Source organism: Ictidomys tridecemlineatus, chromosome 8 (assembly GCF_052094955.1).
Source record: "Ictidomys tridecemlineatus isolate mIctTri1 chromosome 8, mIctTri1.hap1, whole genome shotgun sequence".
Taxonomy (NCBI): Eukaryota; Metazoa; Chordata; class Mammalia; order Rodentia; family Sciuridae; genus Ictidomys; species Ictidomys tridecemlineatus.
The window spans coordinates 40,374,464-40,435,181 of record NC_135484.1 but is presented as its reverse complement, the minus strand read 5'-3'; the positions used below and the strand labels follow the sequence as shown (position 1 = coordinate 40,435,181).

The 60,718-nt window shown below is 35.1% G+C and overlaps 2 pseudogenes; both read left to right on the top strand.

Moving 5' to 3' along the window:
• The first annotated feature begins 25,777 nt into the window (after nt 1-25,777).
• On the top strand, nt 25,778-26,864 carry LOC144366060 (ubiquitin-conjugating enzyme E2 R1 pseudogene; annotated as a pseudogene).
• Nucleotides 26,865-29,107: 2,243 nt separating this feature from the next.
• LOC144366058 (cilium assembly protein DZIP1 pseudogene) lies at nt 29,108-31,956 on the top strand (annotated as a pseudogene).
• The last annotated feature ends 28,762 nt before the right edge of the window (nt 31,957-60,718 follow it).

Sequence of the window (60,718 nt, the reverse complement as noted above, 5' to 3'; positions counted from 1 at the left end):
AACAGAGAGAAGAATATATGAACTATGATCCTGATGAGGAGGGAAGTAAGAAGAAGCCATACGTGTAGTAAGATATAACAAAGGCGCTTACCATGCACCAGGAAGTATTCTTCAGAGTTTTTCATGTTTTAATTAGTGCAATTTTTTTAGAACTTTATGAGTCTGCATTACACCTACTTCAGAGATAAAGAAACTGAATACAGAGAGGTTGGTCAACTGGACTAAATGGTAGAGGAAAGATTAGGATGAAGGATTTAGTGGCTAGTGTTCTAACCACTATACTGTAACTATTCTGGGGTCTTCAGAAATAATGTGAAAAAGGTCCTCTAAAATAGGAGAGAAGGGGTAATAGGTAATACCATAGGTATGTCAAGTAGAAGGGAAAGAAGCTGAGGATATGCTCATTTGATAACCTACTTGTATTTTCTCAATAAAGTTGTAGACCATAAAATCTATTAATGATTAAGCATTTGGTGATAGGGTAAAATATTTCAAGTAAATAGTAAACTTTACATACACCAAACCAGGAAGTTTAAGAAAATTGTGACCATTAACTATTGACCTATTTACCAAATAATCTTCTTGACATTATCTGGGTCCTTAGAGAAAACCTTATAAGTTAGAAATTATGATTCCCATTTTACATACTTAGAAACTGGGTAACAACAGTGTTCATAATTTGCTCAAGATCACCTGGATATTAAAGTGTTAAAGTGGGAATTTTAATCAAGGTCTGCTACCAGTCTCAATACTTTTTAATTCTGCCACACCACCTTGAAAAGGAATGGGGAAGGTGATCACTAAGGGCACGGGTAAAAGCCGAAAGTTGAGTAGCCCCATTTTGTATTAAACAACCTTCCACATAAATACAGGCAATTTTTGAACCAAGAATATAAATAGATAGTGACTATTTCTTTTCATTGTGGTAGGGAACTAACCAGTTGGGTGAGGATGTGGAAACACAAGGGGTAGAGGGGAAGAGTAGAGCCAGGAAGGGATGGTTAACTAACAGAAAGGGGATAGGTTGAGGAGGAGGACAAATGGCAGGTTCAGAAGATACGGAGATATGGAAGGGTCACATCCATTGAAAAAAGAGTTACAGCTTTTAATTTTAGGTTTTTGAAGATGAAGGAGTTCAATAAATTTTGACTAGAAACAGAGATTCCCAAACTCTTAAGCGGCTATTTTATGGCTTTCAGACTTTTGAATGTATCCAGAGATACTATTGCTTTGCTTTTTTTTAGTTAATTCTACTGATACTTCAAAGACTTTATAAAGTTATTTCACCTATCATTTGCCAAAAGCTTCACTGAACAAAATTTTGTTCCTCCTTGAATATTGATGTTTCATGTTACTTGAAGTTTTGTTTTATTGTTTTATTAATTCTGTCTTTTTGATGTCTCAGGATTTTATTAACAGTGCTCAGTTCTTCATCTGTTTTTGAAATTCCACTGAATTGTATGCCAATATTTTCATTCCATTCAGTGACTACATAGTCTAAAGTGAAAGAAGTATAACCACCCTGCTTGGCCAAATCAACCATTATTGTGGAACTTGGGAGTGCAAAGCACAAACACTAACTTCCTGCTTCTAGAACTTGGCTTGACACTTCCACCTTCTGGTAAAAACTATCATTAGAAGATCATAAGCCTCACATTACAAGTCATTTTAACTCCACATTCCAGGATATTGCACCCAAACAGCAAGTACTTTGAGATTACCATTCCAGTATTAACCTCAGCTTATCTACAAACTAATACACAAAATTTACTCTCATTAATTGCAAGTGCCAAAAACTTTGACCTCTTGAAGTCTCTAAGGTGATAGATCTTGAAATCACTGCTTGAATGACCATCTTGATTTACTGAGCAACTTGTTTTAGTTTGGCTTAAAATTCTGAGTACTGGGTAATGGTAATTTAATGTGGGCTTTAAACTAGGAACAATCATTGATAGGATCTTCCATAGTAAACCAATAGTCTTAAATGACATATCTAGTCCAGCAGATGTTGTGCTACTTAAGCACACATATCAATGTTGATTATCAGAAATGCACCCACATATAACTAAAATGTGGTTCTGCATACCCCAGCACCACAAAAGAGGCAAATGTTTACAAAAATACTTTAAGAGAAATGTTTCTTCTTTATGTATTTTCCTACAAGCATAATCAATATAACTTGGTGACAGCTGACATAGGCATCTTAGGCTTTTACATTCCATCTCCCCAAATACGCCAGATAGTCTTCTTACACTGGTTTTTATAATGTTCTGCCTTGCCTGGGTTTTAAATATTATAAGGAAATATTTTTCTGCTCCTCTCCTTGGAAGATTAATTTTCCTTCCATGCTTAATGCCATATTCAATCCCTTAGATAACTCTGTGTATTTCTTTTTTCTTTTTTTTCCCCCATACTGTGGATTGAACCTAGTGATCAACACTGCGCCATGTTCCACACCTTTTTTTTTTTTCTATTTTGAGATAAGGTCTCCATAAGTTGCTTAGGGCTAAGTTGCTTAACTCTAAGTTGCTGGGACTGGCTTTGAACTTGCAATTCTCCTGCCTCAGTCTCTTGAGCCACTGGGGATTACAGGCATGTGCCACTATGCTTGGCTTACATATATTCTTTCTCACAGCAAAATTTGTACTTGTACTTCTCCTATAACAATATAATAGAATTTATATCTTGAAATAAAAATATATGCCATCTACAGCAGATATTTTAAATAAGAAATAAAAAGATTTTTAAAAGAAAACTCAGATTTTTTTTTCAATAGCAACTGTTTTTCTGGGTTGTATGACATAGAAGGATGTATGACCTACTTGGAAATATTTTTTTAAAAAAACAGATTTTCAAGATTGTTTAAGCTATCATTATTTCCTGGTACTGTTCGTTTTTATTTTCATTCATTTCCCAATATTTGGCAGCAGATTCAACCAACATACTTTTTCTGTGATCTATAATTTTCTTAGTACATTGTATAACTGCAAATCTTGGCACTGATATATTTTATATTGGGACAAAACCCAGAAATACATAGGGATGTGTGTGTATGTGTGTGTGTGTGTGTGTGTGTGTGTGTGTGTGTACTAGTTACTTTATTTAAGTGTTCAGAAAATTATATTTCCAAGGAATAGTGCTTATAATAAATTATTCAAGGTACTTTATCTTGTAAATTAATTTTTTAGGACTAAATCTGATTTACAGAGGAAAGTATCCATTGGTGAATACACATCAGCACTCTCATACCATAACAACGCCTTTATGCATTAGATAATGGAACTGGAATGAATAGTTTCATAATGTTAATGGAACTATCTTTACTCTGAAGCTATCTGACAATATTAACTGTAGGGAAATATTTTTTCCCCTAAACAGCCATTTGCCATTAAACTAAACAGTGTAACTTCACAAACCAGAAGACTAGGGAAAGGGAAAGTTTTTCAAATGGTATAAATTTGGCTGTGAGATTAAGAGAAGCAAGTCAGGAGTGAAAGGCACAACCCAAGCCACATGAGTAAAAGTGGGACATGGTGTTGATTATTCCTTCATACAAGCATGTGCTTTTCACACACACTACAGTCCAAATAGGTTACATCCAACCAGCCTTCTACTTAAAGGTCTGTGACTGTAGCTTCTCCATCTTGAGTTGTTGTTATCTCTCAGGGTTTGCTCAGCTTCTTCAACTTCTCTCCTAGATATTGTACATTTAGACAGCCAGTTAGTAAAAAGAAAAAGTCAAGAGTATGGAGCAGGATGTTTTATGACTGGCTTAGTAGTACTACATATCACTCCCACCTATACTCATCTGGTCAGAATCAAGCAGATGACGTAACCCACTGCAAAGAGGATTGGTAAGCTTTGCCTTCAGAGTGCCCATGAAGAAGTAATGGGATTGAGAAGTGTTGTAGTTTAAACTGTGTCTCCCTAAAAGAGGTTAAATTTCTAACACCTGATATCTTGGCATATCTTTAAGATCTTTGCAGAAGTAAATCAAGTTAAAATAAAATTTTTCACATAGTTTACTAATCCAGTATTACTGGTGTCCCTAGAGAAAGCGGAAAATTTAGACACAGAGACAGACACAATTTAAAAAAAAAAAAAAACAGAAAAAAAAGTGTACAGAGAATGTCTGACACAACCAGAAGCTAGGAGACAGACCCAGAATAGATTATTCCTAGTGTCTTCAGAGAGAATAGAGCCCTGTTCATCACCTTGATTTAGGTTTCTGGCCTCCAGAATAGCAAGACAACAAATATATTATTCTATACCATCCTGTTTGTGACTCTTTGTTATAACCCCTCTAGCAAACTAATACAGTGAGATGTTGCTGCTTTCAGTCACGCTTCCATTTCTAAATCCCAGGATATCTATTAAAAAAAAGAAATTCTCAAAGAAATCAACTAATTAAAATTCTGAATAAAATATTTATTAATCTTCCTTAAGGGCATCAAAGAACTGACAATGTAAGAATATAGGTCAAAATGTAAAGAAAGTCATTAAACCAGAACATCAGAGCAATAAAGTCGATTTTACTTTGAAGATGGTTGAGATATAAATAAACTTGACCATTTATTTTAGCAGAGCTTCAGGGTGAGAACAGAAGATTATGCCTAAAATCTAAGCAAGTTTGAGAGTCTAAAACAGATACTTGCAACAGAATTAAAATTCAAACAACATATATACATTCAAATGGTCTAATAAACCCATTTGAAAATGTGAAAGTAAAAAAACAATTTTAATAATATGATAAAGTCAATATTTTCAAAATATTTCAATAATCAATTAGTATAAAATTTATAAATTAAGTTTATTACATTTTTTTTGCACTAGAACATCAAGATATGCTCTGTAATTTATACCACATATATCAAGTCTGACCAGCCACATATCAAGTGTTTGAAAGCCACATGTAACCAGTGACGACAGTATTTGATAGCACAGGTATAAATGGTCAAATTAAAAGGCAAAAATTATCAAACTGTATAAAAATGCAAGACCCAATTTTATCCTCTCAACAATAAATAATCTTTTAATAAGTGGACTAAAATCAATTAATGTAAAATGAAAGGACTTTCACTTAGAGAAAAAGGACTAATATCCCCATAGTGATCATAAAAATGAACAAGTAATTCTCAAGACCTTGGATTCAGTCAATGGAGGACAGCCTCCTTGAGATCCATGGCAGCCACAAACATCCAGCTGCCTGCCTGAAGTAGTTCCCAGCAGCTGTACAAGGTGGGGCTCCACTTGTGGCCCAACAGTCTCTCAGTTGAGAAGACAGACCTGAGAGTCAAGATGAGTTTAGACAATTAAAATTCACGGGGCCAATAGTGGAGAGGTCAGGGGTACACTTAAAGAGAATTTACAGAAAGAAACCACCTTGATGAGGGCACATGCAGGGGCTTCTTATAAATGTAATTTAAGGCTTTGAAGGAGAGTAGAGTGAGAGTAGACACCCCCACCCAAACAAAAAAGAAGGAAATAAAGAAAAGAAAAAAATGGAAATTTTTACAAACTTAATAAAAACTATTAACCCACATATGCAAGTAACACAATGAAATTCTAGCACAAGAAACATGTAGAAAACTACACCAACCAAATCAAGTCATCAAATTTCTTTATCAATGATAAAGAGAAAAATTTTAAGCACCCAGAGCAAAAAATAAGCTTAACGTAAGGAGAAATAAAGATAAAAAATTACCACAGAAATGTCATTTCCAGCTATAAGACAATAGAGCAATATCAACGAAGTGCTAAGAGAAAAACAAAAGGAAAGAAAAGAAAAGGAAAAAAGGAAGGAGGGGGCAATCTAGAATTTCTCACCCTGCAAAAGTGAAATTGGAAGAGCATCAACAATGAGAATGTTTTGTACTTTTTTGTGGGTGGATGGGAGGTTCTTTGATACAGAATCCTTACTGATTCTTGAAAAATGGTCCTAAGCAAGGGATGGTTATTTTTTTCTTGAAAATTTACAAATTAGATATTTATTAATTTCTGGAGTAGATAATAAGAATTAATGTTTGTCATTGGAAAAGGAACCATTCATTACAAGGTGTAATGAATATTAATAAAAGTACTAAAGCTGCTTTAATGGGGGTAATAGCATCTCATTGCTTTGTAAATTGGAAGAATTTACTTAATAACTGTCTTGCACGTTCTAAAACAACATCCATTAGAAGAATAAAAGACATACATTCTAACTCACGAAAAAAACTTTAAAAAAATAAGTGAATGATTCAGTTTACTTCAACTATACTCACTTTTAAGTCAATAAACCTTTATTTATTCTTATTCTGCATATTTTAAAGGGATATTATCTATGTGGTCTCCCCTTTTTGATCAGAGGATAATGACTTCAAATATCAGGGCCACCCATTCCGCTGTTTCTTTTTCAGAATAAAGAACTGCTTTTGGCTTGAGACTTTGTACAAATAACAAAAGGATATACTGAATACTGGGCCCATGTTTGAAATGGACAGTTTATTAAAAGTCATTATATGTAGTGTAATAGCCTCAAAAAATATTTGGAAATCTATTTAACAAAAGAGGTAAAAGATCTACAATGAAAACTACAAATCACTAAATTGAAGAAGACCTTAGAAGATACCTCCCATATTCTTGGATAGGCAGAATTAATATTGTCAACTGGACATACTACCAAAAATGCTATATGGATTTAATGAAATTCCCATTAAAATCCCAATGATGTTCTTCATAGAAATAGAAAAAGAAGTCATGAAATTCATTTGGAAAAATAAGAGACCCAGAATAACCAAAGCAATCCTTAGCAAGAAAAGTGAAACAGGAGGCATCATAATACCAGACCTTAAATTATATTACAGAGTTATAGTAACAAAAATGGCATGGTATTGTCACCAAAACAGACATGTAGATCAATGGTATAGAATAGAAGACACAGAAACAAACCCACATAAATTATCTCATACTAGACAAAGATGGAGAAAAGATAGTGTCTTCAACAAATGGTGCTAAGAATACCAGAAACCATATACAGCAAAAGAATATTAAACCCCTGTCATTCACCTTGCACATAACTCAAAGTGGATCAAGGATTTAGGCATTAGAACAAAAACATTATGCTTTATAGAAGGAAAGGTAACGTTGGCTTAGAAACCAACTTCCTTAACAAGACTCCTAAAGCTTAAGAAGTAAAATCAATGGGATGGAATCAAACTAAAAAAGCTTCTTCACAGCAAAAGAAACAATCAAAAGTGTGAAGAAAGAATCAGCAAAGTGGGAGAAAATCTTTCTGCCTGCTCCTCAGGTAAAGCATTGATCTCCAGGATACATAAAGAACTCAAAAAAACTTTACACTAAAAAAAAAAAAAAAAACAAGAAACCCAATTAATAAATGGGCCAAAGAACTGAACAGGCACTTCCCAAAAGAAGAAGTAAGAATGGATAACAGGTATATGAAAAATGTTCACCATCTCTAGCAATTAGAGAAATTCAAATTAAAACTACACTGAAATTTCATCTCACTCCAATCAGAATGGTAATTATCAAAAATACAAGTAACAAAGGCTGGGGATTTAGCTCAGTTTGTAGAGTGCTTGCCTTGCATGCACAAGGCCCTGGGTTCAATCTCCAGCACCACCACCAAAAAAAAAATACAAGTAAAAGAATAAATGTTGGTGAGCATGTAGGGGCAAAGGTACACTCATACATTGCTGGTGGGACTGCAAATTTGTACAACCATTTTGGAAAGCAGAAAATTTGGAATGGAACCACCATTTAACCCAGTTATCCCACTCCTCAATAAATATCCAATGGACATTAAATCAGCATACTACAGGAATGCAGCCACATCAATCTTTAAAGCAGCTCAATTCACAATAGCTAAACTATGGAACAAGCCTATGTGCCTTTCAACTGATAAATGGATATACACAATGGAATACTACTCATCCATAAAGAGAAATGAAATTATGGCATTTACAAGTAAAGAGATAGAACTGGAGATTTATCTTGCTAAGTGAAATTGGCCAACCCCCAAAAAATCAAAGGCTGAATGCTCTCTCTGATATGTGGATGCTAACTCACAATAAGGAGGTGGGGGATAAGGGGTAGGGAAGAATAGAAATACTTCAGATTAGATAAAGGTGAATAAAGGGGAGCAAGGGGAATAGGAATAGGAAAGATAGTAAAATGAATCAGACATTACTTTCCTTTGTACATATATGAATACATGACCAATGTAATTCCATGTCACATACAACCAGAAGAATGAGTATTTATACTCCATATATGTATAACATGTCAAAATACATTTGCTGTCATGTATAACTAATAAGAACAAATAAAAATGGAAAAAGTAATTGTATATGCTATAAAAATAACATGCAAAATTAATGAAAATGTTGTATATTAAATAATATTTCTTCCAAAAACTTTATCCCCAGAAATACTGAGTAAAATGTCTTATCTTTGTCCATATTCCATGCTTCCATTGTTCCAGAACTAAGTGACCTTTCATCCTGGTATATAATTATCTCACTACTTCTTGATAACAAAGTTAATATTCTAAATACAGTCTGTTTTTGAGCATCTCTGTTAAAGATCTCAGATTTAGTGAATAAAATGTACACAAACTCTGTCAAGCATATTTTTATTGCTCTAGTTCTTTTACTAAGTTTTACTCTATAAACATATGAATGTTGAAAATTCATAAAGTAAACTTATTTAAACTAAAAAATTTACTTATTGAAAGTAAAATCATTTCAATGATTTCTACAAAATACTTTCTTTTATTTTAATGGTAAGGGTCTAGTGGATCTCTATAACTTCATATAGTATAGATGGGGTGCTGGGGGATTATATTGCAGATTATTCTCTTGAAGGCAATTTCTTTACTCTGAAGAATTCACTTCTAAGTTTATTTCCAGTTTTCTTCCACTAAAATATTCTTTCTCATCTTATTGGCAATTTCTTTTGAAAGTACAAACACACAGTTACAACAAAATAATGATATTTAATTTTCCTGGCCACTGAGTACCTCTGATAGGTCTTTCAGTGGCAAACTGAAAGTTACTGCTAAGCAAGATGATACCACATTAAAACATGGTCATAAAACCTGAACAATGAAATGAGCTACTAGGGAAGGGTGCAGGTCATGCTTGATGAGAATGGGGATCATGATTTAAGCATGAAGTCAACTTTAGGGAAGAAATCTTGATAGTCTCATTTAAGGTTAGATTCTATCTTCTCTCTGCATCTTTTAAGGTGGGGAGAAGAACTATATCAAATAAGCATGTGAAATATCATAAAATATATTTGTAATGTATTATGTTGTATTATAATGGCAACATCATACAAACATGAAAAAACAAATGTAACCACTTGTAAATTTTTTATCATAGTTTGTAGGTTTAAATTTTGAAATGAGTACTATTGTTCATTACTACTAGCCTTTTCCTGCACTCAATGTTTACTATATTACAAATGAAAAAAACAAACATGTAAGACATACTACAAATGTGTACTTATTAGATATATATAAGACAGTGAAACCCAAATTATAAACAAACTATGTAAAACTTCAAAGATTATGTATTTCTAGTTCTTCCCTATCGCTCAACAACTGAAAGCAAATGTGTGAGACATTTTCAGTAAGTACAGAAAATACAGCATTATTTATTAAAAGTATCCATTGGAGAACATCTTGATAGGAAACATGAATACACTTTTCCGGTGGAAATGTTTGATCTTTTGTGTTAACAGACTGTCTGCATTCGCCAGAGGTGCTCTGTGGCATCAAAGCACAGTTTTTGTTTAACTGCTTGATTGCTTATATATTCATCCAGCTGAAGTCACAGGGTTTCCATCTAAGTTACATGGCATGCACATAGCATCATAGACAAAATTTGCCTTTGGGACAGAAAACTATAGGCAGCCATTCATTATCAAATTATTTGGCTCATTAAATAATTAATTGACTAAATGTTTTTTATCTTGTCCTCTGTGGAATATTTTAGAAAGATCAAGATATATACAAGAAGGTTCCTGCCTTCAGGAAGCAAACCAGTTAAGGAGACAGGATAGGAATAATAAGAGGATAATGCAAAACAACAACACAATAAGTAGTATATTAAGTTTAGTTAATAGGATTCTAGTAGAATTGCTATTTAAGACAAAACCAAAAATCATATCATATTTTTCCATTGATTTAAAAAGGTATGACTTTCTAGACTGGAGGAAATCTAATGTCTTGCTGTCCTTACAAGAAGATGATGCTGTGTCTTAGTGACAAGTTCTCTCTCATTAAGTAGGTTTATCTCCCATAGTGAAAAACTGTCTGACCCTCCAATCTTTATAAACAGGGTGGTCTTTCAATCAATGTTATCATTATAAATCCTGCAGTTAGTATCATAGCTCTTCACCATTGTATAAATTTGTCTTGGTGACTTCTAAGCTATGAATTTTTTATTGTGCTATTCCAGACCAGTTTAAAATGGAAGGATATTCCAACAAATTGTTTATCACATAAAGCTTCTAGTTTAATTTATACTCTGCATATTGCTATCAAAACTGTGTTATCAGGTTTCTTTCAATTCAATTCATGGAGCCTCACGCCATTTTAAGAAGGATGCAGTATTTTAACAAATGTAAATTAAAATAAGTTCATTCCAAATAAAGAATCTATAGAATAGTGATTTTAAATGTTTACTAACAAGTAAGAGAAATAAAATAATAATTTCCCCAGTTGTCAAAGGAACATAAAACCACAGAATAGTATCTGACATCAATAAAACCAAGGCAGATGTTGAAGAACACAATCAAAAACAAAGCCTTGTCTACATGAGGGGTGATTGGGAGAATGTTGTTGTACATACACACACGTGTTCATGCACATGTACACACACACACTATTTTCTCTTAATTATTGAAACTGAATCATCATAAACACCAACAGGTATAATTGATTACTCTAAAAAGAAATCTAAGACCTGTAAAAAAAAAAAAAAAGGAAAGAGAAAATTAGCTCTCTGATTCCAAAAGCATTAGTCTTTAGTTCCCACCATAAGTGACATAATTTAACAGATGTATATGTTTTGTGAGACAAAATGCACTAAGGATTTTGAAAATATGAATCATTAAAGAAAGCCAATTTGTATTCTTTTTAAATTATTTGAGGGTAAACATTCTAGAGATCAAATTTTTCTATCACAAGTGCCTTTATTTAAAAAAAAAAAAAAAGACATAAGCAAGCCATAATGAGGTTTGGGGGAAACCCCAAACTCTTTAAAAATCATTTTGCAACTTCAAATCAAGGTCCAATTAGCTGTCTAGACAGACATCAAGGCACATCTCTAGAACAGCCACTATTGTCAAATTCCTTCAGATGGTTCTTGTAAATGAAGTCAATGCGAGCCAAAATAAAGAAAAATTCTTAAAAAGATGATTAAAATAAAGATCCAGCTCCTAAACTGATCTTTCCCAAATGCAAAAAATCTTTTGAGAAAAAAACTGAATGTGGGCAACATAATCATTAGGATTTAGTTTACCAAAATATCTTCTGCAATAATGTATCAGGAAACTGAGGGTACAATGATTAAAAGATGCCAAGAACTGGTTTAAAAAAAAGAGAGAGAAATAAAGACCTGGTGATTTTATAATAAATTGGTTATGTGAGCCACTGGACATGAATTTGTTGAATGTAAAATGGAAATAGAGCAGAAAGGGATCAGCAAGCAAAGCCAAAACCTACTAAAAAGACATCTGCATTGTCTTTGATTATCTGTTACAAGAAAGAAAAAGAAACCTACTCAGACTTCTTGTGCAATAAAACATAAAAGGTCCATGTGAAATGAGTGAAAAAAGACAGAATCCTGAATAATCCCCACCCAATTATCCTTAAGCATCCTCTGCTATTATAGGAAAAATGAAATAATTAGTGATTAGTCTACATACATAAACACTCAGTTACATCAACCCCCCCACACTGAGTTAACCCCCAATCTAAACACTACTTTCTCATTTTACAGAGAGAAATTCAAAGATTAAGTTTCAATCTCCAATTATCTTAGCAAATTTTCCAAGAAACTAAAACATACTTTCAAAATAAGGTAGGACCTTAGAAACAATGAAGGATTTGCATCATTTCAGTTGCTTATTAAAATATTAAAATATATTTGGGGTTGTTTGGTTATTGTTTGAGGTCACTTTTAATATTTAAATTGTTTTATTACAAAATGTAAGAATAAGGAGTTAATAGTTTAAAACATGATTGGAAAAACTCTGGTACCAGTGATTTTGATAAGTAGAATGTTATATTTTAACTAAGGGAAATATTGGCAATTACACTAAAGGAAATGCTTATTTAGTTCTAGAATAAACCAGCTGTAAAGGCATAACTTTTAACAGTTCAGACCTTAGCATTCCAGTAAGAAAGAGAACTGACAGAAGACCTGAACCAACAGCCTTCCCTGGACCGTCTCTCCTTGCCTGCCAAGGAGTTTTTCTGGTCACCTAATATTAACAACCATGTTTAACTTTCCCTACTGTATTTAAATCTTCAACCCACCACCCCCAAAATACCCCACATCACCCATTTTATTATTGGCAAGTGATATGGTCTACTTAGCAAAGGAACTTCAAGCCATGAGACGTGCACTTCAACTCCCCATAGTCTAGAAGCTCGATTGTATCTGGGCCCCTCTCTTTGCCTCACTTACTGATCAAATAGTGTTTCTCCCATACCTAACTCATCTCCTTTTAGGTACTTCCTGTATTCTTCCCATGTCCCTCTTTTCCATCAATATTATAAACAGTCTCAAAGCTCTTCCACCTTTAAAACCTTCCCTCAATTCCCCTTTAGCTATTGTCCTACTTGCTTGACAGCAAAATTTCCAAGAGTTGTGATTTTGCAGCCTCTTCTCATTTTTAAATTATTTTATCTTTGGTATTTTGTAGTTATACATGACAGTAGAGTATAATATTATTTATTTATATAAATCTGGAGTACAAGCTACTCTAAGATCCCAATCTTGTGGTTGTCCTTGATGTGGAGATTCACTGTGGTGTATTCATACATATGCAATAGAAAAGTTATGTGGGAATCATCCCACTGTCTTTCCATCCTCCTCTCTTTCATACCATTCTGCAGACTGGGTTCTAGGCCCAACTGACTTCATATTAAACTTCCCCTAATGTCATCAGTGTACTCCACATTGAGAAACCCAGTGAGTTTTCAGTTTTCACCATGCTCCAGTTTTCAGCAGTAAAAATCAAAACAGCGCTCCACTCCTTTGTGAAGCATTTTTTCTTTCGCTTTAGTAACTCTTGGTTTTTCATTCGCCTTCCCATACTTTGTATTTTAGAGCCTTCCACTGCCAAATTGTTCTACCCAGGTTTCCAGTATCAGAGGTCCTCAAAGCAAAGTCTAATGCCTCACTCCTTGAGTTCTTAGAAGGCATAGGGTTGATTTCGACAATGATAATTTTCTAGTATTAAAAGGTATGAAGGAATTAATTTTTGACAGATAAAAAAATGACATTTAGAGCAGTACAGTGATTATTTCCAGGCCTTCAGGAAAATCGTGCCTCCCCAAACCTGATGCTTCCTTGTGGGGAGACCTTCATTAGAGTGATATCCTGGCCTCTCCATGTAGCTTTAGGTACTCTGTTTCTTAAAAGGAGAACTCATCTAATTGCTGTAGAAGGAAATGTGCAGCTCAGACCCACCCAATTCTCTTGCCTTCTTTTCAAAGTCTGCCTGTTTGCCAAAATAAAAAATCTGATCTACCTTTCATGCCATACATTTAAAGATACAGGCCCTTATATGGAAAGTTTTTCATTCTTCAGATACCTGTACTATGGGATAGAATTTGAGAAAGTCTCCTGATTTAACAAATTGTCAAGTTTTCCAACAGCTTTGAGTGAGAAAGCTATTGTTTTTTAATGCTCTGATTAGCATTCTGTTTTAATTGATTTAGAATGGATGGGGGAAAAGATTTTCATTTATTAGCCATAAAATGCTTAGGCTAATGCCACACAAATATGATCTCTATGACTGATGAAACAAAAATAAATAAATAGATGCATACAGCTAGTGGGGGGGAAATCTCAATATTTCAAACTCTCAAAATATCAAGGTATTTAACAGGTATTTGAGAGTCAGAATATTGAACAAATTAGAGTGGTAGTCTATTGAATCAATTAAGATTCAATAAATGCATAGACAGATGTGTAAATAAGAGAAGGGAAAACTCTTTCTTAGGTAAAGTGTCAAATATAGAAGGAACAATGGTATTAGAAAGTCATCCATTTCCCACCATTAGAATAAGCCCTTGCTCTGGCAAAAAAAAAAAAAAATATCAATGAAGGCTAAATGCAGAAATGATCAATAAATGGATAGATTTGGTGAGGAATAGCATGTTTACATAGGGTATATCACTGACTCTTAGCCTTGTCACTGTGAATAACAGTCAAGGGTAGAATGTACTTTGATACATTGCCTGGTGTTCTCTATCATTTAACTGTATAGTATTCAATGAAATAAAGGGACTTTTCAGAAACACCTTTACTATGTAAGGAGATAAAATTTTGAGTTTAAAATATAATTCTAAAATAGTCAGTCAATGCAAACACCTCAAGTTTCAAGGACTAACATATGCATAAAGCTAGGTCAACCTTGTGTTTGACAAAGATAAATGAAATGTGATACAGAAAAGTGGCCTCGTCCATTACCATGAAATATTCATGGTTTTGTGAATATACAATCATGTAAATTGGAATTACAAACTTACATTATATCTACATACTTTTAAAATATACTATCTCAATTTCTAGAGCTAATATAATGTTTTTAACACCACTGGGTAACAAGGAAACTAAATTGTTAATATACAAATAGCATTCTGTTCTACATGAAATAGTCACCTTAATTCAAATACTTTGTCTACTTAAAGTTTAGCTCTGTATTTAGTCTGATTTAAATAGCTCTTCGGGATGACCTGTTATTCCCTAGGGAAATTCTGTGTTTTAGGGTTTGGACTCTTCACCTTCCTGTCTTCAGATGGCATCAGAATGGATAAGAGAATATACAGCATCTTTGAGATGATATGGGGTGAGCCCTGATGTAGCTGAAATAGGCCTGTGCAACCTGCATAGGTGACTGACATAGCCTTGGGGTTCTCCATGGCAGAGTGGTTTTCTGCTAAGAAAGGATTTACTCTCTCTCATCTTCTTAGGGACCACCTATACCTGCCTAGATGTTTCTAATGTCCCTTACTCCATCACTGATTATGGATCTGGAGGGCAAGACATTTGGAGTTGGAAGAGGAACACTGCCATCTGATGCCCTTGCTAGTCCTATAAATCTCCCTTTCTACAACCCACTATGCCCTAAAGAGGTAAACTTTTATGTTTGTATTCATTTGTGTGTGTGTGTGTGTGTGTGTGTGTGTGTGTGTGTGTGTGTGGCTTCTGGTTGTGCATGAATTTAAGACTCGGGTAAAATGCATTCTACCAATACAATTCTCAAGAGATTCTCCTTCAACTTAGTTGTATCTGGAGGCAAAAGGAAGAAATTTGTTTGGAGTTTTCTTATGAGCATTTCACTTTTAAAAAATTCTAAAATATAATACATAGGGCTGGGGATGTGGCTCAAGCGGTAGCGCATTCGCCTGGCATGTGTGCAGCCCGGGTTCGATCCTCAGCACCACATACAAACAAAGATGTTGTGTCCGCCGAGAACTAAGAAAAAATAAATAAATGTTAAAATTCTCTCTCTCTGTCCCCCCCTCTCTCTCACTCTCTCTTTAAAAAAACATAATAATACATAATCTTTTTAGTTTTTTATATATCACAGCAGAGTTGTTATGGTTTGAATGTGAGGTGTCCTCCAAAAGCTAATGTGTGAGACAATGCAAGAAGGTTCAGAGAAAAAATGATTAGGTTGTGAGAGTCTTGACCAAATCCCCTGATAGGGATTAACTGAGTGGTAACTGAAATGGTAGGGTGTAGCTGGAGGAGAATTAGGGGGAATTAGGGCAAGGCTTTGGCATATATATATTTGCATCTGCAGAGTGGGATTTATCTCTGTTTCCTGATCACTGTGATATAAGCTGCTTCCCTCAGCTACAATCTTCCACCATGTTCAGCCTCTCCTCCAGCCCAAAGAAATGGAGTCAGCCTTCTATGGACTTAGACCTCTGAAACTGTGATCCCTCAAATACCTCTTCCTCCTCAACATTGTTCTGGTCGGATCCTTTAGTCACAGCCGTGAGAAAGCTGACTAAACAAGAGTATATTTTGAAATACTATACATACATAGAATAAGTATAACTTGTTCCAGTTAGGATCCCATTATTGTGGTTGTACATGAAGCATTTTTATATTGGTCGTATATTTATATATGAGAATAGGAAAGATATGTCTAATCCATTCAACTGTCTTTCCTATTATCATTCCATTTCTCTTCTCTTCCCTCCTTTCCCCTTTGTCTAGTTGAATGAACTTCTAACTTCCCCTCCCTTGTTGTGGGCTAGCATCTACATAGCAGAGAGAAATTTCTGCCTTTGGTGTTTTGGAACTGGCTTATTTCACTTAGCTTGATATTCCACAGTTCCATCTATTTACTGGCAAATGCCATAATTTAATTTTTCCTTATGACTGAGCAATATTGCACCATTTATATGTACCACATTTTCTTTATCCATTCATTTGCTGATGGGCATCTAGGTTGGTTCCATAGCTTGGCCATTGTAAATTGAGCTGCCATAAACATTGAAGTGGCTGTGTCACTGTAGTATGATGATTTTAAGTCTTTTGGGTATAAACTGAGGAGTGGGATAACTGGGTCAAATGGTGGTCCTATTCCAAGTTTTCTGAGAAATCGCCATACTGCTTCCATAATGGATGCACCAATTTGCAGTCCCACCAGAACCTATAAGTGAACTTTTTTTCTCCACACCCTTGCCAATACTTATTGTTGGCATATATAACTTAAGGTCTGGTATTGTGAATATAATTTAAGGTCTGGTATTGTGATGCATCCTGCTTCTCTCTTTTTGTCAGGAATTACTTCGGATATTGTGGGTGTCCTATTTTTCCAAATGAATTTCCTGACTGCTCTTTATATATGTTAACCCAGGGACAACATCATTCTAAATAGAGAAAAATTGAAAGCATTCCCTCTAAAAATTGGAACAAGACAGGATGCGCTCTTTCACCTCTCCTATTCATTATAGTCCTTGAAACCCTAGCCAGAGAAATTACACAAAAGAAATAAATTAAAGGGACATGAATAGGAAAAGAAGAGCTCGAACTATCTCTATTTCCTAACAACATTATTCTGTATCTAGAAAACCCAAAAATTCCATCAGAAAGCTTCTAGAACTCATAAATTAATTCATCAAAGTAGCAGGATATAAAATTAACACTCATAAATCAGTTCCATTCCTATACACCAATGATGAATCAACTGAAAGAGAACAGGAAAACTATCCCATTCATAATGAGCTAAAAAAATAAAATATTTGGGACTCAATCTAACAAAAGAGTTGAAATACTTCTACAATGAAAACTAATGAACACTAAAGAAAGAAATTGAAGAAGACTTAGAAAATGGAAATATCTCCCATGTTCTTGGATAGGTGGAATTAATATTATCAAAATGACCATACCACCAAAAGTACTATACAGATTTAATGCAATTCCTATTAGAATTACAATGACATTCTTCATAAAAAGAGCACCTTGTTTTTTAACCACCAGGCTCCTCTCAGTAATCAAAAGCATTTGTGTTCAATGAACTCTGAGCAAACATACAAAAAAAGAAAACTACCACCCCTTCTGGCATGTAGATCATGACCATGTATGATAAGAACATGCATGAAAAACATCCCTATCATCACCATTCAGAATAATACAATTATATTGTACCAAATATCTTTGCTTCCAAGTTGACTGTGCTTCAACCTAAGCTTCCATATGACCCTTATACAAGTTCCATGTTGCATAAAATATGCAATATATGTATCATCTTAGATAATTTCATACTTAATAATTAAAAGATAAACATTATTTTATCATAATGTAAAAGCATTTATAAACATTATTTTATCATAATGTAAAAGCATTTATAAACACAAATTGAGTTAGGGTAATACCTAATGTACTTAAAACAATAACATAATATTTTCTTTTCATATTCTTGAATTCCATCTCTTCCAATGTTCTTTTCCTGCAAATAAACAAATTCATGGCCAAAGAGTAACTATTATTTCACAGGTAATTTAGTGAAACTTTTCAGAGTGGAAAAAAATGCAAAACATAAATAGAAGGTTAAACTTCTTATCATGAAGTCAAATCATACAAATGAAATGAAGATCAGAGGAACTATTGGAAAGTACTGGAAGCAACGAAAGTCATTCATGGGTGAAAACCAGTCAAAAAAAGAAAAGAAAAGTTCAAGTAGATATGAGTTTTATTTTAACATAATCTTTGACATACTAGACATAACACTGAGCCCTTATCTAATTAATATCTTCAGTAAACAATTTTAAAGAGAGCTGTAACCTTTGAATAGTGGAATATGTTTCCTAAAAAGTTCTGGTCCATGGGAAGAAGGAACACCATGCTATGCTCCTTCTGAACCATAATAGGCAACTGTGGTTTGGAATGATTATGAAAGGTGATTTAACTATGGTATTAATTATCAACATCTCGAGGCTGTTATTGTGTTTCTGCTTTTTAGTTTTCCCTTAAGGGACAAATTTTTAAAGGATCTCAAGAGATACTTATGCTAATACATCTTGTATAAAATTAAGATAATTATATAATAAAAATTTAATATTCCATGCTAGTCTTTGGGCTTCCACACACACACACACATACAAAAAAAAAAGATCAAAGAGTGGGTAACTTAAACAACAGAAATTTATTTTCTCACAGTTCTGAAGTCTGGAAAGAACGAGATCAAGGTCTTGGGGTGGGTTTCAGATGAGGGCTTTCTTCCCAGCTTTTAGATGGTTGCCTTCTCATATGGCAGAGAGAAATAGAGAGCTCTCTTTTCCTTAGAAAGCCATAGTCTTAACAGATTGGAGTGCTATACTATGAACTAATTTAATCTCAGTTACTTCCTAGAGACCATATCTTTAAATCCAGTCACATTGAGGTTTAGGCTTTGATATAAGAGTTTTTGGAAGAATTTATTCCCAAATGTTTAAGGCCATAATCATTAGTAACATGTCACTGATAATATAGTTATGAGTTCTTCACATTTGAAATTTGACTGTCAAAATATGTGTTTTCTTTTCCTCCACTGTATTTTTAGTCCAAAGTTGAAGTTTCTGTGTCTTATCTTGACATTTTATCTTAACAACAGAAGTTAATTTTTCCTAACATAAAGTCCATTTGACCTACAGAAATGCCAACAATCATTATAGCCATAGGGTCAAGTAATGAACTGGCAGAAAGTGTATGACATTCTTTTGTCAATTTCACTAATAAAACAAAACCAATAGAAGAAAATTCATGTTTCATTTCTCCTTTATTATTACTTTGACTTTTATCTACTTCTTTTGGTCTTATATCTAGAACTAAACAATATCTTATTAGACTTTTCTGTCTTATAAATTGTTTCCTAAAAATTTTAAAACTAAATTATAAGCCAATATTTTCCTTAATTTAGCATGCATTTGCTGGAAAAAATAGTCACCAATAGGTGAAGTACCTGGCTTTTCTGCCTTCAGCATGCCAGATTCTGCACAAGTTCACATAACAAGTGAAGTTCCCCCTGGGGAAAAAAAAAAATGATTTCTGTAGCATATTTGAAGATGCGGATGAAAGACTTAAAATACATCATGGGGTATCAAATAAGAAAGTTCAAATATTTTGCCAGTTAAGAATATATTCTTGATCGAGAACCTGACCAGAAAAATTTAAATTTTAAGTAATATTTGCGGAAACACTGTATATTATTTTGACATACTATTATTGATTGTTTGCACAAATGGAAAATTAGTGTGAAATACTTTAATAAAATCCAACAGTTATCCATCCAAATGGCATTCCTTCCATCTGCTTTAACCTATTTTTGGAAAACAATGTTAGAAAACAACATCAGGATTGTGAATTTGGTTTTTAATTTTCCTGCAACTCCACATCTTCCTAGGGTATACTAACAAACACTGTCACTGTGAAACAGAAAAAGAGGAGAAAAGAAAAGAGCTTGACAAATCAGCCCTATCAAACTAATGTGGCAGTCTCAGTCGTTCTATAAATGGTGGCCAAAGAGAAAAAAAATTTTAAAAAGGAATCAAAAATCAAAACTATTTTAATAGAAAAGAATCCAGCACCAGTCTGTTGTTTCATCATTGATGATGAGTTGAGTATTTCTTCCATGAGATCTCTTCAATTGGTTTTATTTGGTTTCTAGCACAATTTGTTATTAAAGGTGACCCCTATGTAATAGTGACTGTGTTGCTTATTTCTTCACAGTGGGTTAAAATCAGTAGCCCAAACCTACCAGCCTCAAACTCAATTGCTTACACATCTAATTGTGTTAAATCTAGCTCCAATAAGTTTCAACAAGTACAGCCTGACAGTTTTGTATGCCTCACAAAACAGCACCAATGTCTGTTGCTCAAAGATAAAACAAACTGTGGTTATAAAAGACTGGAACCTCCAGCTGCCTTTCTGAGTTCTCCAATCCAGAGATAACCTGCATTGTACTGCCAAGCACCATTACCTCAACATATTTCCCTCTCCCCCAAACATACTCCCCTCTCTTCCTCTTATGGATGGTGGCCCTGTGCAATATCTCTGGAAGGTCTCCTGCTATAAGTAACTCATCTTACAGTCCGATATTCCTCACCACATTCTTTAAGTAGGTGATGGATAAATGAAAAATTGAGACATGAAATTATGATTGTATCTGGCTCACAAACAAAAAAGGAAAAGACATTATAGTAGCCAGGATAAAATATATGTGATTATTAAATTATGATTTCACATTGAAGGTATCAGAACTGGAAAAATCATATTGTGGGTTGTACAAAAATATGTAGTATAAAACATTATTACAAGCAGTTTAATTTGACAAATCAATTGAAAGCAAATGCAGGAGGATTGGATGGAAAATATGGTAATTATATGCATTAGGTGTAAATTTTGAAAATTTTAGAGGATCTCTATTTCTCCATAATAGAATAACATATAGAAAGAAAACTATACAAAACAAACAATAAAAGATCCAGGGCTGAGGATGTTCCTAGGTGAAAGAGCACCTGCCTAGCACATGCAGGCCCTGGGTCAATCCTTAGTCACACACACACACACACACACACACACACACACACACACACACACACACACAAAATGCCAAGCCTATCATAGAGAAAAAGAACAGTGGTAGCCAGACACCTGGGAGGGTAAGGAAGAGTGGGGCATAGGAGAAACTGGTTTGCAGGTACAGAGTCAGAACCAAAAGGAAGGAAAAGGAACCTGCACTCGATTACACAGAAGTTGGTGACAATTCACACTAGGATGCCATACAGTTCAAAATGGGCAAAAGAGAGGATTTTGAATATTCTCATCACAAAGAAATAATAAATGTTTGACATGATGGATAACCTAAATATCCTTGACGCAGAGAAGAAGAATCAAGAACTGGAGAAACCAAAGGAAACCACAGACCACACCAGTTCTTGCAAGCTCACAAAAAGAATTTCAGAAGAGTCACACGTAGTAGCAGGATGGAGTTTGTTAGAAAGGAAAGGGAAATGGAAAAGAACACTCTCAGGGGAGAAAGAGTGTCAGTCCTCTCCTGGAAGAGAGGAAGACTGCACACACCTGCTCCTGCCACACTCCTGTTTTATTGGGAGTCCTATGGAAGTTTCCAGAGAGTCCCAGTCAGGTCTACCTCTCAACTTTTGACTAACAGAAGGATTACATCAGACTTCCAAGTCTCCACTGCACAAAGTCTTACCCACAGTTACCCAAGCAAAGTCCACAGGATTTTACTATTATAATGAAAGGCTAAATATCCAAAGTCAACTCTGGGTCAACTCTGGGTCACCTTGGCCTGAAAATTATGCTTACAGTTTGTATGGTCAGTGGGCTTTGTTTCTAATTATCCTGACTTACAGAGCTCTGGAATCTCTGTTCTGTATAAAGGTCACAAAAGTCCCCCTGAGCTCCAGGAGGAGTCTTTGGGCCTGCATTCCTTCCTCTCACAGACAACAGGTTATTTGCCAAGGAATGCAACATATCCCACTGAAGTGGCCCCAGGCGAGCCACTTCTTCAAAGGAAATCAAGTGGGGGTCAGCACAGCAGGCCCAGTCTAAAGAACCATCTCCCTACCCCATGCTTCTTTCCTCTTGTCTGTCTGCTACCTATCATTCTGATTTGATCAATGTGCAATGTATAAACATATCAAAACATCACACTACTCCATTACGAGGTACAAACATCTGTCAATAAAACTATGCAGACCAGGGACTGGCAGATTTTTCCCATGAAGTTTCTGATAGCAAACATTTTAGGCTTTACAAGCCACAATACAGTTTCTTCCTCTTTCTCCTCCTCTTTCTGTCCTCTTCTATCTTGTTTTTATTTCTTAGCAGTTCTTTAAAAACAATTCTTACAAAAGGTTAGATGTGACACCTTACTATAGTTTGCTAACCTCTGATATAGACAAACAAGATGCAACTAGTGTCTTATAATTTTCCAATATACTTTTATCTTGATACACATTTTCTATTTTAAAGTCTTCGAGCAGTTTTCTTCACCTGGACTGCCTATCTCCCTTTGGAGGCTAATTCAAATAACATATAATCTAAAACAAAATATATGCTCTGCTTCTTTCAAGCTATTCATCTGCCATGAAGTAAAACTAATCTTTCTATTGTGAATGTAACTATAGAAGTCAATGAAATACCATATAATTTACTATTTGTACACACTAATCCAAGTAGCAGTGTACAGTCATCACATGTAAAACTTCTCTACAATTTTTTTATGTCTAAATATTGTAAATGGTGAAGTCATGTATACTAATATTTAAGTCTCAAGTTAAGTGAATAATATATCCCATGTTTCACAGTTTTCTGTTAATTAAAATTAATTCTAAGTAAATACATTGTTCAGTTAATTGACTGCTTTAAAACAACTATTTATTCAGGGAGGTTCTGCACCTGGTTAGAATAGAGAAAGCCACGATAAAATGTTTCTCTCATCTTAACAACAACAAAAAAAACCTCAAATATTCTACAAAATCATACATTTTCTCTAGTCCTTAGAAAATTGAGTTTGTCAAATAAGAAAGTTAACTGAATACCAAAGAGTGACAAGCTCTTTGATGAAAACAATACATTCAATTCCATCATGGCAAGACATAGACAAGAGGAGATCATCACAAAGCACTAAGAATAAATCACAGTCAATTTTTACAAATTTATAAAGTCAGAGACTTGACTAGATTGTCAGTTTAGAAAATCTGAAAACCTCAGGAACAATTTTGCACTCATTCTGAGTCATTTCCTGAGTCAATTCCATGGAAAGTAAAGGGAATGGATACAGTAGAAGAAAAATATTAACAAACTTGAAGATAGGTCAATATGAATTAACCATTCCACTACAAGAAAAGAAGGCAGATACAGCAGCTAAGAGGTGAAAATAATATCAATTGCATTAATATGCATGATTTTTGAGTCCCAAAATAAGAAAAAAATTGTATAGAAAAAATATTCAAAAGCACTCAATATTACATAGAGAAACAGAATTATATCCCACGTGTGATTAAAATCTATACATGCTAAAAGATGATCTTTTAAAAGTACTGTCAGGGAAAATGTCTTTTCAGAATTTTACTCTCAGTAAAAGAAGTATTACAAGAGATAAGATAAAATTAAGATTTTTTAAAAGTAAAATTCACATGAATGATACTATCAATGATGAAATGGAGGGTATGAAATAAGTACATCTGAAGGTAGATTAGGTAAGTTAATTCTTATATGGAATATCTTAGACCAACCACACAAAAAGAGGTAGAGCTAACAAGCATCATAATACAGCAGGTGAAATGAAATCAAAAGATAATTGACTTGTATCAAAGAGAACAGTTGAAGAAACATAAGCAGATAAACTGATGGGACAATGGAAAACAAATAGAAAGATGGTAGAAATATTACAATCCCTTTATGAAACTAATAAGTGCATTGAATCCAAATGGTCCATACATTTCAACTGGATGAGAATGAAATAGCCAGGCTTATATTTCATCTTCAAGAAATGTCTTTGATTATAGCCATAAATGTTTAAAATAAAAGTAAGGAAAAAGATATACCATAGAATAAGGATCAAAACTAAAGTTGGAATGATTGAAACAAGAAAACCTCAAAATAAGAAATATTACTAAGAAAAATAAAGAAATTACATAATAATATAAAGGTAATTTCATCAAGAACATATTAACTTTAAATGTATATGTGCACAATGATAAGAGCTCTACAATATGAAATCAAAATTTAATAAAATTAAAGAGAAATAGACAAATTTATGATTACAGACTTAAACTTTGGATAATTATTGGGAAAAGAAGAGTGAATATTTCACTAGGGCTTAGAAATGAGAGGGTAGAAGTCTGACCGATGATAAAAACCAGGTACCAAAATATAGCTGGAAAGAGGAATGAGTTCTAGTGTTCTGTAGTGCAGTAGTGTGACTACAGTTTAAAATGATTTTACTAGATATTTTAAAATAACTAATAGAGAGGTTTTCAAAGTTTAGGTTTTCAAAGTAGCTCAGTGGTAGAGCACTTGCCTATCCATAGGTTAAAAACCCAGTAAGTACAAGAAAAAAAAAATCAAAGCTTTCCAACAAGAAGAAATGACTAAATAAACCATGAAAAGACCAAAAAGAAATGCTAATTACCTGAATATGATCATCATATTGTATACAAACATCAAATTATCATGCCATATATTATAAATATGTATAATTACATGGTAATTTTTTTTAAATAGAGGGTATTAGTAAAGATATAGAAAACCATAATACTGTCAACTTGATATTTATACAATACTTCATCCAAACACAAGAGATAATTTTTCCAAAATTTGTGCAATGGAACATTACAAAGATGTGCTTTCAAACAACACAAGATGGATTCATTGGATAGCTACTATAATATAAAGTGGAGTTTAGTTGAAATTATTTATTCTCAAGTATAAATTTCCTAAAAATTACCAGTAAAGTATTGAGAAACAAAATAGAATTTAAAGGGTTTTTTTTTATAGTGAAACTAGTCTGTTCAAAATATTAGACTTTCTAAGATTATTTCTTATGGGAATGGTATTTTATCTCAAATATCACCTAGTCAGCCGGACATACAAGATTAAGCGTTGTTATCCTCCTTCATTAAGGTTTGAAAACAAACCTTCATAAAGCCTTCATAATATTATAAATAATCTGTATTTTTTTACCACATAGCTTGATTTTGACATATTTTTTCAGAGAGATGAAACTCACTAATTTTAAGCGAATTATTTAATAAACACTAAAATCTGTGAAGTTTGAGTTCACTTGACTATTAAGAAGTAAGTACCGGGGTGGGGCGCACGGGTCAGGCCGAAGCGGGCGGCGGCGCCGGCGTCGGCGCGGGTGGAGCGCTCGGGGGCCACGGGCGGTGGCGGCGGCTGCGGCATAGCGAAGGAAGGCGGCGGCTCCCCCCCGCCCCGGCCAGCGCGCAGCCCGGCCCGTCCCGCGAGCTCGCGGCGGCCCCGCGTCCCGGCTCGGCCCTGGCCCCGGGATCTTCCGCCGCCGCCGCCGCCGCCATGGCCCGGCCACTGGTGCCCAGCTCGCAGAAGGCGCTGCTGCTGGAGCTCAAGGGGCTGCAGGAGGAGCCGGTGGAGGGCTTCCGGGTGACGCTGGTGGATGAGAGCGACCTGTACAACTGGGAGGTGGCCATCTTCGGGCCTCCCAACACCTACTACAAGGGCGGCTACTTCAAGGCTCGCCTCAAGTTCCCCATCGACTACCCTTACTCTCCACCAGCCTTTCGGTTCCTGACCAAGATGTGGCACCCAAACATCTATGAGACAGGGGACGTATGCATCTCCATTCTCCACCCACCTGTTGATGACCCACAGAGTGGGGAGCTGCCCTCGGAACGGTGGAACCCCACACAGAACGTCAGGACCATCCTCCTGAGTGTGATCTCCCTGCTCAACGAGCCCAACACCTTCTCACCGGCCAATGTGGATGCCTCAGTGATGTACAGAAAGTGGAAAGAGAGTAAGGGGAAGGACCGGGAGTACACGGACATCATCCGGAAGCGGGTCCTGGGGACCAAGGTGGACGCAGAGCGCGATGGCGTGAAGGTGCCCACCGCGCTGGCCGAGTACTGCGTGAAGACCAAGGCGCCGGCGCCCGAGGAGGGCGCGGACCTGTTCTACGAGGACTACTACGAGGACGGGGAGGTGGAGGAGGCAGACAGCTGCTTCGGGGACACCTCGTCCACCGAATAAACTCTGAGATTTTACCTCATGGGACGGACGCTGGCTCTCTCGACAGGCTACCTCACGGCACTGCCTTGCCCTGCTCTGGGCGGCGCGTTTGGGTGTCCTTCCTTCCCCGTGCGGTTCTGGGTTCTCCTTGCTCCAGAGAAGAGCCGGGCTTGGGCTTGCCGGCCCCCTCCTGGGATGGCAGAGCCAGCAGAGCCGCAGCAGCCAGGGTCGTGGGCGGGCCCCATCCAGCAGCTTCGAGGCTGGGGTCCTAGCTCCTGGATAGACGGACTGCTTTGAGGTCACTCCTTTCTGCTGTGGTTTGTTTGAAATCTAAATAAAACTGCCTGCGAGGAGGCAGACCACTCCTCCTTCAGGGAGGCACCAGGGCCAAGGTAAAAAAAAAAAAAAAAAAAAAAAGAAGTACCATTTGAAATTCCCAGTCACAATTTATAGCTTTTTTAAGCTTCTATAATTACTTATTATTACAGTATACTAATTTAATATGTACTTTATTCTGGTTAATTTAAAAGCTATATTAATAAAAAGTTATGATTTGACACATTTTATTACTGGAAAATGATTCAATATTGATTAAAAATTAACCTTGGAGCCAAGTGTGGTGGCACTCACCTGTAATTCCAGCAGCTAGGAAAGTAAGGCAGTAGGTTCACAAGTTCAAGACCAGCCTCAGCACCTTAGCAAGACCATAAGCAATTGAGCAAAACCATAAGCAATTTAGCAATACCCTCTCTCAAAAGATAAATAAATATAAATAAATAAATAGGACTGGGGATGTAGCTCAGTGGTTAAACATCCCTGGGTTTAATCCCTAGTACAAAAGGAAGGAAGGAAGAAAGGGAGGGACAGAGGGAGGGAGGGAGGGAGGAAGGAAGGAAGGAAGGAAGGAAAGAAAGAAAAAAGAAAATCAAATATTTTGCAATTTAAAAATTAAAGGTGTCATTAGATTCTAGTTAATATATTTTTTTTCTGGAAAAATAAATCAACTTTTTGGTATATTTAACTAATTTCAAGAACCTCTGCTTAACTCAGGATAATAAACTAATATAAATGGTTAAAAATTTTTACAACTCATGATAATGACAAATATTTTAGACCATATAAAATTATAAGCTTCAGTTTGTCCTTCTTATGAAATTAATAATGTAGTCTCCATTCTGGAATGATGAATACTTGACATAATAATAAATACAGTTGTAAGAACCTCAGGTCTTTATCATTCTCATTTCAGCGAGCACCCATGATAAAAATATACATATTCTACTTTTATCATTAATAAAGCTAATGATTATTATTACTAATCAACATTTGCTAAAATTTGCTTACAAATAGTGATTCATTTCTAGACTTTCTAGCTTCAAAAGCATTTAAGATAGTAAACTTCAGAAGACAGAAAGAAAATAAGACATTAATCCAACCTTTTCAAAGAACAGTTTACTCCAAACATAAAAACTAAGTCATTTATAAAAGTCTCCTGCAATAAACAACAAAGGGAGAAACATAATAACTAAATTAACTGTGGAAAGAACAAAAAGAAATGCAGAAATCAGAAAATAATTTAAATTTAATTTATATTTATAAGTAGTACTAAATTGAAATGATTACAGATTTGATATTATTGATTCAATCTGATTGCACTCTTGAAATGCCACGGTTACCTGTTTCCAAGAATGGCAGTATAGATTTTTTTTTACTGACATGCTTAAATTCAACTAAAGATATCCACTGACTGACATTTCCATTTTGATCTTTCCTTTTCACTTAGTCTACTAATGTGAGACAAGTTTGACAAGTATTTAAGCAAATGTTGAACATATTTCTGGCACCGCACAGTTCTGGATTTCAAAACACAATTTAAAGCTATGGAGAGAGGAGCCCGGCAGCGGAGGAAGAGGCCCCAAGGAGATCGCTGAGGGGTTGGGGGCGGGAGGGGGGTGGGGGATTCTGAGGCGCCAGGGGCCTGCAGTCTGGAAGGCCCTGAGCGGCGACCGGCGACCGGCCTAGCCACAACTTGCCCAGAGGAGACACGCTTCATCTTGCACCCTGGAAGAAGGAGTCCGCCCGCCTGCTCCTCGACCTCCACGAGCCCCGCCTGAGACAGCAGAGCCCCTAGGATCTGGGTCCCCTGAGACTCTCCGACAGCCTGCAGCGCCCGGTACCCGCCCAGGAGCGCGCAGCTGGGGTGTTGGGGACACATCAGTGAGCAAGAGAGACCACAGCCCTTGTTCCCGCTGATCCTGCAGCCCAGTGGATGGAGCCCTCAGTCCACAGACCTGCCAGGAAAGAAAAAAATTTTCTTGGTGGTTGGTCCAAGCAGGGACTCCCCGGTGGAGTGAGGAATGTCTGGCTTTTCCTCAACTCCTTGATCTCTGTGGTAACCACTGGCAGCCCCCAGAAGACCCCCAAAATGAGAGGCCTGAAGTCTACAAGTTGCTACTAGAAATATTTTGGTCTCTCCAGAAAATAATGCAACCCCCACACAAGTTTAAGGGCGCTGGGCGCACGCTGACCCCGCGCTGGCCGGCGCGCCCTTTGCATTGTGTCCGGCGGGGCGCTGCCATAGCAACGTCCTGGACGCCCAGACCGCCGCCGCAGCCGCCGCCGCTGCGGCTGGGGACCTGGTCTTCTCCTGTGGCGGCGGCGGCCCGGAAGCGGCTTGGGGCTGGTAGGCGAAGCCGAATCGCTCCTCTGATTAAAGCCTAGGCAGCGGACTGGCTCGCAAGCATGCCCTTCCAGAAGCACGTCTACTACCCTCTGGGCAGCGGCCTCGAGGGGCCCGACGCCTCTGCCTCTGCAACAGCAGGCGCGGCCTCCATGGCCTGTGTGCCCCCCAGTGCGGTATCAGGCCCCCTGCCCTTCTTCCAGTTCCAGCCGCGACTGGAGAGTGTGGATTGGCGCCGGCTGAGCGCCATCGACGTGGACAAGGTGGCAGGGGCCGTGGACGTGCTAACGCTGCAGGAGAACATCATGAATATAACCTTCTGCAAACTGGAGGACTAGAAATGCCCACACTGCCAGTCGGGGGTGGACCCGGTGCTGCTGAAGCTCATCCGCCTGGCGCAGCTCACCATCGAGTACCTGATGCACTCGCAGGAGTTCCTCATCTCGCAGTTGCACAGCCTGGAGGAAAGGCTGCACCAGAGCCTGGGTGACTGTGAGCACAGCAAGCAGCTGCTCACCAAGCAGGCAGGGGAGATCTAGCTTCTCAAGGAGGAGTGTAAACGCAGGAAGAAGATGATCTCTACTCAGCAGCTGATGATCCAGGCCAAAGCCAGCTATTACCAGTGCCATTTCTGTGAGAAGGCCTTTATGAACCAAGCTTATCTACAAAGCCACATTCAACGCCGCCACCCTGATGATTCTCACCTTGAGTATAAAACAAAGGCTCAGACGGACAAACTCCAGAAGGAGGTGGACATGTTGAAGGAGCAGCTGCAGCTTACCAAGTCTCAGAGACTGCTCAGCACGCTCATGCAATCAGATTCTCTAAGGAATATGAAATGCAAAAAACAAAAGAGGAAGACTTTCTGAAGTTAGTTGATAGATGGAAAGCAGAAGAAAAAGAGAAACTAGTTGATGAAATGGAAAAAGTCAAGGAGATGTTTATGAAGGAGTTTAAAGAACTAACTTCTAAGAATTCAGCATTAGAATATCAATTGTCAGAAATCCAGAAGTCCAATATGCAGATTAAGTCCAACATAGGCACATTAAAAGATGCACATGAGTTTAAGGCAGACCGTTCTCCACATCCCCAGGATTTCCAAAATGTGATGCAGCTTCCCGATAACCAGGAAAGCAAGTGGACAGCTCGAGTTCAAGCTCTCCATCAGGAACACAAGAAACAGAAGAGCCGGCTTCTGTCACATATAGAGAAACTTGGAACCTCCATGATAGATGATCTAAATACAAGCAATGTTTTCTACAAGAAAAGAATAGAAGAACTAGGCCAGAGACTCCAGGAGCAAAACAAACTGATTATCACTCAGAGGCAGCAGATTAAAGAGTTTACCAAGAAACCATTAAGCAGTGTCAGTGAACCCAAAGGGAATTCTTTAGCTTGGCAAACTTTTGAATCCAAGCCAGTTGCCCCAGCTATACCTATGAATGCCTCCGTCTCTCAGACTTTAGAAGCTAAATCAAGTCTAACAACGGCACATGAACAGGCATTCTCGTCACACGTTCTGGAACCCATAGAAGAACTTTCAGAAGAAGAAAAAGGAAGGGAAAATGAACAGAAATTAAATAACAAGACACATTTAAAGAAAGCTTTGAAGACCAACCCCTCCCTCAGGAAGGAGATAAGAACAGTTTTGGAGCAGAGCTTGATGGAGAAACTGGAAACCCTGGGAATTAATGCCAATATCCGCGGTATTCCTAGTGAGCACTTGAAAACCTTGCATCCAGCAAGACATGAGAAAGACAAATGCCCAACATTCCGGAAATTCGAGAATTCCTTGAACATCAGGTCAGCTGTAAAATTGAGGAGAGAGGATTACTCTTTACAGATAAGCCCAGTATTTCTCAAATGGAAACCCTTTCAACTGGAGAAGTACCCAAAGCAGTCCAGCTTCCTCCCCAAAACAGAATATTGGTTAGACAAAGACCTGTTTATACTGATAGAACTGCTCCTGTTCCAAAAATTAAGAAAAATGTCATAGAAGATCCTGTTCCCAGAAAGTCATTATCTGTTAGGACACCTCCCTTCAGTTCAGAGGAAGAGCTGGATGAGGATGACCTCATCCAGGCATACTTGTCCCCAGACTTATTTCCCGTGCAGTCCTCTAAAAGCAACAAGACTAGCTATGGAAAGAGCAGCATCAAAAGTGACACTGATTGGACTGAGGGAAGTGAAATGGAAGACTCTGACATTTCTCCCAAGCCCACAGTAACCGCCATTAAAACACTGACTGAAAAAGTTGAAAAGATGGTTTCACAGCAAAAAAAAAAATGTGAATAAGCCAGTTGGTGGGATTAATGTGGCTGAGGCATTTATTGCAGAAGAAGGATTATAAGAAGAACTAAAGTGCGTAGATGTGGACGATGATGACTGGGACATATCATCCTTAGAAGAAGAAAATTCCTTGGGGAAGAAAACTGTGAAAGAATGGAAGGAGCCTCCACCATTGAAGAATGAATCGAGTTCTACTCAAGTGCCAAGTGCCTGGGTTTCTTCTAAACCTAGGGGATCCAAAACAGAAGTTCGTCAGGAAAACAAATTGAGCACACTGAAAAATAGCTTCATAACTATGGCTGACTGGGGTGACCCTTCACGAATGGAGCACATTAAAAAGCAGCTGAGTAACTGTGACTGACTGGAGTGACCCTGCAGATACTTAACTATAGAAGCCAACAGGAGTTCAGCAATGACTACGGGATTCTCAAGCTCCTGCCTTACAGCGTTTCCCAAGATAACTAGGAAGCCAGTTCAGAGGATGAGGTTCTCTTTAATGGCACTTGGTGCAGTATTGAGAAACAAATGGTCCACAGTATTCGGAAGCATATAAAGATGTTTGACTTCTTAAGAATAATATGTCACTGAAGTCATAAAGTGTTTTCTTTAGAATGGTACTCTAGTGTTAAGTGTATTTTTTTCAACTAATTTTTAAGAGAAAATTTTTCAGCTTCTAAAAAAAAATAAATAAAGCTATCGAATCCAATATTATCTATGATCAATTTTATCTTTCCTCATGTAAAAGTTCTTACAGACATTTGCCTTGGAAGTTGACTAATATTTTTCAAAATCAAAAGCCATGGGAATCCTAAAGTTGGATAGACTAGTACCTCTTATTCTTGGGATACTATACGAAAGCCCTCTTGATGGAAATACTATATAGTATTTACTCAGAAGTGACATTTAAAATGGTAACAGATTTCCTTTTTTTAATACATATGTATATATTTTTAGTTGTCAATGGACCATTATTTTACTTATTTATATGTGGTGCTAAGAATCAAACCCAGTGCCTCACACATGCAAGGCAAGCGCTCTACCACTGAGCCACAACCCCACCCCCACAGATTTTCATCATGATATTTATGTAACTTCTTTTCATTTATTTAACAAATATTAAATGTCTATTAATAATTTATTAAGTACCAACAAAGGTTATCTTCTGACCAAAATTTTTAAAAATTTTTTACAAGTAATTCAAAAATTAATTTCCTCACTTTTAATTTTGGTGTTGTTAATCTTAGCATAGCCCATGTCAAAAACAACAGAAGTATAACCAGACATAAATATTAACTTGAGGGTATTTGCAAGACAGCCTGACCAAAACAGATGAAATCAAACAAAAAATTATTAAGAATTGATCATGTGATGAAAGTTAAGGGAAAGAAGTGTCAGGTGTGTGATCAATAAAGATAAAAGCAAGGAAGAAACCAAAGAAAATAAGGTAACAAAGGATACTTCTGGATTTAAAAGTTATATTATGAAAAGTATTCAAGAGTAAAATATCTGATGAGAAGGCCTGTTGATAAGAGGGTGGTTTATGTGATCCATGCCTTTCAGTTGGTTACATGTATCATACACTATGATCCACTGCTGTAGTATAACCCCTGCCTGGCTCTCTCCATGTTGTTGTTTTTTTTTTTTAACATTAAAGATTTGTAATCTTTTATTTTTGGGTGTGTCATTTTAAAATTAAAATCACATAGAGAATAAAAATATATTTATACTGCTCTGGCAATTTTTACAATTTCCACTTCAGTTCTTCTTCTTATAGCTTAAAGTGAAAGTGAATTAACAACTATTATGTTAAAAATATAAAATATATTGCGATCCATTTTTCTAAAGTATTCTTGTTTGTATTTCTTTTCATGAAAGTAGCTTTATTATTTCATCTAATTAAATAAGATGTACCCAGCATAAAAACCTCAAAACACACACACACACACACACACACACACAAATATGAAGAAAATAACAGTCACACAAATGTTTTATTCCTGAAAAACAGCTATTAATATTTTACTCATTTCTTTAAATATTTTCATTTACCTTTAATAATGGCTTGGTGTCATCAGTCATATGATTCTTCTCTGGATATTAAATATTGTGTAGATAGTGAGTTTGTGCTATATATTTAATGGTTACTAATAGCAGAATGGAAAAGGTAAAGGAGTCTCTAAGGGGAAGAATAAGACAAAACATATTGTGTAGAATGAAATTTCCTGAGTCATATGATCCCTAAATTTGTGTTATTAATATGCTTGAGATTTTTAAAGTATATTTTATCAACATATTTTATTTAACCAATGTATCTTTAATGTCTAATTTAAAAATCAAAACAAAACAAAAACCTTTGCTTCTTTAGCAAGTAACTCGTAAATCTATAGGCATTGAGGAAGTGTCCAGAATCAAAGATTTATCTTCATTAAAAATTAGGACCAATTGATAATCCATAATCTAGTGCAGGGCTGGGCATGTAGCTCACTTGGTACAGAGTTTGTCTATTATGCCAAAAGTCCTGGGTTCCATATCCAGTATCACAAAAAAAAAATCAAATCATAATTTAGTATAAAGTCAAATATTTGTAAGTACTGGATTAGGTAGTTACTTTTCAGATAAGTAGTAGTATCCTCAATTTTGCAAAAATGAAAACAAAATAATAACTATAAGAATTTATGACAGCATCAACCCAAGATCCATCTGAAGCAAAACCATATAGATTCTCAGCTGAAAAAAATATGTAAGAGATACTTAGACACTTGTTCTGAAACCTAATAAGGTTCTAAAGTCAGGGATAAGGCAGCACATGAAAGTATCTGAAAGGTAATTTGGTTCATTGATCATCCATATGGGTTGGACTTATCAGCCAAGAGACATTTAATGGATCTTAAAAGTAGCTTAAGTAATTATATTAACCATGTTTTCCATCCAGGTAGGCACCTTGCAAAAATATTTTTCAAAGTCTGTGAAAAAATTCTGCTACTTGAAAATTTTAAATAATAAAAGGCAATTTTTTTTTGGTGTTTAGCTTTTTGAGTTCTTTATATACCCTAGAGATTCGTGCTCTATCTGATGTGTGAGAGGTAAAGATTTTCTCCCAAGATGTAGGCTCTGTATTCACCTCACAGATTGTTTCTTTTGCTGAGAAGAAACTTTTTAGTTTGACTCCATCCCATTTATTGATTCTTGATTTTAATTCTTGAGCCACAGGAGTCTTATTAAGGAAGTTGGGGTCTATACCCAAAGGACACGGCCACATCAATTTTTATAGCAGCAAAAATCACAATAGCTAAACTGAGGAACCAACCTAGATGCCCTTCAATAGATGAATGGATTAAAAAATGTGGCATATATACACAATGGAGTATTAGTCAGCAATAAAAGAGAATAAAATCATAGCATTTGCAGGTAAATGGATGGAGTTAGAGAAGATAATGTTAAATGAAATTAGACAATCCCCAAAAAAACAAATGCCAAATGTTTTCTTTGATATAAGGATGCTTATTCATAGTGGGGTAGGGAGCGGGAGCATGGGAGGAATAGAGGAACTCTAGATAGGGCAGAGGGGTTAGAGAGGAAGGGAGGGGGGTATGTGGTTATTAATGATGGTGGAATGTGATGATCATTATTATCCAAAGTACAGGTATGAAGACACAAATTGGTGTGAATATACTGTGTACACAACCAGAGATATGAAAAATTGTGCTCTATATGTGTAATAAGAATTGTAATGCATTCTGCTGTCATATATAAATAAAAATTAAAACAACAAAAAGGCAATGTAACATATTCAGAAGCTAAATCCACAGTTTTTAATAATAAGAAAGCTAACAGCTACATATTAGATGTTCCTTTTATTAACTACTTCTACAGATAAGGGAAAGAGAAATTGAAAAGTGAGCAGGATGGGTCAATGAGAACCAGCTTGTATTAATAATCAGCAACATGTCAGGAACTTTGACCTTATTTCATTGAATATTCTTTCTTACGCATAAATAAAAATTTAAAGTAGAAATCACAATCTGATGCCAAAAGGCTGAAACCTAGGCAAAGAAATATTTTTTAAATATTTTAATTATTTGCCAACATTTAAAAACCAGGTGATTTAACATAAAAATGTATACATCCACCCTCTCTTGAAGCCTTAACAATATGGAATAGGAAAACCAGCGGCTTCCAATTTGGATGAGATAAAGACATGCCAAATCCCCAAATATAGACTGGTTTCATTGCTTTCACTTTTGCTGAATCACTATTGACATTTAACTTTTTGATCCCCAGCTTAGAATAAATTTTCCAGGATTTTACTACAAAGACCTAAGCTTGGTATTCAGAGTCAGAAGTAATTCTCTCCAAAGACCATGTTTTTGTTCATAATTCTTGATAAAGTCTTTTTGTGTATAGAGAACATTTACATTGAAATTTTCTATAAGTTATTCTAATTTTCCCCCTGTCTTTTAAGAATCACGGTTGTAATTCTCCAGAAATGCCAAATATTTTGTCTCAACCATTTTGAGCTAATCTCTTTATTCACTTTTCCTGTATGTTGTGCAGAGATTAAAATCAAAACAAAAACAGAGAATCATAAGTTAATATCAGTATTGTTCTGCCTTACTTAGGTATGTCTTATAATTCTAAGAAAGATCCAGGTAACAGAGAAAATCATAAATTATTTAATTTTAGTGAGAGTTGTAAATAATCTACTTTGTAAACAGATCTCTCCTTCAATGTCAATATAATAAGTCAAATCTTTGTAGTGCTTAAACTTTGCTTTAAAATTGAATCAATTTGTTATGTTATCCCAAACCCTTTTATGATTTAAGGCAACATCCAAAGATTCAGCTAACATTTAAATATAACTGGTATAAAGATGAGCCAAGAAAACTAAGGAAAGAAATATTTTGGCTGACATTAATTGTTCTATGCCCTTTGTGTGCACATTGATATTAAAACAAGCATTTGCAGGGAAATGGATGGCATTAGAGCAGATTATGCTAAGTGAAGCTAGCCAATCCCTAAAAAACAAATGCCAAATGTCTTCTTTGATATAAGGAGAGCAACTAAGAACAGAGCAGGGAGGAAGGACATGAGAAGAAGATGAACATTACACAGGGACGAGAGGTGGGAGGAAAAGGCAGAGAGAAGGGAAATTGCATGGAAATGGAAGGAAGCCCTCATTGTTATACAAAATTACATATAAGAGGAAGTGAGGGGAAAGGGAAAAAAGGGAGAGTAATGAATTACAGTAGATGGGGTAGAGAGAAAAGATGGGAGGGGAGGGGAGAGGAGGGGAAATAGTAGAGGATAGGAAAGGTAGCAGAATACAACAGACACTAGTATGGCAGTATGTAAAAACGTGAATGTGTAACAGATGTGATTCTACAATCTGTATATGGGGTAAAAATGGGGGTTCATAACCCACTTGAATAAAAATCTTTATATTTACAATACTCTCTATTTGTGATGAATTGTTTAGTCAGCTTTTCATCACTGTGACTAAAATATCCAACAAGAACAACTTAGAAAAGGGAAATTTTATTTGGGGCTCACAGTTTCAGGATTCTTCATAGACAGGAGACTCCATTGCTATGGGCTCAAGAAAAGGCAGATCAATATGGTGGAAGGACCCAGAAAAGGAAATTTGCTCAGCTCATGGTGGGGTCAGGAAACAAAGAGTAAAAGTGCATGCAGAAAGAACAACCCCCTTCCCACACATGTTCCCATGTTCCCAGTGACACACCTTCTCCAGCTGCACCCCACCTGCCTACATTTACCACCCAGTCATTCAAACTAGATGGACTGACTAGGTTACATCTCTCATAATTAATAGTTTCACCTCTGAATATTCTTACATTAAGAGAATTTCAAATAGTCCCAGTGATTGAGAAAATAAATTTTCCACAAAAATGAATTATTAATTGTTAATAACCAGGAAATAAATAGTTTCAAACAGGATAGCAAACACATAGAATTTTTTGAGTGATGCCTCATTTCCAAATCCTAACATGGATTATCAAAGAAAGTAGTATAGCATATTAATAGCATGTTTGAAATTCTAGTTATTAGTCCAAGAAAATAATGTATGGGTAAAAAACCACATGACTGGAAAAGTAAAGATTGACAAGCCAAGAGGAGGGATACACACACAGACACACACACACACGTTTATATATATGTATACATACATACATATATATATATATACATATGTATATAATATAATGTATATATACATATATATATGGAAAAGAAGGAAATTATTTAAGTCAGGGAAAATAGGAAGTTGGTTTAAGAAGTTGTGATCAAATGAGGACTCATGAAGCAGAATTTAGTCCATCTGCTAACCACTCCCTCACTCTATAAGAAAATAGGGCAGAAAGAAAAGAATTGTGAGAGAGTATGCATGTGTGTGAGTGTGTGTGTTTCATGAGTGGACAGATATTTTTATGACATTATTAGGTTTGTTCCTCACTATAGTCTTATTGGAACTACTGGTATTGCCACTTAACAACTGAGCTTATATAACCATGGGCTTAAAGAACTTGTTCTCCTAACATATGTAACTAGAGTGGCTAGATGATTTTGAAATTTTCCATATGGTTCTAAAAGCCCATGAGCCTAATAATAGAAAAAGAAAGATGGATTTTATAAAATAGGTGAAAATGATGAATTTTATATAAGGTCCTAAAAAATAATTGGTCATATGATCTATCAGTCTTTGGAAAGTCAGGCTTCCAGAATATTTGGCTGAAAACTGCAGTCCAAAACATGAAACTCGGCTTCTTGAGAGATGTATGGAGAATGAAATATTCAGGCAAAGTAGGCCTGGAAAAATGCCCTCAGAGGTTTTGGTAAAAATATAAATAGTCATCCAAACTAATCAACTTTTTATTCAAACCAAATATCCAGGGCTTTTGAAGTTTTCCAGTTACTAATCAAAACCCTACTAAGCGCTTAGTATCTCATACAGTTTTAAATAACATTGAACCAATTATCATGTAGTATCATGAGTAAAACCAAATCTGGATCTGTCTTAGAGCTACTCAGACATATAAAAATTTGTTGAAGATAGCAGTGGACAAGTGAACATTTAAGATAACTCTAATTACTTAAGTGATTTCATGCTTCAAATTGTCCCAGTTATTAAGAAAATAAATTTTCCACAAAAAAATAAATTATTAATTATTAATAACTAGGAAATAAATAGTTTCAAACACATAGGAAAAACTTTAAGGTTTACATGTGATGAAATGAAAGTTTTAATTAATTGTCTAAGTTTGTTATGTTTTGTAGAGTTGAATAGATACCTTTGAATATATAAATTAATACATTTACTTTGATATTACTGTACTTCATTCTGTCTTAAAAAATGCAATGTTTTTAATAGAAACTATAGGATCAACTTTCTGAAATCATGACAAAAATCAGCTTGTTAACAGTTTTCTTTAAAAACTTCTCAACCCCAACTAAATGATGAAATTATTACAATATAATCTTCACATATTTCATTGATTAATTTGGCATGAGATAAATATATTACCACAAAATGCTCCTACTGTCATATTTTTCCACTTTCAATCAACAAAGTTAGTGAAATGTCACAATGGAAAAACATTCAGTTTTACTGAAGGAAAACCATCTAGTCTTACTGAAACACACATGTTCTTTTTTTTCCCAGTGCAAGTTCCATACATTATGTTAAAGGGAGAAAGAAAAAGAGAATCTGTGTGCACGTATGTGTGTATGTGTATACGTGTGTGCATGTGTAAACTTAGCTACTTCTAGGAAGCCTCTTAGTCACTTGCTACTATACCTTTCTATTTGAATTCTCTACATAGTAATTGCCTAATATTTTCTTGTTTACTGAATAATTGCTTATTTGTTTGTTGGTTGATTTTCATCAACACCTTCTACAATATAAGATTTATGACAGAATCACCTTAATTCTCTTGTTTTGCATGTATCCTCAATGGGTGGCAAATTATCAGCCTTTAATTTGGTAATAAGTGAATGCATTACTAAATCATGACCAAAATTAATGACAGAAAAACTTCTAAATGTGCAAGAAAGAAATGGAATAAACTAAAACTTGATTCAATCAGGAAAAAGAAACAATAAAATAAAATAAAATGAGCCAAAAGAAATATAAGCAAAATTTCCAGTTATTTCAATAAATATAAAATTACTTTCTCTTGTCAAAATGCAAATAATTAAACTGTTTTTCTAAAGCAGCTTTTGGTTGTTTCCAAAAGCTACACCTATTACAGTAACAAAACAAATTGAAAATGACAGAATAGTTATGTGCAAAAATGTAAACAAGTTTAGACACTTAATATTAGATATTAATAGTTAATTAATATTAGATAAAGTGAAATTTAAGTCTAATGGTATTGAAATAAGAAAGAGAACAGATAATATAAAATACATTGGTACTATAGCTATTCAATTAGTCAAATTAAGTGAACACACACATATATGAATACATATCCATGTTTCATAAAACATGATAATTATATAATTATAGCCATCCTTATGAATGCAAAGTGATACCTTCTTCTAGTTTTCATTTGTAATTAACTGATGACTAATGATGTTGAGCATTTACTCATGTGCTTATTGGACATTTGTTTTTCATAGTTACAGAGAACATCGTTTTCCCATTTTTAAGTGAGTTATGTAATATGTTTTGTTGAGTCATAAGAGTTCTTTCGATAGTTTGGATACTATTTATAGATGATGCTCAATTTATCTATTTTGTTGTTGTTCGCACTTTTGATGTCATTGTGACCTTGCCTAATCCAAAGTCACAAATATTTATGCCTCTATTTTTTTCTAAGTGTTTTGTAATTTAGCTTCTCACTTGGGCTTGTGAAGTATTTGGAGTTAATTTTTATATATGACTTAAATGAAAATGTGCTCTTTGGCATGTAGATATTCAATTGTACCTGTATAATACATTTAAAAGACTGTTATTCCCACTGAGTTCTCAGCACCTTGGCCAAAAGCATCTAACTATAAAAGTAAGAGTTTATCTCTAAACTCTCCAATATATTCTGTTAATCAATATGTCTGTCCTTATGGCAATACCACATCATTTGTACTACTGTAGCTTTTGTAGTAAGTCATGAAATTGAAAGTGTGAGCCCTCCAACTTTGTTCCTCTTTTTCAAGATTCTTTTGGCTATTCTGGGTGCCTTGCCTTTCCATATAAATTTTAGGTTAAACTGTCAATTTCTGGAAAAAAATAATCCGGGTTTTGATGGGGATATAACATTGACTCAAAAGATCAATTTGAGCATAATGACATTTGAACAATATAAAGTCTTCTGAGCTATAAACTTGGAAGGTCTTTTCATTTAGTTGTCTTATTTAATTTCCTTCAATGATGTTTTGTAGTTTCTAGTTCACAAGTGTTACATTTCTTTTGTTAAACTTGTTCCTCAGTACATTATTCTACTTGATGCTATTATAAATTAAATTTCTTTTTATAAAATTTTATTTTTTGATTCATCATTAATATTTTATAGAAATATAATTTATCTTTATATATTACTTTTGTATTTTGCAACTTGCTGATCTCATTTATTACCTCTAATAACTGTGTGTGTGTGTGTGTGTGTGTGTGTGTGTATACCTTCTTTTGAGGTTTCACATTTTAATGAGCTTTTGTCTTGTTTTTTATTCTCAATAGCACTTTCTTTGGTATTTTGTAAGACTTTGTTCCACTTTAATTTTCTCTAAACATTCTCTTTAATTATTGAGAAATTTGATCAATTAGAATATCAGTTGCAAAATTTATGAAACACAAACGTGTGTGTGTATTCCTATGGGTTCTCTTACACATTACACATGTTATTTGCAAATAGAAATAGTCTTATTTCTTCCTTTCCAATTTGGACAACTTTAACTTCTTTTTCTTGCCTAACTGTTGTAATCTCTAGTTTACTGTTTAATAGAAGTGGTGAAAGTAGAAATTCTTATCTCATTCCCAATCTTTGTAAGAAAGCATTTCATCTTTTATAATTAAGTATGATATTAACTGTGGTGTTTGCATAGATGTACTTTATCAGTGTAAGAAAGTCACCTTCAATTTCTAGTTTGTTGAGTTTTTATTATAAAAGGTATTGGATATTATTGAATACTTTCTCTGTATTTTGAGATGATCATGTTTTTTTTTGTCCTGTGTCATATTGACATATATATTATGCTGACTGATTTTTGTATGTTAAGCCAAACTTGCATTTCTGGGTGAAATCCTATTCTCCTATGTGATCATTATGTATAAGTCAAATACTTTAGATTGATGGAGCCAGTTTGCTATCATTTTTTTTGAGAATTTTTGCATCTGTATTCACAAGAAATATTTATCTGTTGTTTTCCTTTGTTGTAATGCCTCAATCTTGTGTCCTGGTTCATAGACACTGAGGTGATAGTATAGTACATAGAAGATAAAACATGTGGCTTTGTATTCATCCTCTCAAAAAAAGATGACTATTCATTTTTGGTATTCATCCTCTCAGAAAAAGATGACTCTTGAAAAGTCATTTGTTTTAAGACACCTGGAATAACTCCAAGATATACTAAAAACAAAATAGTCAAAATCAAAGGTTCCAAGAACATTTTACTTCAAAGTATTCATCTTGTCTTACTATTCAAAACTGGACTTTCTCTAAATCATAGTTTTCATAGCTATAAAGCAAGCTGGCAGTTTTAAAACACTCTAAAAATTACTTATAAGAATATGCTAACAGCCACATGGGTCATTATCTTTATATTTAACTGACAAAATGTGCAGAAAAAAAATACCAGTCATATTTTGTTTCATCATTACCACTGGACTTCTGTGACATTTCTCTTGAGCACCTTATTTGTGGTTTAGAAACATTTTCTTTTCCAATGTGGCTTGCTTTATTTTGAGGTTTCACATTTTAATGGGCTTTTGTCTTGTTTTTTAGTCTCAATAGCACTTTCTTGGCTATTTTGTAAGACTTTGTTCAGTTTTCATTTTCTCTAAGCAGGTTTTTTATATTAATGAGAAATTTGATCAATTAGAATATCAGTTGCAAAATTCATGAAGGCAAAATTTTTTCATTGCTTAGTCTTTTCCTAGCAACTGGCCAACCATTGAAGTGTTAGTAATCTATAAATCAAGAGAAAGATATATACTTTAATTTTCCCGTTGAGTCCCATTTGGCTCTTAGAATGAGACCTATTTCCTATAGACATAAAAATCAAATTTTTAATTTCCTGTACCTCATTTCTGATTTATTTCAAAGCAAAGTTGTAAACTTTTAAGTTCTGCAAATTTACTATACTTAACAATTGACTTGAAACTAATAGTAAGAAAATCTTTCCTCAACCAAAAGGAATTCAAGGGCCCATGTCTTATATTGGAATTTGGGTTTCTGATTCATTAGAACTCTACATCTTCTTCAATTCTCTTATCTAACCCAAATATTTCAGACACTGTTTACCCAGACTTCCTTATAACATATCTGGAGATTACAAATGATAGAAAACCTAATAATCCTGATCTTTTGGAAAGTAAGAGACATCTGTTTTTTAACTGCTACATCATGCATAATTTATTGTTTTTCTTACCTGACCCAAAGAAGAAAATGGAAATGAACCAATGTATAAACATTTCTTCATTTCTATCAAAACCAATTAAGGGGAACGGAGATAAAGGCAGGTAATCAAGCTTCATTAAAAGTTCTTCCAAATTTGCAAGATGCAACAACATATTCAAAGGTTTTCTGTTATTAGTTCCCAAATAACTGAAAATGTTTTCATTATGCAATAAGAACTTTATATTTATGTTGAAAAGTCAGCAATTTTAGCTCAGGAGAGAGTTAAACAAAACTATCAAGCCAAAAGTCACCTTAGAGATCCAATCCATCACTCCAAAAAACAAGTGGAGACGCCAGAAGTCAAAGACTTAGATCACACAGATGGGTAATGGAGATATCCAGATTTGAACAAACGTCTCTAAAATCCTAACTGCTCATTTTCACCAAGTTTCCTATTGTACACAGTGTCTCTTGACCTTAGAATGTGTTTCACACTTAAGAAAATGCAAAGACACAATGAAGAAAACAACCACAGATGAAATCATTACACTTTGGGGGTCAAAGGTTTTGTGAAATTTCTTAGGATAAAAATACTCCACAAAAAGAAAATATAATTTTTCTGCAATCGCAGATATTTCTAGATTTAAGTTAAAAGTACTTTAAAAAATCTTAAATCTGATTTCTTAATATTTGAAAGACCTTTTTTTCAAAGGTAAATAAAATTAAAAACTAGGTAGATCAGCCTTCTACTTTCTTTCCCACCCATAGTCTTTTGAAATATAAACTATAAAAATCTCTCCCATTACCTTCAATAGAATTCCAGTGTTGCCCAATGTTAACTTTCATTTCATATATGCATTATGTTTAGTGTTCATGTGTTATATAGTATGTATCCTTTTTTTCAAGTTCAAGTTCCCCATTGGTCAGCCTGTTTCCAATTGAAAGAAAAATCTATTATCCTAGGACTTGTACTAAGGAAAATACATTTTAGAAAAATTATTTTTGCCCACAATAGTTCCACAATTTTGCCTGATTACTGTTTTGGCTACTACTCAGAACCACAAGATTAAAGTCTAATGTTTATAGTCCTTTCATTTTAATTTTATTTCTCTGGACTGCCCATAATCCCTTCTAATCATTTTGGCTATGGAAATTTTACCAACTGTGATAATGCCTGCTTCAACATTCTGGCTTTGTGTGTGTAGTTAGTTGTGTTATCCACTGACTTGGCACATTTATGTCATATCATCAAATCCAAATTTTCTCAGTGGGCCTTCTTTTAGACTGGCAGTCATTACCTTAAAGTGCTACTTCTTGCTGAAATATTGGTTCTGCACAAACAGTCCAGTATAATCCTCCTACTGAACATACTGTCACTCTTCTTTGTCAGAGAAAAAATTTTAAACATGAGCAAAATTTTCATTCATTTATCTTTGCCTTTCAACCTTATATCTAGAAGAAGATGTAATCATTATTTCAAATTACTAAATAGTATTTGTCATTAAGGCATTATTTTAAGCATTTTAAACCAAGTCCTATAAAATAAAATAGAAGCATGCACGATATTTCTAAATCCAAAACAGTGCAAAAGCTCTTCTAGAAGAATATCGATGAAGCCACAAGACCCAACAAAACATCTAAGTGTCATCTCAGGAAATAAAAGTCAAAAAATCAAATTATCAGCAGAGAAGCTATTGAAACATTGAAAATTCATGCTTCAATAAAGATGTTCAAAATACTAATAGCAGCTATTCAAGATTGGCATAGAAGTTCAAAAAAATTATAGCACACAAGCTACCAGAATCGGTTCCTTCATTTTGCAGTGTGTGTAAATGAACCGCCACACTGTCACAGCAGAAAAATTGTAGCAGGATCCTTAGGAAAGAGGCAAGATGAGGTCAAAATGGGTAGTTGGTGTTTTCCAGGCTGCGATTCTCTCACCCTTCACATGAGATTCAAAGCAGCAGCTAAGACTGATATTCATGTGTCGTTTTCAATTGGGAGTGTGCACCCACTGCAGCTAATATCTTTCCTGGTAATGGAATTCTGGGGCCTTAACTCAGGGAGCCCTAGGAAGATTCGAGATTAGGCTCAGTGCTTCAGGGACACACGCTTGACAGAAAGCTCAAAGTTCAGGAGCTTCTAAGAAAAGAAAGGTCATTCTGGAGTGTTAAACCAATTCAAATATTTCTGAGAGACTTCTGGTCGATGTATAGCATATTACATATTTCCAAGAAGGTAATTACAATAATTCAAGTTTAAAATATTTTAATGCAAAAAAAGTTATAGTTGTATGTATTAAGGGGATACAGCATGATGTTTTGATTTATGAATACAATGTAATTCAATCAAGCTAATTAACATATTCATAATTTCAAATATTTATCATTTTTGTGGTAAGAATATTTGAAATTTAATCTCAGTGACTTTGAAATGTCAAAATTTTAATTGGTTTAGATACAATGGGTGTATATACCCTTTCGTTTCAGATTGAAGATATTGCAAAAATAAAGCATATAGTAGTTTTATGTGACATTAAAAATTTCATGCTTAGGCTTAAAGAAGTGAGTCTCAGTAGCCCAGATAGAAAATCAAAACAAAACGTTGACCAAGAGATGACTAGATATACAGCTGTTTTGGGCTCTTTCACAAAGTTTCCTGTTAACTTACATTGATACTGAATTATTAATGCCAAGTACTTTTCTTAATGTTTTAAAGATGAAATAGAAAATATTATTGCATATGTAAGGATGAATTTCAACAGATCTCTGTAGCTTTCAATTTTTGGAAGTTAAATGGGTATAGGACTTACAAATGTCTCATTAGAGAGGATCAAGGGTTGACATCCCTAATTGGTCCTAAAGGGCTTCTGGATTTTGTCCTCCAAATGGCAAGAACATTTGTTAAAGTTTGATTAGGCTGTTCAGTCACTAAAAAATTGTTTTTATTCTGAAAAGTTCCTGTTATATGAATTCAGAAGAGTTGAATAAGATTAAATGAAACTACTGCATAGTTATTATTGATCATTTGGTCTTGTGTATTTCTTCAGTTGAAGATAGTTAATTCTTAGAAGCATTTATTTCATGCTGTATCCCCTAAATACATACAATTATAACTTTTTTTGCAATAAATTTTTTAAAACTAATTTGGTTTTTTAACACTTTTAGCTTTTGACTTTATTAAAGGTTATGTTTAATAGATAAAGAATATTTTATTATCTCATTTGTTGTCTTTAGTTTTCCATGTTAAAAAGTCCAATTGTTATTAATTGCCTTTTGCACACTAGACTTGTATAAAGTGTCTTATCTGATGTAAATTACAGAAAATATCTACACAGCCTGTTTTCTGCCACTCTTTTTTGGACCACATAGATAGAATACTAATTCAAAGAAATATTATCTCCTTCTTTTTCATATAGTAGAATAGTATTTGATATCTAAAAGGAATTCAGCATAATCAATTTTATCTCCCCGAAAAAAGTTTAGAAGTCAATATTAAATATTATTTTGGCAGGAAGGCAATATTGAAAAGAGGCTTATTTCAAATTTCAGGCTAACTGATAAACTTTTGGAGGATCAATAGCAGGGAGTGGCATCAGAATGGTTCCACTTCATGGTCTACCTTGTGTAGTACAAATCATTTGAGAGCAGGGGGGAAACATGTGACAGTGGGCATAGGACAAGGAAATTCAAGCAGTAGTCAATAAAGCTAGTAGAATGTGTCATCAGTTCTAGATAGAGTTGAACTTTTCACCATGAGTCCGTATTCACGAATGCCCAACACTCACAACTCTTTTAGACCCTAGAATAAGCAGAACTTCTGTGTGTTCTCAGGATGAGGAGTGGATTGCAAATCTCAATAAGTTCAAAGTAGTATGATTTTTCAGGCCCCAAAGGAGTTTGTAATAAAGGATGGTGAAGACAGACTGAGTATTTCAGATACTGAACTTTCTGGGACCAAGTAAATAGATAGGATAAAGCAGAGACTAAGGAGGATAGTATGCCCCAGCCTGTGGGCCTGAGTAGGTAGATTTGTTAGAATAGCAATGTAATTTTCCAGTAGAGTGTGTCTGTGTTGTGTGTGTATGTGTGTATGTATCTGTGTTTCTCTGCATGTATATGTTCATGTACCTGCAGTTTTACTCCATAAATTTCATCATTAAAGAGTTATAAGATGAAAGTAGCTCTTTATAGTAAAACACACTGTAATTAAAAGAGTTTAATGTTGTTTAAATATAGATGTATCAATAAAGCACAATATGTACTAAAAATTTTGATTTTATATATTGGCTTTAATAATGTCTTACATATTACCCTGAATAAAATCAAAAAGGAAAAAAGAGAACTTGCAATAATTAGCTCTGGGACATTTAGTTATTTGGGGGAAATATCATTTTATCATTCCATATATCAAAATATATTTCATGAGATAAAAAAGTAATGTAAAAATAAAATACTATAAGAAAATATATTTCTTTTACTATCTCTTAATAAGGAAGGACGTTCAATTTTAAATACACTGGGAGAATTTCATAAACAAGTAATAGATTTGACTGTAAAGAAATGTCAAATTTCAGTGCAAAAGAAATAGCAAAACCAATTAGCTAATTAACTATTTCAAAAGCTTGAATGTCTTCAAACACAAAGCAGATGAATCATTCTTCAAGAAACTAACAGTTTCACTTTTCATTTTATTGAATTTTCTCTCTGGTTGTTGAGAGACAAAGTTCTATCTTCTCAGTTGTAAGTTCCAACTTTTTCTGATGATTGAAAATGTGCAAGTCAAAATAGTAATTTTGATACCAGATTCAAGTAGGTATTAACATAACCAATCAATAAAATATTTTTCTCAAAAATTAATTTTGAAGCATCAAATATCTATTGTAGGGGCTGGGGATGTGGCTCAAGCATTAGCGCACTTGCTTGGCATGCACAGGGTGCTGGGTTTGATCCTCAGCACCACATAAAAATAAAATAAAGATGTTGTGTCCACTTAAAACTAAAAAAAATATTTTAAAAAATTCTCTCTCTCTCTCTAAAAAAGTGTATTTTTAAAAAATTAAATTTTAGAAAAATCACTGTTTTTTAAACTATTCTTTTATTCAATCACTAGAAAATTTTTATTAATATAAGATGTTTAATTTCTAATTATTAGTATTTCTTGAAGTGTCTCTTTTTGGCATCTCAGTCAAAAAATCGGTAACCATAAATGCATGTTTTTATTTTGGAATTCTCTATTCTGTTTCACTAGTTTGGGTGTTCTTTTTTTTGTGGGGGATGTTACCAAGGTTTGAACTCAGGGGCATTTAACCACTGAGCCACATCTCCAGCCCAATTTTTGTATTTTATTGGAGACAGGGTCTCACTGAGTTACTTAGCACCTCATGGTTGCTGAGGCTGGCTTTGAACTCTCAATCTTCCTGTCTCAGCCTTCCAAGCTGCTGGGATTACAGATGTGCGCCACTGTGACAGCCCATTTTTTTTTTTTTAATATTAGCACCATGTGGTCTTGATTGCTATAGCTTTATAGGACATTTTGAAGTCTCATGGCATGATACCTCTAGTTTTATTCTTTTTGTTCATAACCGCTTTGGCTATTCTATGACTTTTATATATATATATATATATATATATATATATATATATATATATATATATATATATAGAGAGAGAGAGAGAGAGAGAGAGAGAGAGAGAGAGATCTATATAGATATAGATATATCTATATAGATATATAATTTGGGCTATTTTGTTCTGTGATGTCATTGAATTTTTAACAGTGATTGTTATCAAGTCTGTATATCACTTTGAGTAGTATGGACATTTTAACCATACAAATTCATCTAATTCAAAACACAAGATAATATTGTACCTTCTTAAATTTCTTCCATCTATGTTCTATAGTTTTCAGTATATATTTCTTTCACTTTCTTAGTTAAGTATACTCTTAAGTACTTATTATTTTTCACAGCTATTGTAAATGGGGTTATATTATTGATTTCTTTCTCAGGTAGTTCATTGTTAAAGTATAGAAATACCAATACTTGTATGTTGGATTTGTATTCTGCAACTTTACTGAATTCATTTATTAGTTCTAATAGTTTTTTTATGGAGTCTGGATATCCACATGCAGAAGAAAGAAAATGGGCAACATATACAAAATTTAATGTGAAGTTTATTTAGGAACTAACTGTTGATCTAAAACCTTATAACCACTAGGGAAAGGCAAAGTAAAAACACAATGAGACATCATCTCACTCCAATAAGAATGGTTAGCATAAAAAAAATAAGATAACAAGTGTCAGTGAGGATGGGGAGAAAAGAGAACACTTGCACACTGTTGGATGGAATGTGAATTAATTCAGACATGATAGAAAAAATAGTGTGAAAGTAGAAGTACCATATGACCCATCAATTTTATTATATTTCTTTCACTTTCTTGGTTAAGTATACTCTTAAGTACTTTATTATTTTTTGTAGCTATTATAAATGGGATTGTTTTCTTGATTTCTTTCTCAGGTAGTTCTTAAATCAACTTAACACTAAACTTTGTGTATATTGTCCATTTTCTTTCTTCAGCATCCAAAGAAAATAAAATCAATATATCAAAGAGAAATCTGCACTCTCAAATTTGTTGCAACATTATTCACAATCTACATGGCCATCATTAAGTAAATAAACAAAGAAAATGTGGGATATATACAAAATACAATACTATTTAGCCTTAGAAAAGAAAAAAATATGTCTTTTGATAACCCTAGAGAACATTGTGTGTTAAATTAAATAAGCCAAGTACAAAGAGACAAACATTACATGATTTCACTATGTGTATATACAATGTAAAAAAGTTAAACTCATACAAGTAGAGAGTAGAATGGTGGATATTAGGGGTTCTGGTGGGGGTGAAGGGATCTGGATGCTGATCAAGTGACACAAAATTTTATTTATATAAAATAAATAAATGCAAGAGACCTATTGTAGAGCATGATGACAATAGTTAATAATAATGTATTGTATTCTTGAAATTTACTAAAGAAATTTTAAGTTTGCTCATTACAAAAATATCTGATAAGTATTGATAAATTGGCATTTATCAATAAAATATGAATAGAAAAAAAAAGAACTATGATTTCTAACTTTCAGTCATGGAACTTTGATCTTAAACTGAAAAACCCCATATGTAAATTTTATTGTAGCAGTCCATGTTATTTGACAAGATGATTTCATATAGGAGACAAACAACAAGAAAACAGCTCCTTAGAAATAAGGCTCTTCTTTACTCAGAAAACAAAATTCATATGCTTGATTAAAAAAAGCAAAGAAAAAATGATTCCCAAACACAAAAGAATTTATTTTAAAAACGATTTCATGTCAACAGAATTATTGTTCCTACACATTTTTTATTTGATGTCAGCATGCTTTTTCAACAGTTACCACCCTTTCTGTTAGAATTCTTATTTTTGGATGAGTGATCAATTGCTTCATGTTGATTCTCCCCAGCAAGGTATAGGTTCACCCCAGCTGCAAAAATTTTCAGAACTCTAAACAAAGCTCCATAGGCAAAGTCAGGCTATGATCTTTCAAAGGTAAACAGTGTGACTCTGTAGGAGTCTACTTAGAAATTTGAGCAAGGGATTCTGTGAGAGTAAAAAGTTTTTAGCTTTTATCACAGCAGAGTTGATACCAAAAAGTGATTAAAATGCTCATAAATTACTAACTTTTATCAGGACTTCTGATAACCTAAATTTATTTAATTTACCAATTTTTCTCCTATATATTATTAGCTAAACCAAGATAGAAATAACATGGGAAGTTTGGAGCCAGTTATTCAGGGAGCACCCATGTTAGTGCCAAATTTGGTATATAGCTTCTAGCCTTCTGATCCAAAGTCAGTAGTGCTGGGGGTATTCCCATAAGCAAATGTTGATAACACAGAGTTCTGCCAATAAATTGGATTTATTCCCTGTCATCTTCTCAAAAAGGACTGGAGTTTAATGTGTGGGAGTTTGAACACAGTAGAGAGTGTTAAAAATAACATATGTTTGCATAATTATCATCTTGTCACAGAAATCTGAAGAAAATAAAATTAAACTTATTTCCTTGTGAGATTCTGCAGATATTTATCCAGCTCTACTCTTCTCTTCTAGTGGAAATGGATACTGCATCCTGAAGGGGACTAAAAAACACTCTAAACCCAGATGACATCAGCAACAGAACTGTATTACCTTCCCCTTGTGATGCTCATGCTACAGGGCAAGTTACCTAACTTCTTCTCCCAAATGGACTCTTTCTTTTGCTTTTAGCCCAGTCTATCATAAAAGCATATTCTGCATTAAAAATTGAAACTTCATTTCAGAAATGGGTCTATGTGCTGGAGCAGAGATTTTCGCCCCCTTCTTTCCTTTCTCTCTTTCTTTCTTTCTTTAAGGAACATTCTTGTCCTCCAGATGTAGCCAACCAGAGTCACATTTCCCATCGTTTCTAGCAGTGCTGTGTGGTCATGTGATGGGTTCCTTGCTAACAATATTTGAGTAGGAGCAACATGCGTCAGTTCAACCTTCCCACTTGAAAAGAAAAAAGAAAAGAAAAAAATACCTTCATTTTCCCATATATCACAGCCTAGAAGGAAAGATGGCTGTCAGCCAATGTCCTCCTGGCCATTGAAGTTCATCTAGGGAATAGCTGAGTAACAATAGATTTAGAAACTGGGGTCTTGAAGGGCTCAGCCATCTCCCCCAGGTGTGTTATACTGGGTATCTATTCCATTTGAGCCACTTTGTTTTGGTGTCTTTGTCATAACATCATGCCTGTATCTCAAAAATACAATTATTCAAATTGGGACTTTGTTCATGTGAAAATAAAATGAACAAATAATTAAAAAAAAAAAAACAGAACTTCCTGCACCTCATTCCAAACATTTTTTAATGTGTTGAAATGCTGCTGGTGAGAGCCTTACCAAGGTATGTGGCAAAAGAATATGATGGGACTAGTGTTTCTTCTCTTTCTGAACAAAGAAAAGCTGCTTTGTGATATGTGTCTTGAGCCACCAGGCTTAAACAAATTCGCAGTATTTAGGCTGCTGTCCTTGGGCTCCATGGCATTTGTTTTTCATCATTTCATGACCTCATTGAAGTTGTTTGAAGCTTTTTTCATGCTTTCTTGCACTGAATCTTATTTCTTCCTGTTTGATTATCACCACAGAACATGCATTTGTGTGTCTGTTTATTATCTGTTCTCTGCATGTCTGACCAAGGGCAATCAAGCAACGAAAGTATTATTTTACTAATATTTACCAGGTTTCTTGACATTTTATAGATCTTCTGAAGTTCTCCCATTAGATAATGCTCAGCATTATTATACCTACTGTGACAACGTGTTTTCAGATGTTACCCGAGGTGCTGTAACTCAGTTATACACCAATACAAAATACCAAAGTCTCTGTGTAGGAAGGCAGTGCTAAGAGGAAAGTTCATTGCATTGAGCTCATTTATTAAAGAATAGAAAGTCAATGAATAAATGACCTAATATTACATCTCAAAGCCTTAGAAAAAGAACAAATCAACATCAAAAGCGTAGAAAACAGGAAATAATTGAAATCAATGAAATTGAAACAAAAGATACAATTTTAAAAATCAGTTAAAATTTTTGGTTCTTTAAAAAAAATAAACAAAATTGATAAATCCTTAGCCATGCTAAAAAAAAGAAAAAGGGAGAAAACTTGAAATAGTGCAAGTGTGTAATATGTGTTAGCAGTTGTTAATGAATCCATTTTTAGGACTCGCTTTTCTTTATTTTAATTCCCAGGAATTACTGCACTAGGCTCAGAGCTAGAGATATTTTCTTTTGAAAGCTCTCTTTTCTCTATAACTCATTTAATGGGCTGTTCCCTAGTTCCTAGACAAGTGTACTTGCCATGTAATACAAGGGCAGCCAGGCCTGCTGGAATCTGGGTGGGGCTTGCACAACCTCTCAGGTCATGCTTATGCTAATCCTTTTGTCCAAAGGTGAACTGGCAGCTGTCCCATCATACGTTATCCCCAGTGAGGTCTGCCAAAGTTCTCAAAATTATTTTGATCTATCACATCAACAGATGCTAAATCGGGCCAGTGGGCATTTTAATTTCACCCCTTAGTGAGATTTTTAATTGTAAGATTCTACTCTCAATAAATGCAAAAGGGAAAAGAAAACAAAGAAAGGAAGATAGGAGGGAAGGAAAAGGAAAAAAACGTAAGAGATTCCAAATGCTTCTTTTTTACTTTTTTGTTCGTACATTATAATTAAACATAATGGATTCATTGTGACATATTCCTGCATGCACATGAAACAATTTGATCAGTTTCATTTCCCAGGAATTTATCCCCATCCCCTCTTGCCTCCCTCTGATCCCATTCCTCTGCTGGTCTCTCTTCTATTTTCAGAAATTCCCTCTTTTTTCTTTCTTTCCTTTCCTTCTTTCTTTCTTCCTCCTCCTTTCTTTCCTCTTTAGCTTCCATATATGAAAGAAAACATATGAACCTTGACTTTTTGAGTCTGGTTTATTTTGCATGATATGACTCTCTAGGAAAAATTCATATAATTAATAACATAGAGAAATGTTGGTAATTTAGACATAAGCAAGTTTTGCTTTTTTAAATAACAATGTAACATTTTACAAAAAATTTATATGCTGATATACTTTTATTTTATTCATTTATTTATATGTGGTGCTGAGAATTGAACCTAGTGCCTCACGCAAGCTAGGCATACACTCTACCACTGAGGCACAACCCCAACTACTTGCCTTTTACCCTCACCTTTATTTCTTACTTTTTTTCTTTATTTGAGTAACTATTCACTTAACCCCAGAATCACTGATTGTCTGAAATTCTTTTCTTTTTTTGGCACTGGGGATTGAATTCAGAGGCACTCAATATTTATATAAGAAGTAGCTGTTTTGATGAATCTAGATGATATCACTATCAACATCTACAAAAATCTGGAGGAAAAATCTGGATTATTCAACAAAAATAATCTTGAGGGAAAATGCAATTACATGAAACAGTGTCAGAGAATGAAAGAAAACAATTTTATGATGGAGTTTAAAATTCAACAGGGCCTCTCTGAAGGTGGAATACAAGAAAGGGAAATAAAATTAGAGACAAACACCCTACAGGTGCAGAACAAGATGTGGAAGAAAATATTGTTACTCAAGACCTGGAACATTTGAAAACTGAGCATAAGAAATAATTTTTTTAAAAGACAAGTATAATGTTTCAACATGCAGGCCCCTAGGGGGCAGAGCTTTCAGAATAATCAAACGTAATTTCAGTTTTGAAATCTATTAAGAGTAATTCTTAAATAGGTACCAGTGGAAAACTTCCCTCTCAGTAGGTTTCCGGACTCATGCAATTTATATCACATAGAAATGAAAAGATACAAAATGAGAACATGCCTGTTCACAAGATATTGGAACTCTGTATCTGTAGGTACAGTCATCCTCACTAAGGTCTAGGATGCTGGACGTACAAGACTCAAAGGGGAAAACAGAAATTTAAAAGGTTTAAGGGATTCCAACATGGCGGCGGGCGCGGAGAGATCAAGTCTCTGACCTCTTCAGCTGTGCAGGCATAGGGAGTCGTAAACAGCCTAATTCTGTTTGCTCAGGATCACTAGGCAATGCTGAGCTGACGTGGATCTGGAACGAGCAGTCTGGGCCTCTCAGAACACACACTGAACCTGGATCGGCTGAATTCAAGCTCCCGTTCGCCTGCTTCCCGCAGACAAACAGCTGTGACTCAGCACTAATCCATCCGGCTGAAACAACCGGTCAGCCCTTCTGATCCTACGGAGGTAAATGCCAACCGAGCCTTCATAGGTAGTGGCCACAGGTGTGAAACGGGGCTTGGGAGAGACAGTAAGGACCCACCCGTTGCATTAGTCACCCGGCAAAGGGAAACGAACTGTCGCCATTTGCAAGAGATACCACCATGGCAGACAACTGACGTCATCAGACTGAGGCGGAGGAGATAACTTCATTGAAACCTGCGGCTACAGGTGTGTAATTCGCTAGCCTTCCCTCTCCACACATCGGGGAAACCTTAAGGGCCAATCTCAGCTCTCCTGTAAGGGCCTCTCCCAGCTCTCCCGTGAGCACGGTAGCCAGACCGAGGGAATTAGAGGTGGCGCGGGACCCGCCGGCGCGGGACTACCGCTCCCACCAGTGCAGACAGCTGAGGTCTCTTGCACCAGCTACCGGGGGTGTGGCTACCGGAGGGGCAGTAAAATACGCTGAGGATTCTCAGCCCCAAGCTCTACAAACTTAGGTTCTGAGGGAATGGCAAACTGGAAGAGTGTGCCCAGTCATTCTTGACAACAGGGCTCCCGGGAGCAGCAGACCTGGTGTGTACCCAGTATTGTGGTGAGCGGCACCCGTGAGAGGGGCCTGGCTAGAGGAAAAGTGGGGAAGTGACTAGACACAAGAGGACGCCCTAGGCACCCAGGATTGGAGACTCGCCCAGTCTGGGAGGAGGAGCTGCTGCACAGTGATTGGTTTCCGCGTATTGATAGGAGAAACTTGGCCTGGTGGTCACAGCGCCATCTACTGGAAGAGAAGTTAATCAAACTCTAAGACTGCATTTATTAGTTTTTTTTTTTGTTGTTGTTGTTTTTGTTGTTGTTGTTGTTGTTGTTGTTTTAATTTTGATTTGGGGTTTTCTTTCAGTTTCATTTTTCTTTCTTGTTTTTTTAATTTTTTTTTTTTACAATTTTTTTTAAATTTTTTTTTCTTCCAATTTTAATTTTTTTTTTATTATTTAAAAATTTTTTTTTCTTTTTTTATTTCCTATTTTTTTTCTTCTTTTGTCTTTTCATCTCTTTTCAATGATCTTATCCCCCCTTCCTTGAATTCTACCTGCTTACTCTCATTCTCTTTAGTGACTTTTTCCATTCCCTTCTAATACCTTTCCTCCCAAGCATCAAATAAATTTATAGGAGTAAACAGTAACGCAGCAGTCAAACAGAACAAGAAGTAACATGAGCAGCTTCAAAAAGCAAGGAAGAAAAGGAGTACAAACAATGCAGGACAGCCTAAATATTCAGGAGGACCTAGAGTCATCAGAAAAATGGTCATATAAAGAACTCAAGGAACACCTTAGACAGATGGAATGGAACCTTAAAGAGGATACGAGACAGCAAATTCAAGCAGCAAAAGAACACATTGAGAATGTATTACACAAACAGATAAAAGAAGAAGTTAAGCACCTTTATCAGGAGATAGAGATTATAAAAAAGAATCAAAACATAATCTTGGAAATGAAGGAAACTATAAACCAAATTAAAAACTCAATTGAGAGTATCACTAACAGAGTGGAGCAAGTAGAAACCAGAACGTCAGATAATGAAGACAAATTATTTCATCTTGAAAAGAGTCTAGCCAACTCAGAAAGGCTGGTAAAAAATCACGAGAAAAACATCCAAGAGTTATGGGATAATATAAAAAAGCCAAACTTACGAGTCATCGGGATAGAAGAAGGTACAGAGATTCAAACCAAGGGAATGAGTAACCTGCTGAATGAAATAATTACAGAAAACTTTCCAGAAATAAAAAAGGAAACAGATATACAAATTGAAGATGCATACAGGACACCGAGCACACAAAATCACAGTAGACCAACGCCAAGACACATTGTTATGAAGATATCCAATATACAGAACAAAGAGAAAATATTAAAAGCTACAAGAGAAAGGAGACAGATTACATTCAGGGGTAAACCAATAAGGTTAACAACGGATTTTTCATCACAGACACTGAAAGCAAGAAGGTCATGGAACAATGTATTTCAAACACTGAAAGACAATGGATGCCAACCAAGAATTCTGTATCCAGCAAAATTAAGCTTCAGGTATGACAACGAAATAAAAATCTTTCATGATAAACAAAAGTTAAAAGAATTTGCAGCCAGAAAACCAGCATTGCAAAGCATTTTGAGCAAAACACTACACGAGGAAGAAATGAAAAACAATAACCAAAACCATCAGAGGGAAGTGCCTCGGTAAAGACAGAGGGCGAGGGGGAAAAATAATCATGGAAAAACAAACTAAATTTTTTTTAAAAAAAAAAACGATAAATAATCAAACATGGATGGAAGTACAAACCATATATCAATAGTAACTCTGAATGTTAATGGCTTAAACTCTCCAATAAAGCGACATAGGCTGATATCATGGATTAAAAAAACAAATCCAACAATATGCTGCCTCCAGGAGACACATCTGATTGGAAAAGACATACACAGGCTGAAGGTGAAAGGATGGGAAAAAATATACCATGCGCACGGTCCTCGTAAGCAAGCAGGGGTGGCCATCCTCATATCAAATAAAATCGACTTCAAGACTAAGTTAATCAAAAGGGATAAAGAAGGACATTATATACTGTTAAAAGGAACCATTCACCAACAAGACATAACAATTATCAATATTTATGCACCAAATAATGGCGCTGCGACATTCATAAAACAAATTCTCCTCAAGTTCAAGAATCAAATAGACCACAACACAATAATTATGGGTGACTTCAACACACCTCTCTCACCATTGGACAGATCCTCCAAACAAAAGTTGAACAAGGAAACTATAGAACTCAATACCACAATCAATAACCTAGACTTAACTGACATATATAGAATATATCAACCATCATCAAATGGATATACATTTTTCTCAGCAGCACATGGATCCTTCTCAAAAATAGACCATATATTATGCCACAGGGCAACCCTCAGTAAATATAAAGCGGTGGAGATAATACCATGCATTTTATCTGATCATAATGGAATGAAACTGGAAATCAATGATAAAAGAAGGAAGGAAAAATCCTACATCACATGGAAAATGAACAATATGTTACTGAATGATCAATGGGTTACAGAAGACATAAAGGAGGAAATCAAAAAATTCTTAGAGATAAATGAAAATACAGACACAACATATCGGAATCTATGGGACACAATGAAAGCAGTTTTAAGAGGAAAATTCATCGCCTGGTGGTCATTCCTCAAAAAAAGAAAAAACCAACAAATAAATGAGCTCACACTTCATCTCAAAGCCCTAGAAAAGGAAGAGCAAAACAACAGCAAATGTAGCAGAAGGTAAGAAATAATTAAAATCAGAGCGGAAATTAACGAAATTGAAACAAAAGAAACTATTGAAAAAATTAACAAAACTAAAAGTTGGTTCTTTGAAAAAATAAATAAGATCGACAGACCTTTAGCCATGCTAACAAAGAGAAGAAGAGAGAGAACTCAAATTACTAACATACGGGATGAAAAAGGCAATATCACAACAGATGCTACAGAAATACAGAAGACAATTAGAAATTATTTTGAAAACCTATATTCCAATAAAATAGAAGATAGTGAAGACATCGATAAATTTCTTAAGTCATATGATTTGCCCAGACTGAGTCAGGAGGATACACACAATTTGAACAGACCAATATCAATGGATGAAATTGAAGAAGCCATCAAAAGACTACCTACCAAGAAAAGCCCAGGACCGGATGGGTATACAGCAGAGTTTTACAAAACCTTTAAAGAAGAATTAATACCAATACTTTTCAAGTTATTTCAGGAAATAGAAAAAGAGGGAGCTCTTCCAAATTCATTCTATGAGGCCAACATCACCCTGATTCCGAAACCAGACAAAGACTCCTCAAAGAAAGAAAACTACAGACCAATATCTCTAATGAACCTAGATGCAAAAATCCTCAATAAAATTCTGGTGAATCGAATACAAAAACACATCAAAAAAATTGTGCACCATGATCAAGTAGGATTCATCCCTGGTATGCAAGGCTGGTTCAATATACGGAAATCAATAAATGTTATTCACCACATCAATAGACTTAAAGATAAGAACCATATGATCATCTCAATAGACGCAGAGAAAGCATTCGACAAAGTACAGCATCCCTTTATGTTCAAAACACTTGAAAAACTAGGGATAACAGGAACGTACCTTGACATTGTAAAAGCTATCTATGCTAAGCCTCAGGCTAGCATCATTCTGAATGGACAAAAGTTGAAGGCATTCCCTCTAAAATCTGGAACAAGACAGGGATGCCCTCTATCACCACTTCTATTCAATATAGTTCTCGAAACACTGGCCAGAGCAATTAGACAGACGAAAGAAATTAAAGGCATAAAAATAGGAAAAGAAGAACTTAAATTATCACTATTTGCAGATGACATGATTCTATACTTAGAAGACCCAAAAGGGTCTACAAAGAAACTACTAGAACTAATAAATGAATTCAGCAAAGTGGCAGGATATAAAATCAACACGCATAAATCAAAGGCATTTCTGTATATCAGCGACAAAACCTCTGAAACGGAAATGAGGAAAACTACCCCATTCACAATATCCTCCAAAAAAATAAAATACTTGGGAATCAACCTAACAAAAGAGGTGAAAGATTTATACAATGAAAACTACAGAACCCTAAAAAGAGAAGTAGAAGAAGATCTTAGAAGATGGAAAAATATACCCTGTTCATGGATAGGCAGAACTAACATTATCAAAATGGCGATATTACCAAAAGTTCTCTATAGGTTTAATGCAATGCCAATCAAAATCCCAATGGCATTTCTTGTAGAAATAGATAAAGCAATCATGAAATTCATATGGAAAAATAAAAGACCCAGAATAGCAAAAGCAATTTTAAGCAGGAAGTGTGAATCAGGCGGTATAGCGATACCAGATTTCAAACTGTATTACAGAGCAATAGTGACAAAAACAGCATGGTACTGGTACCAAAACAGGCGAGTGGACCAATGGTATAGAATAGAGGACACAGAGACTAATCCACAAAGTTACAACTATCTTATATTTGATAAAGGGGATAAAAGCATGCAATGGAGGAAGGATAGCATCTTCAACAAATGGTGTTGGGAAAACTGGAAATCCATATGCAACAAAATGAAACTGAATCCCTTCCTCTCGCCATGCACAAAAGTTAACTCTAAATGGATCAAGGAGCTTGATATCAAATCAGAGACTCTGCGTCTGATAGAAGAAAAAGTTGGCTCCGATCTACATATTGTGGGGTCGGGCTCCAAATTCCTTAATAGAACACCCATAGCACAAGAGTTAATAACAAGAATCAACAAATGGGACTTACTTAAACTAAAAAGTTTTTTCTCAGCAAGAGAAACAATAAGAGAGGTAAATAGGGAGCCTACATCCTGGGAACAAATTTTTACTCCTCACACTTCAGATAGAGCCCTAATATCCAGAGTATACAAAGAACTCAAAAAATTAGACAATAAGATAACAAATAACCCAATCAACAAATGGGCCAAGGATCTGAACAGACACTTCTCAGAGGAGGACATACAATCAATCAACAAGTACATGAAAAAATGCTCACCATCGCTAGCAGTCAGAGAAATGCAAATCAAAACCACCCTAAGATACCATCTCACTCCAGTAAGATTGGCAGCCACTATGAAGTCAAACAACAACAAATGCTGGCGAGGATGTGGAGAAAAGGGTACTCTGGTACATTGCTGGTGGGACTGCAAATTGGTGCGGCCAATTTGGAAAGCAGTTTGGAGATTCCTGGGAAAGCTGGGAATGGAACCACCATTTGACCCTGCTATTGCACTTCTCGGACTATTCCCTGAAGACCTTAAAAGAGCATGCTACAGGGATGCTGCCATATCGATG